Genomic DNA, 72,089 nt, shown 5'->3' with positions numbered 1-72,089 from the left:
AAGAGCTTTGATGTCATCATAGGCATGGACTGGTTGAGTCTCCATCATACCGACATCCTGTGTTTCGACAAAGCCATCCTTTTAAACTTGCCCAACAATGAAACATTGATGATCTACGGAGACAAACCCAGTACGAGCCTTCGCATCATCTCGAGCATTCAAGCTCAGAAATACTTGCGCAAGGAATATCGCGCATTCCTTGCACACGTTGTCGACACGAGCCGGAAAACGAAAGAACTCAAAGATTTCCCCGTCGTGTGTGACTTCCCTGACATCTTTCCAGAGGAACTTCCAGGTTTACCTCCCAAACGTCAAGTCGAGTTCAGAATCGATTTAATTCCAGGAGCTACCCCCGTAGCTAAATCGCCCTATCGTCTAGCGCCTGCTGAAATGCAAGAACTATCCGGTCAACTTAACGAACTGCTCAGCAAGGACTTTATAAGACCAAGCTTCTCACCCTGGGGAGCACCAGTCTTGTTCGTAAAGAAGAAAGACGGATCGTTCCGCATGTGCATCGACTACAGAGAACTCAACAAGCTAACAATCAAGAACCGTTATCCCCTTCCTCGTATAGACGATTTATTTGATCAACTGCAAGGGGCGAGTTACTTTTCCAAAATTGACCTAAGGTCCGGGTATCACCAGTTGCGAGTGCTCGAGGAGGATGTTCCGAAGACAGCCTTCCGGACTCGTTACGGGCACTACGAGTTCGTAGTGATGCCGTTCGGACTAACCAATGTGCCCGCAGTCTTCATGGACTTGATGAATAGAGTATGCCGTCCTTACTTGGATCAGTTCGTCATCGTCTTCATTGATGATATACTTATCTACTCTAGAAGTGAGGAAGAGCATAGCGATCATCTGCGACAGGTCCTGGAAACTCTACGATCGGAGAAGCTTTAAGCAAAGTTCTCAAAATGCGAATTTTGGATCCGAAGAGTCGAATTCTTAGGACACGTGGTTAGCAAAGAAGGAATCCACGTGGACCCATCCAAGATTAAAGCTATTGAGAACTGGTCAGCACCGAAGACGCCTACAGAAATTCGCCAATTTCTAGGCCTCGCTGGCTACTACCGAAGATTCATTCAGAATTTCTCTCGGATTGCGAAGCCTCTTACGGCATTGACCCAGAAAGGCGTGGCCTTTGACTGGGAAGAAAAACAAGAGAAGGCATTTCGAACCCTGAAGCGAGCCTTGTGCACCGCGCCGATACTGTCCCTCCCCGAAGGGACAGATGACTTCGTAGTGTATTGCGATGCATCCAATCAGGGGCTCGGCTGTGTTCTGATGCAACGAGGTAAGGTCATCGCCTACGCCTCAAGACAGCTGAAGACACACGAAGTCAACTACACCACGCACGACCTCGAGCTAGGAGCGGTCGTGTTCGCCCTAAAGATATGGAGACACTATCTGTATGGAACAAAGAGCACCATCTATACCGACCACAAAAGCCTCCAGCACATCTTCAACCAGAAGGAGCTCAACATGAGACAACGACGGTGGGTCGAGCTACTCAATGACTACGAATGTGAAATTCGTTACCACCCGGGTAAAGCCAATGTAGTAGTAGACGCCCTAAGTCGGAAGGAATATTCTGGGCGAAGAGTCAAGTCCCTAACCATGACTATCCATCCGCATCTACCCGCACAAATTAAGGGAGCACAGCTTGAAGCTTTGAAACCGGAAAATGTGGCGGGAGAATCCCTGCGAGGAATGGATAAAAATCTGGTAGTCAAGGATGACGGAGCTTACTACCTCAATGACCGGATCTGGACACCGCGACACGGTGGCTTCAGAGACTTGGTCATGAATGAAGCGCACAACACTCGATATTCCATTCACCCAGGTTCAGATAAGATGTACCTGGATCTCAAGAAATCGTACTGGTGGCCTAACATGAAAGCGGAAATCGCTACCTTCGTGAATAAGTGCCTTACTTGCGCTAAGGTCACGGTCGAATACCAGAAACCCTCGGGTCTCCTCCAACAGCCAGTGATACCTGAATGGAAGTGGGAGAGAATTACTATGGATTTCATTACCAAATTGCCCAAATCTCCAAGTGGGTACGACACCATTTGGGTAATTGTCGACCGGCTAACCAAATCCGCCCACTTCCTTCCTATCAAGGAAAATTTCAAAATGGAGAGACTTACGCGAATTTACATCCAAGAGGTAGTCCGACTGCACGGTGTACCTGTGTCCATTATTTCCGATCGCGATAGCAGGTTCACCTCGAGGTTTTGGCAGTCACTACAGAAGGCTCTTGGAACTAAGCTGGATATGAGCACAGCATACCATCCTCAAACCGATGGACAAAGTGAGAGAACTATTCAAACCTTGGAAGATATGTTGCGAGCCTGTGTAATCGACTTTGGTAAGGCGTGGGATACCCACTTACCCCTAGTCGAGTTTTCCTACAACAACAGTTATCACACAAGCATCAAAGCTGCCCCATTCGAAGCCCTATACGGCCGGAAGTGCAGATCCCCTTTGTGCTGGGCCGAGGTAGGCGACACTCAATTAGCTAAGGGACGAGTTCCTGACAGCTCTCTCACCGGTCCAGAAATCATCCGCGAAACCACCGAAAAGATCGTACAAATCCGAGCACGACTTAAAGCCTCAAGAGACCGACAGAAAAGCTACGCAGACAAACGGAGGAAACCCTTGGAATTCCAGGTGGGAGACCGAGTCCTTTTGAAGGTCTCACCCTGGAAAGGCTTGATACGCTTCGGAAAGCGCGGAAAGCTGAATCCAAGATACATAGGGCCTTTTGAGATTCTCGCTAGAATCGGCCCCGTAGCTTACAAACTCAATCTACCCCGCGAACTTAGTAATGTGCATCCTACCTTCCACGTCTCGAACTTGAAAAAGTGTCTATCCGATGAGACTCTCATAATTCCACTCGATGAAATCGAGATCAATGAGAGCCTCAACTTCGTGGAAGAACCTGTGGAGATCATGGACTGAGAGGTCAAACGAACGAAGCAAAGCCGCATCCCGATTGTGAAGGTTCGTTGGAACGCCAAACGAGGGCCAGAGTTCACTTGGGAGCGCGAGGATCAAATGAAACTTAACTATCCTCACCTCTTTGCTTAGTTGTGTTGCATTAACGTAACTACTTGAATTCTGAATTTCGGGACGAAATTCCCTCTAACGGGGGGATGATGTGACAACCCGAAATTTACTCCGTCACTGTAACCCATTTCCGTTAATAAAAGTTAGTTCTATTAAAATTTTCCGTTAACTTTTATTTATTAAAATAATTCATTTTGAGTTATTAAAATAAATAATATATAATGACGGGATAAAAACAACTAAGTCGGGTTACGGTTAGTTTACCCGGTAAAAACATGTAGCTCCGTTTAAACGACAGTGTATGGTGGGTCCCCACTAGGCAGCCATATATAAAGGAGGAGTGTCCACCTTTAGAGCCTTTTCCACCTTGGAGCTTTCTCTCTCTACTTTCTCTCTCTAAAAATCGGGTTTGGCTCAAGAACACCACTTTCAAGCCTAAAAAATCGAAGGTAATCTTCCTAACTTGATTTTCTAGCTTAGTATTCATGCTATTTCGAGTTGGATCGTCCAAATGCCTTAACATGCATGTGTTTACGGTTTGGGGAGCCTCCCAAAACCATGAACTCCCAAAAAGGGGTTTAGAAACCCCAAAAACACTTCCAAACCTCTTCTAATGCTTAGACCCTTACATACATGGAGTTAGAACCACAAGATCATGAGTTTTTGGCCGTGAACATGAGTTTACGGTTCTTGAATGTTCAAAAACCGTAAACACCCTTTCAAGGGGTTTTGATGCTCCTTAACCCTTCCAATGCATGTCTAATGGCCTTGAAACTTGCTTGAGTGATCTTAGAACCTTAAAACATGTCCAAAGAAGTGTAAACATGAGTTTACGGTTTGGGAACGTCTCCCAAAACCGTAAACACCTTCCAAGGGTGTTTTAATGCTCCAAACACTTTGCATGGCTTGTATTTGTGTCTAGAACTTGCATGAATGGCCTACAAACCACCGAAACACTTGGAAAATGGACAAACATGGACAAAGGTGGGTTTACGGCCGTAAACCCATGAGTTTACGACCGTAAACTCCCCAAGGGAGGTCCAAGGACCGTAAACCCTAGAGTTTACGACCGTAAACTCCCCAAGGGAGGTCCAAGGACCGTAAACCCTAGAGTTTACGACCGTAAACTCCCCAAGGGTGGTCCAAGGACCGTAAACCCTAGAGTTTACGACCGTAAACTCCCAAGGAGTGGTCCAAGGACCGTAAACTCCAAGGGAGTACCCGTTTGAACCCTAATCACTTCCCAAGCCTTCGAATTGATCCAAGAAGCCTTCCTTGTGATGCATGAGACCTTTAGACACACAAACTCACCATTTCCATGAGTTTACGGCCGTAAACTCATGGGGGAAATGGTCTCCCAACCGTAAACACACTTAAGTGTGGCCAAGTGAAGTGTAAACTCCATAGTGAGGCCATACACTTCTTAGATGCAATCTTTAGCACTCCTAACACTTGAAACAAAGTGTTTTCATACATTAAAGTGTCTTTACTCATTTAATTAGTGATTACACAACTAATTAGATACTTTATACATCACTACATGATTACATAGGATCCGTGGGTGTGTTCAAGTCCTCACTTGACACCTAGCATCCTACCCGGCGTTTCCATCCACTTCACTCACTACAGGTGAGTTCATACCCCTAAATGAACCTTTTTAAATGTTTTTAACTGTTTTATGGGGGGGGGGGGAATACAAGTTGAACCAAATAAGTTATAGTAACAATCGTATGTGAATTATAACTTACAACCAAAAGGATTTTCTACACTATTAACTGTTTTTACCACCATAAAGGGATTTTCTATGTTTTCAACTATATTGCCAATTAAACTGTTTTCAAATGCTTACCAAATTCATTTTCATGTTAAATCACTATAAAACTATTTTCGAAAATTCTTTTAAAACTATTTTTATTCTCAAACCATATCTACACCAATATATTTATATAAGTAAGACTTGAAGGACTTAGGACTAATAGCTCACCTTAGTTCCTGTTCTTGTTTGATTGTGGGCTTAGGGTATTTTGCTATTAGTCCGACTCTCGTTGAATTCTTAGTTATATATCTTATATATTTGTGTCAGATATAAAAGTTTTCATATCAGTTCAATGCCTTTGGATATCAAAGACATGCAACCAACAATACTATTTAACTATAATAGGTATAGTTAAGGGATACTACTCAGTACTACTATTGCCATGACAACTACTAGAGTCAGTTCAGTTGTGAGTCAATACATGCTATGTACTATACAAGAGAACACTATATACTATACAAAGAGAACACTATATACTATACAAGAGAACACTACATACTATACAAAGAGAACACTACATACTATACAAGAGAACTTACTAAAATAGAATGTGACATACTATTTCTCGATACGACACATCTTTGTGCTATCACCGCGTAACCAGAGTCTCCTGGAGGGAGAGCGGGCATTATGTGTATAGATCTATACGGGACAGACACTCCCACATCCCGACTGCTAGCTACAGTCCGAGCCGTCTAGGCCCAGGGGTGACAAAATGTCACATCTACATATGACTCGGAGGGTCAAAGGGATTCGATCGTGAATCAGCATGGTTACGTACGAGTTCACATTCAAACCTTTAATTAATACTTTAAAAATTAAAGGCAACGGACTTCCAGAGGAGTATTGTACATTTGATACTACCTGGAGTCTGCATTTCATTACATATGGCCGACAGTGATACTGTTGGGGTAAAACATTTTTCTCATTACTATACATGAATAACGTCTAAAACTATATTTTCAAACTAATAACTACTGGGAAAACTTGTACATTTTCAAAGGAATAAACAAACCATTGGGTCTTGGTGAAGACTACTTTTTCTGGAAAACATAGGGTTTTCTAGGGCTCATACTATTTTCGAACACCGAAACTTTCTTGTACAATGTATAATTATGAATATTTTTATACAGGAAATGACACTAAATACTTATGAACTCACCAGCTTTATGCTGATAAACGTTTTCAAAATAACTTGTATTCTCAGGTCATCAGTAGACAGGTACGGATGCAGCTTTTGAGAAGACGGAGCACATATAAGACTCCACTTTATTTTGATTGTATTTTTGTGTCTAACATTTGTACTAAACACGTTTGTATTACAATTATTATCTTAATACAATGGATGTTGTTGCTTGTCTTTACTATTATGCTTTGTTATGATACTGTACATGACGTCCTCCACCCCAGAACGTATTCCGCCGTTCTCGGTTTTGGGGTGTGACACCCTGTAATCTTGATGGTGGCCAGGGACACCCGAAAGAGTGTTCCTACAAAGATTTTATGAATGCGAAACCCAAATCCTTCGACGGCAATGGAGGAGTCATTGCCCTAACACGTTGGTTCGAGAAGATCGAATCAATTTTCGAGATCTGTGCATGCCCTGAAGCAAACAAGGTGAAGTTCGCCGCCTGAACCTTCACCGATAGATCACTGACTTGGTGGAATAGCCGAGTTAAATCCCTAACTCTGCCAGTACCGAATGCTATGAGTTGGGTAAGTCTAAAGGAACTGATGCTCGCTGAGTACCGCCCAAGGGGCGAGATGCAAAAGCTGGAGCACGAGCTCTGGAACCTGGAGATGAAAGGTTCCGACATTGCTGCATACACCGCTAGGTTCAGTGACCTGGTTCTTCTATGTCTCGGGATGGTCACCCCGGAAAGCATGAAAATTGAGAGATACATTTGGGGATTGACACCCCCAACTCAAGGGAATGTTTTGGGTGCTAAACCTACAGCGCCAAGTGTCTAGCACAGACTCTAATAGATCACGAAGTTGATCATGAAACTGTGGCAGCCGTTCCCGAACCACCAAAGGCGAGTGCTGAAAAGAAAAAGTTTTGGAACAAGCGTAAGAGCAAATCTTCGCAGGAGCCCTCCAAGAGACAACAGACAGTGGCAGTCCACGCTGCTACTACTCCTGCTGCTGTTCCAACAACCCAAGCACCTTCCAGTAGATATGTTGGTACTCTTCCAAGGTGCGACAAGTGAAATTTTCATTATCACGGACCCTGCCATGATTTACAATGCAACAGATGTGGTAAGAAGGGACACACAACTCGTTTTTGCAAGACACCAGTCCAACCAACCAATCAGGCTCCTGGAGCGGGTGTTAGTCAAGCCTGATATGGATGTGGGGAGACCGGGCACTTCAAGAGAAATTGCCCCAAGGAAACAACTGCGGGCAACACAGGGAGGGTTCTAGCTATGAGCCAGGAGGAAGCTGTCGCTGATCCCACCGTAGTTACGGGTACGTTCCTCCTCGACAACTCTTATGCATGCATTCTTTTCGATAGTGGTGCGGAGAGGAGTTTTGTTAGTCATGCATTTAAACATCTTCTCAAACGTAAATCCCAACCTTTAACCGAAAAATTTACCGTCGAGATGGCTAACGGAAAGAAAGAGAGCACTAACGACGTATTCATAGGTTGTACCCTTACCCTAAACGACCATTCTTTTCCAATCGACCTTATGCCAGTTTTCATAAAAAGCTTCGATGTCATCATCGGCATGGATTGGTTGAGCCCCAATCGTACTGAGATCCTTTGTTATGAAAATGTCATTCGCCTCAATCTGCCCGCTGGCGAAGCCCTCAGTATCTATGGTGATAAACTCAGTTCAAACCTTCGTATCATTTCATGCATCAAAGCCCAGAAATTTCTGCGAAATGAGTGCCATGCATTCCTAGCCCATGTCGTTAACGAGAAACAAGAAGTTAAAGAGCTCGAGAGCATCCCCGAAGTCTGCAACTGTAACGCCCGGGTTTCGGGGCTAAGCATTTTTAGACGATGTAATAGTCTAGGTCAACTATTTTAACTCTTTTGATGTAATAAAAATGAAATATTTGAGTATTTTGTGAATTATGTGAATTTATGTGCTTATTATTTAATTATAAATGTATAATTAATAAAGAATAAAAATAAGCGTCAAAATGAAATGTTAGATAAACCCGATATCTATGAAGGATGTGGTAGTGGTCGTGACGAGGTTTTCGAATATATAAAGAATGCCAAAATCCGAGTTATAACGAAGAAGTTATGACCCGACGAAGTTTCACGACGGAACCGACACGATACCGGGAAGCGTAAATAGTGAATTTACGATAAAGCGAGTTTTAGCCTTAGCGATCTAAACGAAAGTCGTACAGTTCGTTAAACCGAAAGCGTGCATAAAAAGAATGCCCAAATCTGACTTCATATGAGGAAGTTATGATTTTTCTAAGTTTCAGCTTAGCGGTATACGGCCCAAATACTCGATTTGAGATCGAGCGGTTTTTAGCCGACACAACCTAAACGAGAATTGAAGATCTCGTTAATAGTAATGCAACGGTAAAAGACAGACGAAAACGGACGTCGGATGAAGAAGTTATGAATTTTTAACGGACTAATCCTGTCCTGGCCTGTTAAAAATATAACTGTTAAAATAAATTCAAAATTAGCCGACGGAGTCTAAACGAAAGTTGTAGATTACGTTCCCGCCTACGCGTGGATATAAAGAACGTCGAAAACGGAGTTCATATGAAGAAGATATGAATTTCCAAAGTTTTTAAAATAATTAATATTTATTTTTAATTATCTATTTATTTATTATTCGTTCTTTACAACCGACCGGAGGAATCTACTTTACACCGGAGAAAAGGAAAAGGAGCCGGCAACTATTCGAGTACTGCACGCTTACGCCCAGCGTAATTCGCGAGTACGCCCCGCGTACAGACTACGCCCAGCGTAGTCATGGAGTACTCCCCGCGTAAACCGAGGTTCCAGCGACTATAAATAGAAACCGAAGTTCAGCCATTTTCCTTACCAATATTCATTCCTTCTCTCTAAATTTTGCCTTGGTTTGCGTGCCAATAATATCCCGAAGCCCCGATATTATTCCCGAGCCCCGAAGCAAGTTTTGAAGCCCCGAGGATCCCGAGAAGTGCAACTCTCGAGCCGAAACTCTGCTCGCGAGAAGCTCGTTTTTTTGTGAAGATCTTCCAGGACTACCGAGGAATACTACTTCTACAAGTCGTAGTGTTGTCCGGTTATCTTCTAAACAAGTGAGTGTGTAGTTACTTTCTTCTAACGCATATTATGAAGTATTTATTATAAAATATGTGTGATGTGTATATTTGGTTGTTATATGTGTGAATGTATATTCACTTTCTTCTATCTCATATATATGATATATTATCTATGAAATATGTGTTATATGTGTGTGCCTTATCTGTTATGTGGAATATATATTAAATGAACATGCTTTACAGGTTTTAAAACTATGCATAAAAATATATATTTTTATCTACTAATATGTTGGGTAGAACATGGGTCAATAGTTGATGTGTGATAAACAGATGAGAGGCCTCGATGTTGTTGTTGATCTAGTCATCTAGCGGAGTATGGATGACGACCACGGACTCTTCTAGGCAGTCCAGTGGAACACTAGCAGGCTCATAACCTGTAGGTGTTGTGAACGACGTGTTCACAGGTGTACTCTACTCCCCCACATGGTTGCCTTTAGGACATCTATTGTTGAGGAAACCCCTTAGCAGTAATGTCCGTCCCGATAACTTTCCTAGATTAGGTCCCTTTAGATAGATGTTATTTTAGGGACGTAAAGTGAGGATAACGGGAATGGGTAATCGGGTTATTGTTGGTCGGTAAAAATTAAATATAATTATTTATTGCGGGTTGAAAACCCTATATGCTCACCAGGCTCCCAAGCCTGACCCACTCAGTTTATTTGTATTACAGGAAGTGGCGCAAGGGCATAAGATGGATGAATCATAAAGTTGTTTTGTTTATGAGCCTTTATATGAATTCAACTGTTGTATTACTTGTAATATTTGTTTATGCTTTTGGTCTGTTTATCGGAACATGACATCCCGAATATTGTTATAAAATGATTATGCATCTTTGATAAAATGCTTTGATAAACTTTATTTTATCATATTTTGTTTTGGGACAAATTCCGCAACTCTTTTGAATAAAAGAAAAAGATTTACTCTGAAAATATTTTTAAAAGCATAAATAAAACCGGTCTTTTCTGGCCGAGATTTTGGGGATGTCATAGTTGGTATCAGAGCATTAGTTTAAGCGAACTAGGAATTTGTAGGATTTCTAGACTTAAACTTAGAATGCTAAGCGATGATTGTGAGGTGTGAGCACTAGCTTATTTTAGGAATTGTGCCTAGAATGCTTTTATGTGCTAAATGATTTATGCCTTATATGCTGTTATTTGTTCGGATCTATGGTCTGTTGCCGACCGGATCTGGAAACCTTATGTGTTTAGGATTCTAAACGTACGACTACGATATTAGAACTAACATGTAAACGTTTCGGAGAGATAAGGATGATTTAAACGTCTATCCTGAATAAAGATCTAAATTCACCTTATTCGGGGTATAAATCAAAATGGCAAGAACCCGCAGTGGAGCTGGAAACGCAAACGAAAACAGGAATCGACCACCTGTAATTGAGCAAATACCTGTTGTAGCTGCAACACCTGAGCCAGTAACGATGGCTGGTGTACAATTGATGATTCAGGCGATGTTGGATAATCAAATGGAAGAAACTAGACGTCTGCTTCGACAAAATCGTGAAGAACTTTCAATCCAAGTTGAAGAGCCCGAAGTAAATGGAGGGCCATCGGAAGGTGGAAACTTCAGTGGTACCGTTGGTCAAGACAACCCACAAATTGTTAGACAAGGCAATCGTAATGGAGGAAATGATGGAAGAGGATGTAAATACAAGGATTTTATGGCGTCTAAGCCACCGTGTCTATCCGGAAGCCCGACGCCGGTGCAAATTATGGATTGGATCTCCGAAATGGAGACAATGTTTGAAAGTTGCGAATGCAGCAACAGGCAGAAGACCGCTCTTGCTATCCCGTTGTTGAAATATAGCGTGTTGAGTTGGTGGAAGCTGTTAGCTGACTCTATGCCCAAGGGAGAAGCGAGTAAATTGTCTTGGGAAGATTTTGTGGAACAACTGAAACTGCAATACTGCTCCGAGCAGGACCTTCTGGAAATCAATAATGAGTTTCAGAATTTGAAGAAGGGAAAGATGAGTGTTGCTGAATACGCTGCAAGTTTCACGGAGAAAATGAAGCTTATCCCATACCTAGTTCCAACAGAACTCTCAAAGGTCAATAAGTTTGCCTTTGGACTACCAGCGGACTATGGTCCAATGGTTAAGCAAGCAACCACGTTGAAAGCCGCCATCTGGGCTGCCAGAAATGTTGAGACCCAGATCAGGGAGAAAGGTCTGGAAAGGTCAGAGGTTGGTGAGAAGAGGAAGTTTGACGGACCCTCAGGGTCCAGCAAAAAGGGTAAATTCTCAAAGTCTAGTTCGAAAGGAGGTGGAGGAGGCGAAGTGAAGTGGTGTGACAAGTGCAAGAAGAAGCACTCTGGGAAGTGCGACGGAGGGGTCACTTGTTTCAAATGTGGGAAGCCTGGGCACTATGCCAATGAATGCACATTCACTAAGAAGGTCTGTTATGAGTGCAACGAGGAGGGGCACATTTTGAGGGACTGCCCAAAGAAGAAGGAAGCAGGAAGACCCAACATTCCACCAAAGCCGAAGGCTAGAGCCTTCCAGATGACACTAGAAGCTGCTAAGGAAGAAGCTGATGTCGCTTCAGGTACCTTTCTCGTAAACAAATTGCCTGCCCAAATTTTATTTGATTCTGGAGCCAACTACTCCTTTATTTCGCATGAATTTGGTAGAAAGCTAGCTTTGCCTGTCGATAGACTAGATAATGCCTTATTAGTCGAAGTTGCTAGTGGCAAGTTTGTACCTGTTAACCATCATATGAAAAACATCTTAATTGATTTGAACGGGAATAAGTTTCACGAGGAATTATTGCCTATCGAACTTAACGGTTTCGACATCGTGTTGGGAATGGATTGGCTTAGCACCAATGATGCGGAAATACTGTGCAAAAAGAAGATTGTAAAAGTAAACCCGCCTGGGAAAGAGTCGTTTATGGTGTATGGGGACAAACGCAGGGTAAATTCTGGAATCATTTCTCTAATAAAAGCCAGAAAATGTTTGACCAAGGGATGTACATCATATTTCGCATTCGTGATCGATGCTAAGAAGGAAAAGAAGGTGATACAGAGCATTCCTGTCGTGTGTGATTATCCGGAAGTATTTCCCGAAAATCTTCCCGGATTACCGCCTGATCGACAAGTAGAATTCCGTATTGACTTGTTACCAGGAACGACACCAATAGCAAAAGCACCTTACCGATTAGCACCGACGGAGATGAAGGAACTGATGATGCAACTTCAAGAGTTATTGGACAAAGGTTTCATTAGACCTAGTTCATCACCCTGGGGAGCTCCGGTGTTATTCGTGAAAAAGAAAGATGGAAGTATGAGAATGTGTATTGATTACAGAGAGCTGAACAAGGCAACAATAAAGAATAGATATCCGTTGCCAAGGATTGATGACCTGTTCGATCAACTGCAAGGTTCAAGTTATTTCTCAAAGATCGATCTTAGGTCAGGATATCATCAACTGAAGGTGAGAGATCAGGATATTGAGAAGACTGTGTTCAGAACGAGATATGGACACTACGAGTTCTTGGTTATGTCGTTTGGACTAACTAATGCTCCAGCAGCATTCATGGATCTGATGAACAGGGTTTGTAAACCATTCCTCGATAAATCCGTGATAGTGTTCATAGATGACATTCTCATCTACTCGAAAAGCCAAGAAGAGCATGGTAGACACTTGCGGGAAGTGTTAGAAGTCTTGAAGAAGGAGAAGCTGTATGCTAAATTCTCCAAATGTGATTTTTGGATTCGAAAAGTCCAATTCTTGGGTCACGTGGTCAACCAAGAAGGGATAATGGTCGATCCAGCAAAGATTGAAGCGGTAATGAAGTGGGAACAACCAAAAAGTCCCACGGAGATCCGAAGCTTTTTGGGATTAGCCGGATATTACCGAAGGTTTATCCAAGGATTTTCTTCAATCGCTAGTCCATTAACAGCGTTAACCCACAAAGGAGCTACCTATGCTTGGCGTGATAAGCATAAAGAAGCATTTGAGAAGCTAAAGAAGAAACTATGCGAGGCACCGATACTTTCTCTACCCAATGGAGTTGAAGACTTCGCTGTTTATAGTGATGCGTCTGGTGTTGGGTTGGGTTGTGTTTTGACCCAAAGAGAAAAGGTGATCGCATATGCGTCTCGACAGTTGAAGGAACATGAAAAGAACTACCCGACTCATGACTTGGAGTTGGCGGCGGTAGTTTTCGCTCTAAAAATATGGAGGCATTACCTCTATGGCACGAAGTGCAAACTTTTCACCGATCATAAGAGTCTCCAATATCTCTTTAATCAGAAAGAATTGAACATGAGGCAACGACGTTGGCTAGAATTACTCAAGGACTATGATTGTGAGATACTTTACCACCCCGGTAAAGCAAACGTTGTCGCTGATGCTCTCAGTCGAAAAGTCAACCTTGAAAGAAAAAGGCCAAGAGCGTTGAGAATAGAAGTTGTCTCGACCATTGTGGAAAGTATCAGGGAAGCTCAAGAAGAAGCTTCAGAGAAGAGTGACCGAAAAGAAGAACGTTTGGGAAAAATATTAGTGTTTGGTACAAACAGTCAAGGACTAAAGGTATTCCAAGATCGGATTTGGGTACCTAAGACTGGAGGAATAAGAGATCTTCTGATGGAAGAAGCTCACAAGACCATGTACTCGATTCATCCCGGTAGCACTAAAATGTATAGGGACCTAAAACCCTACTACTGGTGGCCGACGATGAAGCTCGACGTTGCGAAATATGTGGCTGAGTGTGTAACTTGTGCAAGAGTTAAGGCACAACATCAGAAACCATATGGGAGTTTAGAACCCTTACCTGTACCCATGGGTAAATGGGAAGACATCACCATGGATTTTGTGACTAAACTACCCAGGACGAAGAACGGTCACGACATGATTTGGGTGGTCGTGGATCGTTTCACAAAGAGTGCACACTTCATAGCTGCCAATGAAAGGTGGTCTATGGATAAGCTTGCAAATGCTTACGTGAAGGAAATTGTGAGACTTCGCGGTGTTCCTCTAACAATTGTATCGGATCGTGATAGTCGTTTCACGTCAAGGTTTTGGAGAAGTCTACAAGAGGAATTGGGTACGAAGTTATGTCTGAGTACAGCTTACCATCCGCAGACTGATGGTCAGAGTGAAAGAACGATTCAAACGCTTGAAGATATGTTGAGAGCATGTACCCTCGAGTTCCAAGGTAACTGGGATGAGCACTTACCTTTGGTAGAATTTTCCTACAACAACAGTTTCCACTCGAGCATCAAGATGGCACCTTATCAAGCTTTGTATGGACAAAAGTGTCGTACGCCTTCTTGTTGGCTTGAGGCTGGCGAAAAGCAGTTTATGGGCCCCGAGATAGTCCATGAGACTGCTGAGAAGCTGAAGGTGATCAGGGAAAGGATGTTAGCAGCTCAGGATCGTCAGAAGAGCTATGCTGACAAGAAAAGACGACCGATGACCTTCGAAGTTGGGGATTCCGTTTTGCTTAAAGTCTCACCGTGGAAAGGACTTATATGATTCGGGAAACGAGGAAAGCTGAGTCCAAGGTTTATTGGACCGTTCAAAGTTCTTCAGAAGATTGGGAACCAAGCTTACAAGCTGGAATTGCCCGAAGAACTCGATGGTATTCATAACACCTTCCATGTATGTTATCTGAGGAAATTCACGGGAGAAGTTCCCGACATAATTCCGATCTCGGAGTTAAGAATGGATGAGAATAAGAGGCTAATCGAAGAGCCCGAGGCAATTGTTGACCGTAAGATTAAGAAGTTACGACGCAAGATGGTCGACTTAGTGCTAGTCCGATGGAAACATTCGAATGGGCCGAATCTCACTTGGGAGACAGAGGATGACATGATGAGTCGCTATCCGCATCTGTTTGCTGATGCATGATTCCGGGACGGAATCATCCTAAGGGGGAGAGAATTGTAACGCCCGGGTTTCGGGGCTAAGCATTTTTAGACGATGTAATAGTCTAGGTCAACTATTGTAACTCTTTTTATGTAATAAAAATGAAATATTTGAGTATTTTGTGAATTATGTGAATTTATGTGCTTATTATTTAATTATAAATGTATAATTAGTAAAGAATAAAAATAAGCGTCAAAATGAAATGTTAGATAAACCCGATATCTATGAAGGATGTGGTAGTGGTCGTGACGAGGTTTCCGAATATATAAAGAATGCCAAAATCCGAGTTATAACGAAGAAGTTATGACCCGACGAAGTTTCACGACGGAACCGACACGATACCGGGAAGCGTAAATAGTGAATTTACGATAAAGCGAGTTTTAGCCTTAGCGATCTAAACGAAAGTCGTAGAGTTCGTTAAACCGAAAGCGTGCATAAAAAGAATGCCCAAATCTGACTTCATATGAGGAAGTTATGATTTTTCTAAGTTTCAGCTTAGCGGTATACGGCCCAAATACTCGATTTGAGATCGAGCGGTTTTTAGCCGACACAACCTAAACGAGAATTGAAGATCTCGTTAATAGTAATGCAACGGTAAAAAGACAGACGAAAACGGACGTCGGATGAAGAAGTTATGAATTTTTAACGGACTAATCCTGTCCCGGTCTGTTAAAAATATAACTGTTAAAATAAATTCAAAATTAGCCGACGGAGTCTAAACGAAAGTTGTAGATTACGTTCCCGCCTACGCGTGGATATAAAGAACGTCGAAAACGGAGTTCATATGAAGAAGATATGAATTTCCAAAGTTTTTAAAATAATTAATATTTATTTTTAATTATCTATTTATTTATTATTCGTTCTTTACAACCGACCGGAGGAATCTACTTTACACCGGAGAAAAGGAAAAGGAGCCGGCAACTATTCGAGTACTGCACGCTTACGCCCAGCGTAATTCGCGAGTACGCCCCGCGTACAGACTACGCCCAGCGTAGTCATGGAGTACTCCCCGCGTAAACCGAGGTTCCAGCGACTATAAATAGAAACCGAAGTTCAGCCATTTTCCTTACCAATATTCATTCCTTCTCTCTAAATTTTGCCTTGGTTTGCGTGCCAATAATATCCCGAAGCCCCGATATTATTCCCGAGCCCCGAAGCAAGTTTTGAAGCCCCGAGGATCCCGAGAAGTGCAACTCTCGAGCCGAAACTCTGCTCGCGAGAAGCTCGTTTTTTTGTGAAGATCTTCCAGGACTACCGAGGAATACTACTTCTACAAGTCGTAGTGTTGTCCGGTTATCTTCTGAACAAGTGAGTGTGTAGTTACTTTCTTCTAACGCATATTATGAAGTATTTATTATAAAATATGTGTGATGTGTATATTTGGTTGTTATATGTGTGAATGTATATTCACTTTCTTCTATCTCATATATATGATATATTATCTATGAAATATGTGTTATATGTGTGTGCCTTATCTGTTATGTGGAATATATATTAAATGAGCATGCTTTACAGGTTTTAAAACTATGCATAAAAATATATATTTTTATCTACTAATATGTTGGGTAGAACATGGGTAGATAGTTGATGTGTGATAAACAGATGAGATGCCTCGATGTTGTTGTTGATCTAGTCATCTAGCGGAGTATGGATGACGACCACGGACTCTTCTAGGCAGTCCAGTGGAACACTAGCAGGCTCATAACCTGTAGGTGTTGTGAACGACGTGTTCACCGGTGTACTCTACTCCCCCACATGGTTGCCTTTAGGACATCTATTGTTGAGGAAACCCCTTAGCAGTAATGTCCGTCCCGATGAACTTTCCTAGATTAGGTCCCTTTAGATAGATGTTATTTTAGGGACGTAAAGTGAGGATAACGGGAATGGGTAATCGGGTTATTGTTGGTCGGTAAAAATTAAATATAATTATTTATTGCGGGTTGAAAACCCTATATGCTCACCAGGCTCCCAAGCCTGACCCACTCAGTTTATTTGTATTACAGGAAGTGGCGCAAGGGCATAAGATGGATGAATCATAAAGTTGTTTTGTTTATGAGCCTTTATATGAATTCAACTGTTGTATTACTTGTAATATTTGTTTATGCTTTTGGTCTGTTTATCGGAACATGACATCCCGAATATTGTTATAAAATGATTATGCATCTTTGATAAAATGCTTTGATAAACTTTATTTTATCATATTTTGTTTTGGGACAAATTCCGCAACTCTTTTGAATAAAAGAAAAAGATTTACTCTGAAAATATTTTTAAAAGCATAAATAAAACCGGTCTTTTCTGGCCGAGATTTTGGGGATGTCACAGCAACTTTCCTGATGTCTTCCTAGAAGAACTTCCCAAAATTCCTCCCGAGCGCCAAGTCGAGTTCCGAATCGACTTAATCCCCGAAGCTACCCCCGTAGCTAAATCCCCTTACCGTCTAGCACCCACAGAAATGAAAGAGTTATCCAGCCAGCTCAATGAACTACTTAGCAAGGGATTCATCAGACCAAGTTCCTCGCCTTAGGGAGCCCCAATCTTGTTTGTGAAAAAGAAAGATGGGTCCTTTCGGATGTGCATAGATTATCACGAACTGAACAAGCTTACTATCAAAAACCGTTATCCCCTACCCGGAATCGACGACCTCTTTGATTAACTACAAGGAGCCGACTATTTCTCAAAGATATACCTGAGATCAGAGTACCATCAGTTACGAGTCTATGAGAGTGATGTTCCCAAAACAGCATTTCGGACTCGCTATGGTCACTACGAGTTTGTAGTTATGCCCTTTGGTCTAACCAATGCACCCGCAGTATTCATGGATCTGATGAATCGGGTGTGTCCCCCCTTCCTAGACAAGTTTGTGATAGTATTCATTGATGATATACTTGTCTATTCTCGGAGTGAGGAAGATCATAGACAGCACTTGAGGCTAGTGCTAGAAACTCTAAGGGCGGAGAAACTGTATGAAAAATTCTCTAAGTGCGAATTCTGGATCAGAAAGGTAACTTTCCTCGGTCACGTGGTTAGTAAAGAAGTCATACACGTGGACCCTTCCAAAATCAAGGCGGTTGAGAATTGGTCAGCACCGAAGACGCCCACAAAATCCGTCAATTCTTGGGTCTTGCTGGCTACTATCGCAGGTTTATCCAGAATTTCTCCAGGATTGCTAAGCCTCTAACTACCCTGACTCAGAAAGTTGTAACCTTTAGTTGGGGAGAAAGTCAAGACACTGCGTTCGAAACATTGAAGCAGGCCTTGTGCAGCGCACCTATCTTGTCTCTTCCAGAAGGGACAGAGGACTTCGTTGTCTACTATGATGCATCCAATCAGGGTCTAGCCTGTGTGCTCATGCAGCAGGGAAAGGTCATTGCATATGCCTCGAGACAGCTGAAAGCACACGAAGTTAATTATACAACTCACGATCTGGAGTTGGGAGCAGTGGTCTTCACAGTAAAGATTTGGAGACATTATCTCTATGGAACCAAGTGCACTGCCTTCACCGATCATAAGAGCCTACAGCCCATTTTCGATCAGAAAGAGTTGAACATGAGGCAACGATGGTAGGTAGAGCTACTCAACGATTATGAGTGCGAAATACGCTGTCATCCCAACAAGGCCAATGTGGTAGTGGATGCCCTCAACCAGAAAGAGTATTCAGGTCGTAGAGTGAAGGCACTAACAATGACCATCCATTCCTATCTTTCCGCTCAAATCCGAGAGGCTCAGCTGGAAGCCTTAAAACCAGAGAACGTGGTGGAAGAAGTTTTGAGGGGAATCGAAAAGAACCTAGAGATCAAGGGAGACAGAGTTTATTATTTCATAAACCGGATCTAGACCCCAAAGTTCGGCGGTTACAGGGAGGTTGTCATGAACGAAGCTCATCGGACTAGATACTCCGTTCACCGAGGTTCGAATAAGATGTATCTGGATCTCAAAAAGCTTTATTGGTGGCCAAACATGAAAGCAGAAATTGCTACCTTCGTGGGCAAGTGCCTGACTTGCGCCAAGGTGAAGGTGGAATATCAAAAGCCCTCAGGTCTACTTCAGCAGCCAGAAATTCCTGAGTGGAAGTGGGAGCGAATCACAATGGATTTCATCACTAAGTTGCCCAAGTCTCCGAGTGGGTACGATACCATCTGGGTAATTGTCGACAGATTGACTAAATCCGCCCACTTCCTGCCAATCAAAGAAACGTTCAAGATGGAGAGACTAACGCGAATCTACATCCAAGAGATAGTTTGTCTGCATGGTGTGCCTGTGTCCATTATCTCCGATCGGGATAGCAGATTCACCTAAAGATTTTGGCAGTCACTGTAGAAGGCTCTTGGAACTAAGCTGGATATGAGCACAACTTACCATCCACATACAGACGGGAAAAGTGAGAGAACCATTCAAACCCTAGAAGATATGCTGAGAGCGTGCGTTATTAACTTTGGTAAGTCGTGGGATACCCATTTTCCCTTGGTCGAGTTCTCCTACAAAAATAGCTATCACAATAGCATCAAGGCTGCGCCGTTTGAAGCCCTCTATGGCCATAAGTGCAGACCCCCTTTGTGCTGGGCTGAGGTGGGTGACACGCAGCTGGCTAGAGGTCAAGTCCCTGATAGCTCTCTCACTAGCCCAGAAATCATCCGTGAAACCACAGAAAAGATCGTACAAATCCGAGAACAATTAAAAGCTTCAAGAGATAGACAAAAGTGCTACGCCGATAAGAGACGAAAACCTTTGGAATTCCAGGTTGGTGAGCGTGTTCTATTGAAGGTCTCACCCTGGAAAGGCATCATACGCTTCAGAAAGCGTGGAAAGCTAAATCCGAGATACATTGGACCATTTGAGATCCTCGCTAGGATCGGTCCCGTAGCATACAAACTTCGTTTACCCCAAAAACTTAGCAACATTCATCCTGTCTTCCACATGTCGAACATTAAAAAGTGTCTATCCGACAAAACCCTTGTGATCCCTCTTGATGAGATTGAGATCAATGAAAACCTTAATTTTGTGGAAGAACCAGTCAAAATCATGGATCAAGAAGTCAAACGAACGAAACAAAGTCGCATACCGATAGTGAAGGTCCGCTGGAATGCCAAGCGAGGACCTGAATTCACTTGGGAGCGCAAAGATCATATGAAACAGAAGTACCCACATCTTTTTCCGAGTCCATGATTGTATTCAACGTTTGAATTTTAGGATGAAATTCCCTCTATCGGGGGGATGATGTGATAACCCGAACTTTTTTCAGTTAACGTTAGCCGATTCCGTTAAATAAATTTTGAGTATTTGTTTAGTTCCGTCAAATTCCTATGGTTTGGAAAATCATTTAAGTTATATAATTGAATTTTCTTTTATGAGTCGGAACCAAAATCGCGCGAAAACCCGAGTTACTTCGAAAATCATCGAAAATCGGCCTGACTGGTGTTCACGACCGTGAACCGGATCACGACCGTAAACCCGTTCACGGCTGATGGACCCCACCACCGACCATGAAACCCCCTATAAATATGTGCTCCTACCCCTCATTTATACTTTTCTGGCTGTGAACACCATTTCTCTCTCTAAAAATTATCACCCGAAAACACAAGATTTCTCTTCAACTATCACTTTATCCGCCTTGGAACTCGTTTTGGAGAATCAAAACATCCGTTTTCATCAAATCAAGCATTGTTGTTCTTGAGTTCATGGTCGTAAACCCTTCAAATCTTCATATTTCCTCAAGAACAGGCTGTGAACCCTTCAAACCTTCAAATGCCGTAAACCCTTCAAAGACAGTAAACTGTTCACCGCCGAGAACAGTTCACGGCCGAGAATAGTTCACGGCTGGAAACCCTTCACGGCCGCAAACCTTCCAAAGTCGTGAACTTGGCTGAAAACCCGCTTTTTCCGATTCAATCGATTCCCGGTAACATTCCTTAACGAAAAACAAGTGTTTACCAACACTATACTTAATGGTTTCACTAATAATACGCATATATGTATTTAATTATTATTAGGATCCCATTAAGTGTCGCGTATATCAACTCGAGGGTCTTCGCTTCCAGTCTCGTTGTCCGGCACATTCACGCAACCAACTGTGAGTTCATACCCCTACGCTTTTAATTATTTTCTCGTTTTTAGGGGGAGAACAAGTCAAATACAAATGGTTGTTCGTGAACTTTATGCACAAAATTTCAAACAGGATTAAAAACTTATGCAATTGACACAATCAAAAGATTATCACCTTTTTACAAAATGTTTAGATATCTTATCGCTTTTGTACCATGCTGAGCATAAGGGAAGTTTTCAACTCACAACTACAATTGCATAGTTTTCAGAACAATACATGAACCGGGTACTTTACACACATGCAAACTATAATAGGTATAGTTTGGGATTTCAATACACAGTTTTACAATTTTAGAGTTTATACATTAACAAACATATAAACTATGACAGACGTAGTTTATGATATACATTACTATCTTTCGGATAATAAGAGTAGATTTAAAAATAATTATTATGTTTAATTATTTTTACTCTACAAGACATACATTCATATTCAAGTACGAGAGAACAATACTAAACAACACGTAAACTAGTAATACAAGATTGTGAGACTCTACTTCAAATTGTACCCCTTCAGGGTACTGAACTAAATCCTAACATAGTATAACCAGAGTCTCCTGGAGGGAGAGCTTGAAATTTGTGAATAGATCTATTCGGGACTGACAATCTCACACCTGAACTGCTAGCTACAGTTAGGCAGGCATGCCTGAGGTGACAAATGTCATAATATCCGACACTTGAAGAACGTCGTAAAGGTCACTAGGCATGGTTATACGACTCATAATAGTATAAACTAACCTTTGTTTACGGGATTTCATTCTTCATTAGTTTTATTTTAATTAATAGAACTAATATACATTATACTGGAGGATTCCAGGGGATAAAATACATGGTTTTATTTAAAGTAATGAAACTACTTTACATACTGGGGAAACTAGGGTTTTCCAACAAAACATTCTATTCATACTGGTGATAGCCAGGGTTTTCATACAAAAAGGGTTTTACTTTCAAAACAGTATTATACAATCCATCTAGTGGTAAACATGCATTCGAACGAATACTTTATGGAACACTGTAACAAACTTGTATGTTAGAAAATATTGGATTTTCTTGGAAACATGCAAACATTTTCACTGATTCATTAACATGTTTTCGTTACAAAAACATGCTTATGAACTCACCATCTTTAATGCTGATACTCTTTCCAAAACCGCTTGTATTCTCAGGAAATCAGTAGACAGGTACTCCCGCAGCTTTTGAGAAGACGAAGTGTATAGAGAGTCACGTCTTTTATATTTTGCTATACTTTTGATGTATACAAATATGTATCAAACGAATGTAAATATTTTTCTTATCTAATATAATGGTTGTGTTTACTTTAATTACTATGATGCAATTGTTGTGATACTATACATGACGTCCGCCACCCCCCGAACGTTTCCGCCGTTTCGGTTTGGGGGTGTGACGATATACACTTATTATATCATAATATTCTATGAAATTTAATCCAAAAATCCTATATCATCTAAGTAAAATGTAGATATTTATTCAAATTATAATATTTATAAAAAATTAAACTTCAATGTTGCAAAATCCTATATCAGCTAAGTAAAACAACAAAAATCAAGTAATATAGGATTTATGATATCATAATATCTAGAATGTGTAATATGAACCATAAACATTTCATATCACAATACTTTCATATCAGACAATGTACTTTTCTTTTTACACATCATAGAAACATACTTTCACATCAAAATACCTAGAATTTCAGTTATGATCGATAAGCAATTCATGTCAAACATACGCTATGAAAATTATTGTTAGAAACATTCTAATATTTCTATTATTCCATAATATTTGAATTATAAAGTATAAAATCATAGGCGTTTTATATTTCACAAAAAAAGTTTAGATTATTTTACCCGTTGACTCTTTTTCTGTATCTAATTCTGTCTCTGATTCTGTTGAAGAATCAGAAACATGATTTTTCTTTTTGTGCTTCACATCATTATGGATTAATTTGCTGTGACGCTTGAAATGTTTTTTGACTTTTCTTTTTTTCTTCTTCTTTACTTTATCTGCATTAATAATTATTCTATTAGAAGCATATAATATACTTTTAGTGAATGTCAACATATATATATATATATATATATATATATATATATATATATATATATATATATATATATATATATATATATATATATATATATATATATATATATATATATATATATATATAAATAATTATTCTATAAGATTTTCATTCTTATAATCTTACCAGATTCATCACTCTCTGTTGTGGATGTCTCTGACTCTGATGTCTCTGACTATGAAGATGAAGAATATGAAACATAGTGTTTTTTTTTTTGTAGCTTTAGCTGTATGAAGAAATTTAAAAATTGAAAAAAATTAGAATATTTATTAAAATCGATTAGAATGTTCATAATAATTAACTGAAAAAAATAAATCCAAAAAACTTTCTTTTGTGAGGTATTTTAAAGAACAATTGTTGATACCTTTTTTAATTCTTTTTTATGTCGTGAGGATGAATCAGAAGAAGAATCAGAGTCGCTTTCAGAAATAACAACGTTTTTTTTTAATTTTTCTTTGATTTTCCTTCATCTGCCTTCTTTTTCTTTTGATTTACAATTTGCAAATCTTTATCATGAAATTTAACAATTAAAATCAATTAGAATATATGATAAACAAAATTAAAATATTTACTTAAAAAAAATAAATCCAAACATTTGATTTTTTATGAATTATTTTAAGGAAAGGGTGTTCATACCTTTTTTTAACCCTATCTTGATCCCCTGAATCTGTATGAAGAAAATTATCAAATAATAACAATTAGAATATTTATTAAAAGTATTTAGAAGTTACTAAAAGAAATTATAACATTTAATCTAAAAGTAATTACAATTTATACATTTATCTTTAGAAATGAATGTTGAAATGTTCTTTGTTGGTGGAGTTGTTACTGTTTTTCTTACAGTTGCTTTTGTTTGTACTTTTTTAGTTGCATCAATAACAACAAATTCCATTAAAATTCATATTAGTTGAGGATATATAATCTAGTCACAATTCTATATATACATAACAACAAATTTCTAATATCAGTCAACATAAAATTCACTAGAATACAAAGATTTTTTTAACTAAACACTATACTACAATCATAACAACAGATTGATGTTACCAAAATCTATAGTATTAGACAATTTATGGATCTAAATCTAATTAAATGATGAACAATTAGTTAGAATATCATAACATTTTTGTTGATTTTGATTTAGAATATTTAGACCAAATGAAATGAGGAATAATTAGAACACTTTTGAGTAACATGTAGAGTTAACATTTAGATATAGATCTCTTAATGATTTCATAGACTCTATATAAATCACATACTGAGATGTAGGTTTAGATTGTATGTTTTATAATGCTATATTCCATTACATCCTGACTTCGACATATAAATCGCTAGTGAAATATCTCGATTATAAAATATTTGTTGAAGATACACAACGATTTAAAGTAAAAAAAACAAAAAAACTTTTTATAATAAGAACACTAATGTTTACTGAATAAGAACAAGAGGTTTAGAGTATTATACTTACTTGGAACAACTGTTGATATAAAATCAGAATCATAATTTGTAGAATGAGCCATTTGATTTGATATCAAAATCAAAATTAAAAGGTTTTTAGTGTTCTAGTTGATTATCGAGGGTTTTCGTGTATGAATCGGAAGATGAATTTCAGGTAGAATGAGAATAAGAAGCTCGAATCAGAAGATCAACTTAGATTTATGATTAATCTGAAACAAATTTGTGAATGAAGTAGAAGATGTCGATGATCGAAATTATGGGTTTTAGTGTTCATATCTAGGGTTTTTAGGAAGAATACCGGGTGCTTTTTGTGAGCTGAATGAAAACGAAATGTAAAATTTCATTTCTGCCCCTCCGTGTCTTATTCTAATCCCAAAGTTCCATTTATTTACAAAAATGTCACCGCCTACTTATATATATATATATATATATATATATATATATATATATATATATATATATATATATATATATATATATATATATATATTCTTATGTTGATATAATATCTTCCTTTTTAATGAAAATAAAACAAAATTAATCATTAAATTATAATTATTAAAGGCCGAAGGAGGATTAGGAGGATCGTACCTTCACATTAACTTTGAAACTCCTCGAATATGACAATGCACATGATATACGAGATGAGAGGCCAATAGGAGCAAAGCATCTTCTACCTCACATTTATTTTAAATTTGGGGTTTCATAGATTATCAACCTCAAAAGCAAAGGAAACAACATTTATGGCCATAGATGTATCATATTTGGGCACTTAGGAATGTAGAGATGTCGGAGAGAGGTGAGGTGTTGAATTCCCATTGGAATTAATTTCCGGTTTCTCAAATTCAATTATGCAAAGCCATCACGTCTCCATAACCTCGTTGTCATAATACGTATTCTTTCCCCACTCGTAACGTCCTCTTTCTCTTCTAAACTCACCAATTTATCATAGTATTCTTCATACAACTTCCTTAAATTCACAAGAACCTTACTTGGTGATCTGGATTCCCACCAGGATCTTATTTCATCACATGATATGATTCGTAATTCTTCAACTGCCCCAAGATACTGTATAACACCTCCCCACACCTGATCATTAAGTCCTGAAATATAACCTATATCAACCTTGGTGACCGATGAAGATACACGAACTAAACTTGTCAATACACCATGATAACATCTATTAATTTTTAAAACCCTCAATGAAGGTAGTGGCTCAAGTAAGACTTTAACCAAATTAGGACAATTATTTAGCGAAAGCTCTTGAAGGCATGGAAATGTTGTATTGACAACCCCATTATTATTAGTTGACCATACCTCCCACCTCCGCATATCTTCAAAGCATAGAGTTTCAAGTGATGGGAATGCAAGATCAGTAGTACCAAGAAACTCCAAACCTGCATCTTTCACATCATCCATGCCTTTAATAAATAACGTCTTCAATGATGGTAGTTCCCCAAGTAGTGGTAGAGATGCACACTTTTTACAACCATGTATCGACACATGAGCCAAACGATGAAAGGAGGGATCCCCAACCCAATTTGGAAACTTTCTACCCCCATATGATACAATTTCAAGCTTTTTCAAATGATCATTACTAGGCTTCAGCACATTGAGGACCTCTATCTCAAATGTTTCCTTTCGAGAACCATCAAATACATCACCCCATTCCACCTTTAACTCATGTAGCCTCTTTTGGGATATGTTAGCTTCTTCTGCTTGTATTCGACATTGCACTTTTTCTAGCCCCTTAATGGAAATTTTCCCTTGGAGATCCTTTAGATCCTTAAGATCGGCTATTGAAAAGGCATTTTCTCCTTCAATAATGATTTTAGAGAGAGTTCGTAGGCTTTTCAACTCTCGAATACCCAAGGGCATCTTCTTCAGAAGCGGAGTATCACTATTGCCAAAATGTCGTAATTTTTTAAGCTTTGAGAAATTGTTAGGCAACTTGTTTAAATAACGACAACCAAAAACAAGTAAAGTCTGTAAATTTGAGAGGTTGCCAACATTATCCGGTAAATATGTGATATCAGTTCGAGATAAATTAAGATACCGCAAATGCTTCAAAGTACCAATGGATTCAGGTACCTTGATTATCCAAAGCTGACTCAAACTTAGGACCCTTAATAATGGTAACTCATGAAGTAAGTCAACCAGCACCTTATTTGATATGTAGAATATTGGCCAACTTTTGACGTCCTTGATAGGGAATGCTAAGAATGTTCTCAGACTTTTAGCTCCTTCGAATGCCTTAAACGCTTTGTCATCCATAGAAGGTTCACAAACAAATGACATATGGGGGTACTTTTCCAAAGCTTCGTCCTTTTTATGATCCTTTTTCATCTCGATGTCTAACATTGAAAAAAACTCTCCAGCAACAAATGTTGCCAAGTCATGCATGAGATCATGCATCACAAACAACAATTTGTTATTAGGGGATTGTTGAAAAAATGACCTTGATGACAACTCTTCAAAATATTCAAGACCCAAGCGTTCCATTGACTTTCTTGTAGTTGATTGGTGCAAAAACCCTTCTGCGGTCCAGAGCAAAATCAACTCCTCCTTGTCAAACAAATAGTCTTTGGGGAACAAGGAGCAATATGCAAACAATAGCTTCAAAGGTGCGGAAAGTTCATGGTAGCTTAGTCTAAGAGCCGGAACAATCTCATCTCTCTTTCCTAACCTCCATATGTCACTATTTAACACTTCCTCCCATTCTTCCTCGTCTGATTTTGTCCTCAATAACCTCCCAAGTGCTACCAATGCCAACGGCAAGCCATCACATTTTTCAACGATACCTTCACCATGTGGTTTAAGTGTTGGATGTGAATCAAAGTTAGTTTCACCCAATACATGTTCACAGAATAAAGATAAAGCATTTTCATGTGACAAAACCGACAGGCGGTAAGGTTGATTGTAACCTAGTTGGGTTAGCAACGACAACTTCCTAGTCGTCATAATAATTTTACTTCGAGGTGCCCCAGCAAGAAATGGGTGTTCTAGAATTTCCCAATCGGTATAACTTTCACTCCACACATCATCAAGAACGATCAGAAATCGTTTTTGTGAGATCTTATTTTTTAAAGCTACTTGAAGCAGATTTAAATCACTAAATTCTTGGTTCCCCCCACCTACCGATTGGAAGATAGTTTTGCTTATATTGAAGATATCAAACTCATCAGAAACACACACCCACGCCATGAGTTCAAAGTGATCCTTCCTTTGCATTTCATCGTATAAAAGTCTAGCTAGAGTGGTCTTACCTAACCCACCCATACCAACTATGGGCACGATGCTATAACTTTTACCGGATGGTTCGTAATCGTCCCCCAATAGCTTGTGAAGCAATGCATCCTTATCACCTTCACGTCCAACAATTCTAGATGCATCTACCAAAGATGTCTGTAATTTTCTATTTTTATGTCTTGGGCTCTCGCCTTTCACACGTAAACCAAGATTATTTTTCTCCTCTACAATTTCCCGTAACTTGGTTGTAATATTATCTAACTTCCCATGCATCCTAGTACATAGTAAGAAATTTGTACAACTTGTTGGGATTAGCTTTCGTACCTTGCTGGTGTTGAACTCACGATGCATAGCTTTTGTTTCCAAATCGTCGAGTAGATCGTCTATGTCGTAAGCCAAATGTTGGAGACCATTCAGCCAATCTTTAACAGCTTCATCGGTAACTTCCTTCTCAGAAGCATCATTAAGAAGAGCTTTGATCTGGATTAGTGACCTCTTCAATTTCTTGAGCTGGGAATCGATTCCCTTGGTGTGAGCAAGCTTCTGCAGGGTTTCTGAAGCCAGCTTTTCAAAGAACACCGTGAAGAAGGCAGAAAGAACGAGTTCAGCCATATTGCTTAGAGTACCTAAGAGTAGATCGGAATATAGTAGAGAGATGGGATGAAGTGGATGAACAGAAAGAATGATCTTAATCTTAATTGCTGTTTATAGTGGAGATTGGATATGTGTCACGGAAAGAATGATTTCAGATGATCTCTTTTTATAGAAAATTCAACTAAATGAAGGGCACGTAAGGGATGGCTTAGTTCTTAAACTTTCGAAAGTTGGGTTTGTTTTTTTTATTAAGAAAAATTACTGACGTTTCCATTTAAAAAAGCAATATATTTGGCATTATTTTATTAAGAAGACCGAATGAAAATCCACAAAACAGAAACCAAGGGTAGTCGAAATAGCCGGTGTGGACGTTGGTGTGACGGCAAGTCGGCAACTAACCTGGTTAATTCATTTTTACCTGTAGATGTAGAAACAAGGGGTAAAAAACATTCATTTTCAAAATTATGTATTAGTAAGTAAAATATATAATGCAATTGTATTTTTATAATATTACTTTAAAAATGTAAAATCACCAGAAATAAATCTATATAAATATTATAATTGGCACATTCATTCAAACAAGAAGCATTTTAAATTGTGGCATCATGTGAAGAATTGTAAACTGTGATTTTGAACAAAAAAAACATAATGTTAAATTGTCTTAGTTTGGTGATAACAAGAAAATCAGCAAATGATAGCAATGGAGAGGATAATTAATGACGAGAGGTAAAATACTAAAGTTTTCACATGACATGATATCATTTTCAAAGGTCGAGTAGAAAAATAAAATAATGAGAATTTAAGAAAAAGAAGATGTTAAATTATTAAATCATATTCCTAATGAACAATGAGTACATGGCTTCTCGGAAACATATATGATCGGAGTGAGGCTTGGGTCTTGCTGGTAGTACGTGCAATAACCGGTTAGTCGTATCTCAGGTTGAGACCCGAAATTACACTATGATGAGAAAGTTAGTATATCGTGTAAGAGGACGAATGAAAACCAAAGTATATAATATTAGGGTTTGTATGTACTGACCTTTGTGGCATAGCCATAGGCTATTTTAAGGCATAGATTGATAAGTACATTGTATATAGGGGTGCAAATGAGTCAAACTACTCATGAGCTATTCGGGATCGGCTCGTTAAAACTCCACTCAAAACTGATTTTAAACGAGTCCGAGTTAAGCTCGAGCTTAATAACTAAGCTCGGTTAGGTTTGCGAGCCTATATAACTAAGCTCGATTAGGCACGCGAGCCTAAATGAGCCTCTATATGTAACACCCCAAAAATAATAGTAAAAATTTTCATTTTTAAACCATCAAATTGTACAACCAATTATTCCATAACCAAACACAGTAAAATGTATTCGTCAAACATCAGAGTAAGTCTAAAATAGTTAATGCGTAAAATACTATCAGGGGATGTTGTGCAATCAAGTCGGGCCCTTCTCTTTGGAACTGAAAGTACCTGAAAATGTTTAAACTACGAAACCGTAAGGACAAAGCTTTGCGAGTTTCCCAAAATACCACATACCTTACATTGGATAGGGAATGCTATCAACCATAGTCTTGAAGGGTTTTCTAGGTTATAAAAAATACATGTAAGAGGAAAAACACTTAAACCCTTACGTTCACATGCAACCTAGAAAAGATTTATGTTTTTTCTAATTGATAGCAATAAACTATAAACATCAAGAACCCTAAGGGAAACCTATTATAATCGAAATATACATAGGATTAGGATTACATGCCTTTGATTTGTTATAGTAAACAAATCACTTCAATCCCTTGTGTTTGTTGGCCTTAGAAAGCAAACACCAAAATGATGATGTCTCTAATAGCTCACACCCGAAACCAGAAACCCTAGAATGAGAAAGAGAGAGGAGATATGAGGGAAATTTCATTCCTATACCTTTAGGTAATATGGTGAATGAAAATTGTAAGCCAATGGGTCCTATGTATAGTTCAGGTAACTTGCAGGCAAAACAAGATTTGAATTGATTAAATAATAAATTTAATCCTAATTCAAATCCTTTCCTTTTATGCAACCATGAGGCTTCCAGAAACCCTAGGAAACCCACCAAAACCGTCCATCCCATGGATGGTTTAGGAATTGCTTCTTTTGTTCAATTATTGAACAATTACAATTCACCCCTTGCACATTCAGTTAATTTCAATTAATCCTGAATTAATTCCAGATTAATTCTGATTAATAATTAATCAATTCTGATAGATTTCACATTAATTTATTAATCATTTAGATTAATGTAGCGCCCACAGATTCGGGGCTAGTCAAGTTAGAGATAATAGGTGTTAAAAATGACTTTTGATAGAAGATTATTTATGACTAATAATCTTAACAAAAGGTGTAAAGTATGTGACAAGGATTTCATACATATAAAGAACGCTAAAATTCAACTTTGTATGAAGAAGTTATGCTTATTTGAAGTTTTGCGATTAAACCGGCACGACTCTTCGTATCATAAAAAGTGAATTTTTGATAATGTGCTTTTTAGCCAAAGAGGTCTAAACGAAATTCAAAGTAGTCGATAAACCGAGAGCGTACATATAGAGAACGTCCAAATCTGACTTCGTAAGAGGAAGTTATGATTTTTCGAAGTTTCAGCACAATAGTATACGACTCAGAACCTGAAATAGAGATCGGTTTATTTTTAGGAAAATAATCTAAATGAGAGTTGAAGATCTTGTCCATATGGTTTCGTCGATATAACGGAGTCGAGAACGGATATTATATGAGAAAGTTATGAATTTTTAACGGAATTTAACAATCTAAGAGGTCGTTTGATAATTGCTGGCTGAGTTAGAGCTGACTGGGTTAGAAGCTGACTGAGTTAGAAATTCTGACTAAGTCCATGTTTGACTGAGTTTATGTTGTTTGATTATTTCTCTGACTAGCTATGTTGAATGAGGAAAATGACCATTTTACCCCTTTTTTATGTCAGCTAAAATATATTTGTTTGCATACGAATTTATTTTCGACGAACATTATTAAATTAATAGTTTAATACAAAACTAAGTTTTATTTTTTTAAAAATTAAAAGTTTTGAATAATGAATACAAAACTAAGTTTTATTTATTTTAAAAACAATAATAACCAAATATAAATGGACATGTCATTATGTCAAGAACCATGAGTCGGTGGACACCCATCAACCTCAAATAATAAATTATTACACCCTTTATCCTCCCATCTATTTCCATTTCATTCAAAATTGCAGAGAGAAAATGGGATCTGACCCAATCTCCATATAAAAGTTACAGCTCTTTTTCAAGGCAGTTCCACGCCTCCTGAATCATCGACCATGATAACACCATCGCTCCAAATCTCAGCTTTTGTTTCCTTCCGGTGGGAAGAACAACCAGGTAACCACCGTGAACAAATGTGTGGAGCTTCCTCCAAGAATGACAATGGTGGAATCCAACATTATTACCAAAATACCCCACCCTCTTCTTATCCTTGTTCTGTTCGACCGATCATAGTTTTCAATCCTCTTAGACTCAATCAGTAGGTAAAAGGGTGCTTCCCTCTCCTTCTCTCTCACGAAGATGCATTATGACTGGTTTGTGGTGCCGAAATGTATATGACTGGTTTTGTGGTGCCGGAATGTTGAGGATCTGTAATGCAAAGGGCAAAAATGTTAAGAAAACAAATAGGACCGAGTCAACTACTTTTTTATCTCACGTATCGGGTCATAGGGTGCTGACCGAGTCTCATGTTTTTATTGCACATATCAAACACACTGACCCACATTGATCTGACCGAGTCATCTATTTTTATCTGACCAAACCCGGTCAGATCCAAATCAAACAGAACCTAAGCCTATTAAAAATATAGCTTTTAAAAATAAAGTCAAAAACAGCCAACAGAGTCTAATAGAAGTTGTAGATCTCATTGAGAGATTTCTGGGGATATAAAGAACGTCGAAAACGGAGCTCGTATGAAGAAGTTACATCATTTTGAAAAATCTATAAAATTGTGCGCGCGAAGTGCGTGATGCGCACTGATGACATGGCACTCTTTGGAGGCGACACATGGCAAGTCGGCTGCTCCCCTCCTCCAAGAAATGCGGTGACATGGCACCACACGGTTGCAACACGTGGCACCACAAAAAAGACAACATGTCGCGAAGTCATAGAAGAAAGGACGCGTACGAACGAGAGTCGGACACGTGGCAGGGCGACAGAGGAGCCAGCACACCAGAAGTACGCGGCAGGCCTCTGTCTAGTGTGCGGTGCGCCCCCTGAGGCATATATATATATATGGTCGTTTTCCTTCTCATTTCCTACACACCAATCCTCTAATTCTCTCTCAAACGTTCTCCCTTCCTAAGATCCGACTTTTTCGGGTTTCTAAGTATTTTAGAGAGTCTCTGCAAGGTTTAGGAGTCTGGATAATAGATGCTTTTAGTTTCGAGATTCTGTCTATGTGTTTTTCCCAGTTTCTGCTAAAACCTTTGTAAGTTAAGCTACACTCTTTTGCTTTCAGTGTAACTTATATTAATGGTAATAAGTCGTTATTATGAACCTATAAATAAGATTTATCAGTAATTTCAATTCGTTATACTGATTGATCTACTTACGGGAGAGGTGTCTAGAATGGTCATGTTGGCTTGGTTGTTGGATTTCAGAAAAGCTATTATGCCGAAATAATCCTGCCTCCCAACTGTAATGCCTAGCTGATCCTTACTTGATAGATCTTGATGTATACAGTGAGATTAGTGAGGATCTAGACTATTATTTGTCTCCAGGATCATTAGACTAAAACTTTGTATTAATATTACTTAGGTCACGTCAAGAAATATTTGAGGTGTTAGGCGAAGCTCTGCCCAGATCACTAGTCACCCATCTTAGTCAAGTGAGCGCATAGTATGTTTCATGAACATGATTTAATACAAGTATTAATTAAAATATTAATATATGTTGGAAGTCGTATGTGAATTATGTGCTTATTTCCTGGATTATATGTTAGGATATATATATATATATATATATATATATATATATATATATATATATATATATATATATATATATATATATATGTGTGTGTGTGTGTGTGTGTGTGTGTGTGTATGTATACACACACACATAGCGTGCTATGTGCGAACCAGATATGGTTCTATTTTATGTTAGGATAAACAGATGATATTATAATACACTACAAGAAAAATACCCTTTAATGACGCGTGAACAATGACACTCGCTGATTTACGATATGCATTTTTGTGTGTCCCTAAAAATAATGTCAGCCTTCCAAAATTTGAAGGATATAGGACACGCATTTTTGCGTGTCTTAAAATTAATGTCCAACAAAAAAAATACAAACATGTAGGGTACTTGTTTTAAATGTGTGTCCTCTAGAAATGCCGCTTTATATTTTTTTTATCAAACACGCGTTTTTAAAGGGCAAAAATTTTGAAGTGCCCGCTTCTTTGATCTCTCCTCTGTATCTCCCTTCATTCACACCTAGGGCTTTTTCAAGAAAATTCAAAACGCTCTTCGATTCTCGATCGGTTCTCCCAAGCCTCTGCAACAATCGAAACTAGTTTGATTTCTACCCTAAAACCTGGTACGACTTCTCCTAATCCTTTCTCCCAGGCCTCTTCGTAAATGTTTTTAATTTTCTTTGAATTATTGACATTATTGGTTTTTGTGTAATCTGAATGCTGAAGTTTCATGTTCGAGTGTTGAATTTCGTATTTTAGGTATACGATACTGACAATGCCAAACAGAAGGAGAAGTTTGAGGCCGACTTGAAGAAGGAGATTAAGAAACTTCAGAGGTACAAAAAAAACCCTTTCTCTCTCTAAAATTCTCTCTGATCGGCGGTGCGTTTTTTGCTTGATTCGTCGTTGTTGCTTCTCCGATGAGATTTTTCGTCTCATTGCTGAAGTATCTTCTCATCATTTCCGTTGTTGCGATGGGAGCTTCTTCTAAGCAGGATCGATTGAAGGATGTAAAGGTTAAGCCTCCTGATAAAGGAGCGGTGGGTCGATTTGTGCGAACTGAGGTCGATTTAAGCGATGTTATTCCTCCTGGGGTTGTCGATCAGTCTTCGTCTACTATCTACCGTGCCCGACGAAAGCCAAGTGCTACTGGAGCTATTGTGTCGAGAATTGGGAAAGCAGAGTGGAAATTGGAGGGTTTGCATAAAGCTAGGAAACCTAATCGGGGCGATTCTCTTCTCAGAACTCCTATGGATGCTGAGGATTACTATGTGGATGATGTTACAGAAGAAGAGAGGGAGGATGTATCAGAATCTGATGGTGTGTGGGAATCCGATTCCAGTGCTTCTAGGGTTGCTGGTCAAGCTTCGATCAAGGATTCTAGTTCCAATGTTATGGATGAAGTTACCAAGGATTTGCCTCCGATCATTCATGAGGATTCTATTCCTTCAGGTAACACTGCAAACTTATTAAAGAATTGGGAAATTCCTAAGGATACAGTTGTGATTTCTAGCCCTAATTTTGATTTGAATCAAGTGAAGAGTCATATGAATAATGTTAGTTTATGGGAATGATGATTCTATCTGTTTGGCTGTTATAAATGGGAAAAATGTTGCTGTCAAGAGTGATATTCAAGATGTGATTGATAAAGATGGTGAGGGGTACACTATGGTCACGAAAAAAGCTAGAAATGCAGGGACCGCTACTGTGAAGGGGTATAGTAGAGGTGATATTCAGCCCCAATGTTTCTGGAAGCAAAGGTAGTAATTGGAATGGAGGGAATAACAAAAGAGGAAGCTATAATAGTGGTAATAAGGGTAATAAAGGTTGGAATAACAGAAGTCATAGTGGGAATTGGAATAAGGGGACTGTTAGCCAATGGAATCATCAAAAGAACCAGGAGTTTGTTGCTGCAAATAATAAATCTTTCATTGTAAATAAGCAGGGGCATAATGGGAAAGAGAGTGTGGATTCTGGGAAAAAAGAGGAAAAAGTGAAGAAGGGAAAGGGTTTGAAGGGTAGCCAAAGGGAGAACAGTTTTGGTAATACAGTGAATTGGTTTGCTGAAAGATTCTACAGGTCCATGGTTTTGTGAGTTATGTGAAGATTCATCGTCTTCTAGAAACAGGGGGTCCCATCTTTCAGTTACTCAGAGAAGGCGTCTCGTGTAGCGAAATGTTGCTTATGTGGTGGCAATACCGGTGCTTTTAGGAAGTCAACTAATGGTCAATGGGTCCATGCCTTCTGTGCTGAGGTAATATTCTTTGATTGTGATTCTTACTTATGAGGTAATATATTATTATTATTATTATTATTTACCATAACATTAATCACTGTCAACCTTCTTGTTTTTCTGTTTCTAGTTTTTATCAAATATGATACTAGTTTCTAGGGCTGAGCATGGGTCGGTTTGGGTCGGTTTTGACTCAAAACCGAACCCAAAACCGATGGTATCGGTTTTCAAATATTTAAAACCGAACCCTAAACCCAAACCGATGGGTCGGTTTCATGGTTTTTCGGTTTTTTCAAACACGCTTTCGGTTTTAAACCCAAAACCCGTTCGAAATTTCACTTGTGGGATTTGGTTGTTTGTATTGCTTTATATAAGAGGAGAATAGGAAGAATGTTTCATCCTGTGTCGATGTGGGATAAAGATTCGCTATAACAAATAGAAGAAATAAAGGGGTAAACAAAATAAAAGCTCCACACGTCAAGAGAAAGGATCAAACCCGAGTCTTTTACATTATATGTCTACCTCCTTCGCCAACACACCAGCCATCTGTTTGTGTTTACAAGTCAAGGAAAACATATATATACATATATAAATCGCAAAATTCATATTTTAATAAAGATCGGTTCGGTTCGGTTTCTCTCGGTTTCGCACATTCCTAAAACCCAAACCGAACCGAATTTTTCGGTTTCTAAATAATACAAACCCAAACCGTCGGTTTATGCTTCGGTTTCGGTTTTTCGGTTTCAGTTTCGTCGGTTTTTCAGTTTCCGGGTTCGGTTTTGCTCACCCCTACTAGTTTCTTACAATACTTTATTTGTTGTTTATTCTAGGCCGAGACTCAAAAACATGGAGTTGAAGAATGGAATTCTCTGAAGAAAGTCAGGGTAAGTTATATTGTTGTTTATAAAAACATTATTTGAATCCAAAATCATAATTTTTTTTTCTTAAAATCGTCATGCAGGTTGAATTGGAGAGATTACGCCTCATCTGTGAAAGAATTATCAAACGTGAGAAATTGAAGGTAAGCCACATATTTGATTATACATACATACATAGACTAACCGTTGGGATTTTGTTGATGATTATAGCGTGAATTGGTGATTTGTTCACATGATATGCTTTTTATGTGTTTACTTTTCAGGTAATGATTAAAATTTGGGTGAATGGTGTTGAAGGCCAAAAAATAGAGGGTCAAAGTGCAACATTTAGTGCAAAAATTGCAGAAACAGTGGATGGAGGTGCTAAATAGTCTGTTGTAGTACCAAATCCCTCAAATTGCTGTTCCAATCTGTCCTCACAGGTCTAATCCTCTATCTCTATTGGCTGCAGTTTGTATGTATATCTTTTTGGGCTCCTTGTAGTTTTAACATATGCTTTTTAAGAGGTCCAGTGTGATAGGAACGTGAATCCAATAACAGATAAATGAAACTAATATATGAGGTATATAGATCTAGGTAGCTATTTGATTACTAAATGGAAATAAGAACAAATCAGAAAGGAAATCCAAATGATTGTCCTCCTGCCCTAATCAGAGAAGTTCTTCAAGAGAAACCTCCTGCCCAAGCTAAAGCCGATACTCAAAGCTACAAAATATTGAATACCTCACTACTCTATTTATGCTATTCTTGAGATAATTCTAGATAGGGTGCAAAATAGATAATAATAGATGTTACAATTAAGTCCCCCATGTTTACCCATATATTTATATAAGACCCATAGCACATTCTCTATCAATACCATCGTCTTGAAGAAGAGGCTTGTCCTCAAGCCGGGAGTTAGGAAATTGACTTTTTGTTTGAAAGGTACTTTTGCTACTTTGATTGGACATTGTTGCCATGGAATCAGCCATTGCTTCCTTTGTTTTACCTTGTTGTCAACACAACTAGTTTCCTCTCTTTCATTGGATTCAATCAACACAACTTCTTTCATTAATGGTTGTCCAAAAGATGATAGCTTTCTGCACTTTATAGCAACCTTTAAGGTATAATAGATGAAAAGCTTGAGCATAGCTCGATATTCTTCCACTTCTTTCTTATTTTTGCCAAAAGTTATAATCTTCTCTTTGGTGGTGTTCATGTCCCAGGATTCTTTATCCTTAAGAAAAGAGACAAGCTCGATTTCATATGTACCAGTGGCATTAGGCGGCAATACTGCTCATTCTTGCTTGAAACCGATAAAACCAAAAGCATATTCTGGTGCAATACTCAGAAGAGCCACTTCACCTTTCTTCATCATCATCACAACTTTTTCAAGCCTATCAACTTCCTGCTCTTTATCTACCAACTTAAATTAAAAAACAACCCTTCATTTGGGAGCTGAAATCCCGCCCCTTCTTCCAAGCTTTTCTGGAGGACTTTCTTGTCATCTGTAATATCTGTAGGGACCCTCCATGATATTATTTGTAGTCTAGCATTTGTAGGGATGGAACCTTCATTACCAGATGCGGTTTTTCCCTTCTCTCCAATTCCATATTTTAGTATGACTGTAGGGATGACCTTGTCCCCCTTCAATCTGGTGTTTAATTTCCGTTTAGCAATATCTATCTTATCTTTATAGAAGAATTTCATAGCTTCTCGCAACAATAAGATCTTCTGATGGGTCCAACGGTTGGCTTCAAGGTATCCATAAGCTTTGGTTGTATCATCCTTCATGAAAACAAGATTTGAATAACCAGTAACACATGCCCATTTGTTCAAACAATCCAAATATAATAGTGTCTCAACCATTTTGAGGGATTGATTGCATCGATTTTCAGAGAGAATTCCATGAATTCTGTTGTTCAAACCAGAGTTTTCAATACTACTGGTAGCCAATTCTTGGTATATATCTGATGCTTTTATCTTACACGTGGATTTATAAAATTGGGTTAAGCGATCAATAGACCGCAGGGAGATTGCAGGTACAAGTAATTCGTCTTTTAAATTCACGGTGAGACAAGAGTCCTCATCGTGAAGATCATAGTGCTGTGTTTTGGTTTCCGACGCAGAATTAGAAGTCATAGATTTCAACAAAGTTGAATAATCAGTGGCAGTGAGTAATCATTTCTAACATAAGTTGATTTGACCATTACTTGAGAAACTTAAGGTTTTTCTGAAAAGACTAGTCTTTTTTTTTAAACAAGATATTTGATTATAATGATTTATACCATTGGTGGAGCAGTTAAATGGGTATACCGTGTTGGCCCCGCGTGGTGATTGTGACTACCTGGTCAAAGCAAAAGTGGCACAAGCGGGAGGTGTCGCAGGCCTTGTGGTCATAAGTGATACTCAAGGTTGTACATATATATATCATATAAATTAATAATATGATGGAGGTCCATTGAATATGTAAATTTGTGTTGCAGATATTGTGGAGATGAGTTGCTCTCAAAAAAAGTGGGTTGGACATAAATATTCATGTTGGTATGATCTCGAAGCTAGGAGGAGATGCTTTGAATAAATCTCTATCTGGTGGAGACAAAGGTATTGTTATTGTTATGATATCAGTATTAGTATATGTAGAAATTAACAACTAGTTGTGTTTCTGTGTAAATAATATAATATAATATAATATAATGGCAGTGGGGTTTGCACTGGTTTTGTGTCACCAGATGTTAGTTCAGAATCCGTTACAACTTCCTTAAGAGGACGATACACAAATAGCTACAAATCATGCAGTGAAACCATCATCCAAAGATCCGATGACATCACAATCGACAGCACCACCACAGACGCCGATTGATGAATTGGAAGACGCTTTATCTTTACCATGCATTTCCCAAAATCAAAATTCACCCTCTACTGAGTCAAGTTGTGACTCAGAAAAAACTAAGCTCATAAACATGTCTCCAATTGATGAATTGGAAGGAGAACTGGTTTACTATCAGCATCACCTACTTTGCAATGCAGTTTCAAGAAAACACCTAAGTGGTCTCTTTCTTTATCCTCTTTTGCATTTAGGGATTTTACATCTTCATCTTGTAGTGCCAAATTCGTTAACTTTGTGATGTTTTTTTTATTGTGTAGATGATTTGATTTCAAAGGTGATCAAGGTTCTTCCAGAAGAGATTGAGACACTAAGAAAATGAAATTGGGATGCTGTGTTGGTGAGCCAATATCTTTCTGAGCTTAGAGAAGTCAAGAAACAGGGGAGAAAAGAGAGAAGGCACAAGGAAGCCCAGGCTGTGCTTGCAGCTGCAACTGTTGCTGCTGCAGCTTCTTCCAGGCTTTCATCTTTCAGGTAAGATACACTTGAAGAATGCGCTCACCATGAGGTAGTTGACTCTCATTTTGTTAAATAATAGTAGAGTTAAATGCAAGAAGTATTGATGTACTTTCATTGATTTGTTGTCTTCATGAAATGATTCTTATATTGTGTTTAGAATAAGTTGAAGATAAAAGCTTTTGGAGGAAGATCTGCATTTCATGCACAACCAAAAGAAACGCACCCAAAATTGTCTGTAACGTTGACCCCACCTGAAATGAACATTGATTCTTCACCATCAAGTTTAGATTACAAAGGGCATTCTAGGGTTTGTGACGTTTGTAGACGGGAGGAAACAGTTTTGAATCCAGTTATTATATGTTCTAGTTGCAAGGGTAGCTTAACCTTAAATACCGGAAATGAATAATTTTAATCTTTTTTCTATATTTCCCTTTTTATCCTCCTAACTGTATTTAAATATTTTATCTGGTAACAGGTTGCAGTTCACATAGATTGTTATCGTAGTGTGAAAGATTCTATGGGTCCATGGTTTTGTGAGTTATGTGAAGATTCATCGTCTTCTAGAAGCAGGGGGGACCCATCTTTCAGTTACTCAGAGAAGCTGTCTCGTGTGGCGGAATGTTGCTTATGTAGTGGCACTACTGGTGCTTTTAGGAAGTCAACTGATGGTCAATGGATCCATGCCTTCTGTGCTGAGGTAATATTCTTTGATTATGATTCTTACTTGTGTTCCTCTTCTATTATGGTGGTTAATATATAGATTTTTTTTTCTAATTTTGTGGTGTAGTGGGTTCTGGAATCAACATTCAGAAGGGGGCAGCTGAAACCCATTCAGGGCATGGTATGTCTAGTGTATAATAAATGTTTATTTAGAGGAAACTAGTGCACTTTTGAAGTAAATAAAGGTTCTGCTGGATATGACTAGTTTAATGCAAGAAATAGCAACATAAAAATTGGGTTAACATTCCAAAGAAAAATGTCTTAATAGGAAAAAGTTTGAAAGTAAAATGCTGCAATAGGAAGAAACAAAAGCAGATTGCTAAGATGCACAAATAAATGAAAGTATTTTGCATTTAGTCCCTAGATATTATAATTTGTGTTGTCGTATGTTCATGTCATGTGACAATGCCAGGAGACAATCTCCAGAGGGAACGATGTTTGCCTTGTTTGCAGCCGCAAAGTTGGCGCCTGTATAAAGGTTGGTGAGATTAATACGAGTTTTTTCTATCTCATTTTTTCTTTTTTCTTTTTTATTCAACTTTATTTTTAATTATTAATTGTATCCTATAGTGCAATTATGGTCACTGTCAAAGCACATTTCATCCTACTTGTGGCAAAAGTGTTGGCTTCTTCATGAACGTGAGAACTAGTGGGGGAAAAATACAACACAAGGCTTACTGTGAGAAGCACAGCCAGGTGGAGAGAACAAAGGTAATACTATATTATTATTATTAATATTTACCATAATATCAATCAATGTCGACCTTCTTGTTATTCTGTTTCTTTTTTTTATACTAGTTTCTAAGTATAACTTATTTGTTGTTTATTCTAGGCCGAGACTCAAAAACATGGAATTGAAGAATGGAATTCCCTCAAGAAAGTCAGGGTAAGTTACACTGCTGTTTATAAAATACATTATTTGAATCCAAAATCATGATTTAAAAAAAATCGTCTCGCAGGTTGAATTGGAGAGATTACGTCTCATCTGTGAAAGAATCATCAGACGTGAGAAATTGAAGGTAAAGCCACATTGTTTACTCAGCTGTCACCATTACGTTTGGCCCAAAGTGAGTAAGCTTCAACAAATATTAATTCTTTTTTTTTTTGTTTTATATTTGGGACAATGTTATTAAATATTATTTGTATCTTTGTATTCCCATGTTCTTAGGTCCAAATCATGGTTAAGGGGGTACTACTGCATGGAAGATGTGTGGACTTGACAAATCGACTTCCTTATGCTTAATATTTGATATTGTGAAGAAGGAAAGCTTAGATGTTATTGGTCAAGGGGGTACTACTGCATGGAAAATAGGTATCATGTGGAAATAGAAGCATAACAATAAGAAGTAGAAACAAGAAGGTGTTCCTTAATAGCAATGTAGTATTAGGTTATATAGTTAGGGAAAACCTCTTAATAACAATGTACAATCGGATCCCCATAATACCAATGTATTACAATTTTTTGACATGATGTTATGGATGAAATTGATTGTTTTGGTATATATTTGTTTACATATTTTTGTATTATGCGTAAATGAGTATCGTAAAGACGCGTCGTAAATGTATATTGTAAATGGTTGTTGAAGTTTATGACACGCAAATGCGTGTCATCTTTATTTATGACAGGGGCTTTAATGATACGCAATGTGTGTCCTAAACGTGCGTCGCAAGGTTACGACACGCAAATGCGTGTCGTCTTCCTTTATGACAGGGGCTTCCTTAATACGCATTGCACGTCGTCAATGCGCGTCGTAAATGCGTGTCATAAATGCGCGTCGTAAATGCGCGTCGTCTATAGACGACGCGCAAAAGCGTGTCGTCTCTCGTTATGACAGGGCCTTCCTTGACACGCATTTGCGCGTCGTCTGAGCGTTTTACGACACGCATTGCGCGTCGTAAAAGGCTGTTTTTCTAGTAGTGATAATATTCAAAGTAGAATTGTTGAGTAGATAAATTATTAATAATACCTAATACTCTTAGGGAATATAAATACACTAGAGATAGGATACTGTCACCCAAGAATAGAGTTGGTATTAAAAGTTGGATTCAGGCACTGTAATCTAGTCTAGAGATAAACATATACTTATGGAAGATACCTAGTTCAATTAAGTTTGATATTAGGTAGTCTCATTCGGAAAATGTGTGTAACCTAGGAACGGAGAGTAAATTTGTCACATCCCCGACCGAGGCGGTGGAACATGCCTGGCTGTGCGACTAAGTTCATGGATCATAGGTAAATTGAATATATATACACAAGTAAAACAATAAACAAAATAGCATTTGTATTCCATCTTTGAGTTTGAATACAGGGTTCTTACAGAAAATAATAATACATGAATTGTCTTAACACGTAGGCAAACATAACAAAAACTAGTAAGCTAGATTGCCTGAAATCCATGATTATTCGTCGTCTGAATACTTGAGTTACTGATTTTTCCTGAGAATACATGTAATTTGAGGGTCAACATAAAGTTGGTGAGGGTTACAGGTTTTCTGGCAAAAACAGTAATGATACTTTTAAAAGTGTTAAAAATTATTTTCTTTATGAGTAAATCATATTTAAATAAACTTTGAAAAAACAAAAGGTGTCTTGGTATAAGTAAATCCATGCTTAAAACGGTTTTGAAAGAATGAAGTTTATGAGTTGTAGTAAGAGAGAGAGAGAGAGAGAGAGATAGAGAGAGAGAGAAAGAGATTCAGGTTAATGTTTATAGTGAGTTCTATAACCGAGCTATGTGACTGAATGTACCCTGCTGTAACACTTCATTGGACGTTGTAGTAACGATAGTAGACACTTATCACCCACTTCGATTAATCGGTTGAGGTTGTAGCTAGCAACCACAGGTAGGATGTCAACCCTGTATAGATCTATACATATGTATCTCGCTCTGAAGATTAACGGTTATGGTAGTGTGGGTATGCTAAGTGTTTAGACTTAGATAATGAATATAGTCTCACTAAAAAGCTCCTAGCTAAGATATATGAATAGCTCTCAGCCCTAACTTATAAGTGGATAAGTTCTAAGCATAATGAATTGTATAGAGTTTATAAAAGTCGAGCATAATTGGTATGCATGTATAGTATAAGGCACTAGCTTTTATAAATTAATTATGTTTCTTGTATAAACTTTGTACATATACATGTATAGTTCAAATCCTTAGTAACACTACAAAGTTTTATGACATATTATTTATGACACAAAAAGTCACATAAAATCATAGGTTTTGTAGAAACATGGCATATGTTTTTTCTATTAGTTGTATCGTTGTAACAACATAACATATATATATATATATATATATATATATATATATATATATATATATATATATATATATATATATATATTGAGGTTTAAAACTAGTTCATTTGTTCGTAACATATAAAAGTTAAATCAATATTTTATAAACTAGTTATAGTTTTTACATAAAATAATAATATTTTACGTATATTTTTGTATTAACTAGAACAAGTAGTACATGTATTCTCCCCCGAAAATATATAAAAGAGGGTCCGTAACACTCACCTTATAGTGTGGTTGTCGAGTTGTTTCGAGTATTTGACACACGGAACCGAGATGTGACGCTTCGAAACGAACCGACGAGATTAATTTAGTTTCCTAGGAATTTTTTAATATAAATTAATATGTGGAGGGTTGTTTAATAATTTAACCAAAGCATAGGTCCCATTTACTAATTTAAATAAATTAAATGAGACTAAATTAGTTAATAATTTCCAAAAAATGGGACAGAAATGGTTTATTTAAATTCTAAGTTTGAGTTTAGGATTTATTTTGCAAATAAATCACAAGGAAGGGGTGTAATTTAAAAAAATGAAAAGGATGTTTGCTGACTTGGTCTTAATTTGTAAGGGATTTTCGTATGGGGTGGGTTTTGAATATTTTAATATGGAGTTTGAAAGGTTTGGACCTGGTTTTCAAAGATTTTCGAAGGGGAGGGGGGATTGTGTATATTTTAATTTGAAGTTTGGAACAGGAGGTTAACACCTCCCTTTGATCGACGAGTCCATGCATCACAAACCAAAAATCGAATGTCCAGTTTTTTGCTTCTATAATCGAAAAATCAACGAAAGGAGGGTAGAGGGGGACTTACGGTGATTAGTAGGCAGAAGGTGGTGATGAAGATCGAAGGTGGTGATGAAGATCGAAGGTGGTAGTGCACGGTGGCAGAGGGTGATAGTGGGGGTGTTTGGTGGTGGCAGGAGGGCTCCGACAGCCTGCTGTTGTCGTTTTCTGCTTCTTTTTATGAAGACGAAGGGAGGGGAGGGTGGAGAGACCTCACAAAGCAGCAACACAACAGCAATAGCGGGCGGTGGTGGGGTTGTTCGATGGTGGAGGTGGACTTCTGGCAGTCCCTTTGCTGCCCATTTTCTTGGCTCCTTGCAATAGATTGACGATGGGAAGAGAGGGGAGGGATGGGAGAAGGTTGAGGGGATGTTGGGTAGTGATTTCTGGTCAAGAAGAGTTGGTGGTGGAAGAAGGTGGGTTATGGTGGTGATGTTGGTGATGTTTAGTGGTGGGGTAATAACTGAGAGAGAGAGAGAGAGAGACTTAGAGAGTGATAGGGAGATGAATGCTGAGATTTGTGAGTGAAGAAATGAGGCTCTATGCCTCGATTTATAGTGGGAAGCAAGCCTAATGCACCATGTCTTTAATGTAAGTAAAACACTCTAAGTCACCACCATACTTGTATTTTGGACCAAGTGTGTACACAAGAGAGGTACGGGTAGAGGAAGGAAGGAAAAACGTGGGTATAGGGTGCTCCAAATCAGATTTTTGGCTCTTGCACAATCATGTGGGCCCCACAATGAGGTCATGATCTCCAAAAACCATCGTAATTTGGTGTATCGAGGTCCTAATGTCGAAATTTTTTTCCGAAAGTGTCAATAGATGGAGCCTAGTTCAAGGATTCCAAAAACCCAAACAGATTAATTTTTCGAGTTACCGGGAAATCGTATTTAAAGTTCCGCATCTAAATGGCCCGTAACGCTCGATTTTTCAACTTTTTCCAATATTTTCACTATAAATATTTTGATTATGAAATTAAATATTGGACCATAGCCTGAGTCCAAAAACACTCTCAGAATTTCCATTGGAGGTGTGCAAGTGATTCAACGGATCGATTCGGTTTTAGCAGTTTAAAGAAAGTCAGTGTTTTACTGGTTGTTTTTTTTATAATTGTCTTATCTTTTACATACGAACTCCGTTTTGGACGCTCTTTATATTTTTGGAAACAAGGGAACATTTACTATGAGATTTTAATGTTTGCTTCACTCATAACTGCTTAATTCAAATTTTTAGTTTTTCAGACGCATTAACTAGGGTTGCAGTTTGAGCTGTTTAATTCAGTTGTCAATTTACACATTTGGAAGTAAGATATCATCTGGTATTTTATAATAGTTGAAATGAAATCATTTATTTTTCATTATATGCACTAAAACTCAATGTGCTAAACTACAAAGAGATTTACTGTGAATTAACCATTCATATTTTTTTTGTAACACCCTGTTTCGAATCGTTTCATAATTCGGGGCCGTGACCCGAACACCAGTTATCATAAAGCTTCAGGCCTTGGGGAAAGAGAGATTTATACCCCTTTGGATGTGGGTAATGTATATTAGGTGATCCGAGAGTTCGGTTGGTGCTTTGGAGCCCAAGGGTATAACCGTAAATTGATAGTTCGAGCCTTTTATAAATTTTGGATTTAAGTTCGGTAAGTTTTAAGGAAAAGGAGAGTCAATAGGGTTGTAGAGATTCTAAACACCTTTTATTGGATATAAATATCGTTGAAATCGGAGTTGAAACGAAGAAGTTATAACCGTTTGAAGTTAGGGCGGTTTTGGGTTGAGCCGAGTACACTGGGTATACTCAACGTGTATGCTAGGCGTACTAGGGCATCCCTAGTATGTTGGGCGTAAATTGAATATGTCCAGCATAAGCAATCAGTGCCCAAACCCTATTTTCGTGGTTTGAGCCCTATTTAAGCTCCTTAACCCTCCAAACCCATTCCATTCTTAGCCTCCACCTCTCCAACACCCTCTCTTGAAACCCTAACCCTAGTTTGAGCCTTGTGAGAAAAAAGAAGGTGTTTTAAGTGATTTGGAGTGTTCTTGGAGCACCTTGGATAAGAAGGAACTAATTATAGAAGTGTTCGTTGCATTGGAGCTTGTACATCCAGACTTTGTTCACCTTGATCTTTCTTCTAGAGGTATAAAGCTTGAATCTTGATGATGCATTTGTTAGATCCAGCTAGTTTTGGAGTGTTATGAGCTTTAGGTCGCATTAGTGCATAAATTTTAGATCTTGAAAGCTTGTGACCTTGTTATGGATAAATTTGGAAACTTTATCCATCTCAACATCATATTGATTCAGATCTAAAAGCTTGAGACTTGGACTTAATGGACTAAGTTAGAAAAGATGCATTTTTGGTCCCTTTTAGACTTAAAGACTAGATCTTGGTTGGTTGGACCATTCTAACGGATAAAGTTGGAAACTGTATCCATTATGGAGTTATTAGGAACCATAAAAATATCATCTTGATGTGTTTTGATGAAGCATTCTTAAGTTGATGTTCATATTATTAGTTTAGATAGATAAAAATTGGTTTTGGTTCCCATTAAGGCATGCAAAGGAGTAAAGTTGGCAAATTTATGGTTTAAGACCTTATCTAGAGGTTAGATCTGAGTTTGGACGTTTGGTCTTAAGCATTAGGTGCTTAATGTGAGTTTTTGGCCCTATGATGAGTACGTTGGGCATACATAGGAGTACGCTCAGTGTAATGTATTTATCTTAATTATTAATTAGGGATAATTTGATTATATTCAGTGTGAGGATTCTGGTAGCCGCAGCTCGCGTGTTCAGTTATCATGGATTGAGGTGAGTTTCCTCACTGTGTTGGCGGTCGAAGGCACAAATGTTGGCCCATAGATTATTATGATTAGGATGCTAGTTGTATGCGTGAATATTGCATGTGTGATATATTATATGTATATCGGGCGGGGCCTGGTGATTATATTGTATGTTATTTATCTTTATGATTCTTGCATGTGTTTATGTGTTTGTATGTATACCGGTCGGGGCCTGATGACTGACAGATCTGTTCCGAGCGGGGCCCGATACCGGGCTGGGCCCATTATTCATTGATATGTATGGTATGTGGTATTTTGAGGAACTCACTAAGCTTTGTGCTTACGGTTTCTATGGTTATGGTTTTAGGTACTTACGGTTCGAAAGAGAAGGGTCCGGCTTGATCGCATCGCATCCAACCATGTTTCTGTAACTTGATGATTTGGGATTCTACTCTGATAACTGTTTTATTATGATATACTTTTGATTGTTTGGAAAAAGATAATTGGTGTTTTTGGTTGCATTAAAAATGAATTTTTTACCTTATAATTTTTGGAACGTTTCAAGTTGGTATCAGAGCCTTGGTGTGAGGGATTCGGGCACACCCTCGAGAGTGACTGAACTCAAACTAAAGAGTTGGTAACCTTTTAAAAGAAATCTTATATTCTTGAAACGGAGACATATAGTTGCAGTTTACAAGTCGGTTGCACATTGATGATGTGTAAATGCACAAGTAACTTGGTGTTATAAAACATATCATTGTGTGTGATTTGATGAGTGGATAGAGCAAGCATATGAGTCGAAGTTTATCCGTTCCTTTTACCCTTAGAGGGATAAAAACGATATATGTGGGCCCCTCGATGATTTAGTGATGACAACCCTAAGCACTTGGCCAAGCCTGGACTGATTTGATTTGTTCAATTAGTTGGTCATCATAAATCGGAAATCGCGAAACAACAAATGGACAGTGAGAATGATTAAAATCCATGTCTCAGTCCATACGATATCTAGAATGGAGGAATATATGATCCCTTATCTAATGGACACGTCAGAGTTTGACAGCGGTTTTTAAGAGCTACGATTGCTAGTCGGTTTAAGTCGTACTTGCGGTTATAGTTATTAGACTTATCCAAGTGGGAGACTGTTGGATTAGGTATCTAAGCCCATAGCTATAATTGGTAAGTACCAGACTCGAGAGTAGCATGGTCCATTTCGGGTTGCATTCACCAGAACAATCTGATAGGATGGATATTTGAGAAAGAGGTTATTTGTGATTTATTAATATATTATCAGTATAATATATTAATTGAGAAATCATACTATTTAATTAGTGTTGATCAAGAATCAATTTGGAATTAATTTAGTGATCAAAAGAGACTAATTAAATTAACGGGGACTGATTATGTAAATCAGTGATACATATGGTTTGGGCTATTGATCCATGATGGACTAAGTTTATGTAAGTTTCCATGAAGAGTTAGTCCATATGAGTTATGGATCATAATCCTAAGTGTAAGAATTAGGGTTTGCATATGACTCTTGGAATTCTACACTATATATGTATTCCCCTAAGCCTAAAATCGGACCTATGAGTTCAAAGGAAGAGCCTAGCCGATTTTTGGTGTCAAAACCTCTCTCTCAAGTCCTCCATTTGTTCATGGTGTGTTGTGAACCGTTTGAGCCATCACACTTGAGGTGCTAAGCTCTTGAAAGGCCAAATTCAACAAGCTACAACAAGAGGTAATATTCTAACTATTTTTTATGATTCAAATATCAATTGTATGCTAGTTATAGGTTTCATGCTTTGGATAAATTTTTGTTGCATGTATAATTAGAGAAAACGTAGATCCAAGGCATTAGGATTGTATGTGCACCATAGGAGTGTCTTAGTACATAAAACCCATCAATTATAACCTATAATTCTAATAGTTATACAGAGTGGGTTATAACGAAGCGGGTTGGTAATGATCTGTACCCAACCTTTTAATAAACGGGTTAATTGGATAGGGGCATTATGGTTAAACAAATGAGAAATTAAGATCTAAACCTTTATAATTCTCATGGGTTTGGATTTGATCATGGTTTGGATTAGATCATGATCAAAACCCGCTCCGATCTACTCAAACGGTCTCTCTAAGTGTCCAACCCAATCACATGGTTTGCCCCTTTAGCCAAAACACAAACGATATGTGCTAGAGCAAGGCTCATTGAACATACAACCTCAAAGTTCGACATGCCAACATACTTAATCTCCATGGGCACGAGAATGGTGTGGCGAGCAAATTCAAATGAAGATTCCATTTTAGGTAAGATGAGAATTATTTTCCAGTGATCAATCCAACCGGAATGGCATGGAAATGTTGAATTTATCACACACCTTACCACTAGGGGAGACACTAGCATGCCCAATCGAAAGTCCACTAAGGCTAAAGGGATTGGTAACACTCCTAGCACGTTGTCATGTCATTTGTTTGAGTGTCGCGTCATTTTTTGTCTTACCATCTAATTCTTATCATTTCACAGGGAGTGGTAACACTCTTAGCACTTCATTTTTTTTATTTTTTTCTCAAATTTAATTAAATTATATTTCTTTAATAGACACATATTTAATATTACATAAATTCTATTTTTTTTAATACACAAAATATTACATAAATTCTATTTTTTAATACACATACATTTAATATTACATAAATTCTATTTTTTTAATACACAAAATATTACATAAATTCTATTTACATAATTTCTATTTTTTTTAATACGCAAACATTTAATATTACATAAATTCTATTTTTTTTAAGACAAACACTTAATATGTAAATAAAAAATGTTACATTAATTTAAAACATAAAATACTATTAAAAAAATTAAAACAAGACTTACTTCCTAAAAACTTATGTAAAACCTAAAAACTTGATTTAATAGTAGAAGCACGACTTAATACTAGACTAAAATACGACTTAATACTAGACAAAAAACATAAATTAAAACTACATCTAAGACATAAAAATACTACGGCTTATCCCAATTGTATTGTTTAGCAATATCCTTCCTTGTATCGTTGAAAATCCGGCAATCCTCCTCGGACAAGTCATTTCCCGGTTTTAAGAAAAGCTTTAGCTCACGATTCCTTTTTTTCCTTTCCTAATTCTAAATATCCCTCAAGCTTAGCGTCCAACCCTTTGATGTCACTCCTTATCTCCTCCACTTCACTCGATGAACTTTGTGCTCCTTTCAACTTTCTTTTTTCTCTGTCTCATCCCATAGGACGAGTTGGAAATTCATATGGATCGTCGTTGTTGAGGTCAATCCCCCTGATACGCGCATCAGAAGATTTATTGTAGGTTGACTCGAAAGTTTTGCTTATTTTGGACATGCCCCTTTAGATTAAGCCATTCACTACTAGAAAAACAGTCTTTTACGACGCGCAATGCGTGTCGTAAAACGCTCAGACGACGCGCAAACGCATGTCAAGGAAGGCCCTGTCATAACGAGAGACGACACGTATAGACGACGCGCATTTACGACGCGCAGTTACGACACTCATTTACGACGCTCATTTACGACACGCAATGCATATCAAGGAAGACCCTGTCATAACGGAAGACGACACGTATTTGCGTGTCGTAACCTTACAACTCGCATTGTGTATCATTAAAGCCCCTGTCAAGAAAGGCCATGTCATAAATGAAGATGACACACCTTTTTGCGTATTGTAATTTTAAATGTTTAAAAAAATATTATTTATAGATTTACTAATTTTGAAATTAAATTTGCATTTAATGTCTCATAATAGAAAATAAAATATCATATACAAAAAAAACAATCCATTACATAAAATTTAATGTCATACAAATAATCGTTCCATGGAAAGATAAAACAAATCAATAGAAGTTGTAACAGAAATTTATAAACTAATAGTTCTAATAACCTAATGTGTGCCTCACTGTAAACAAGATTTGTGCTGATTTTTTTAAATGTGTGCCTTACTTGTCTCCACTCTTCCTTAATAACACCACCCAAGGACTCTAAATCTATGAACTTGCTCACAGTATCTATATTTCCTGCAAAAAAAAAACATAACTACAAAATAAGTGTGATGATGAATTATTACAGTGTAAGAGAAGTAAAGAACCTTGAGCTTCCTCCAATGGGACACATGGGTAGTCAGACTTGATACACTTTGCAACACGTATATCTCCCGATGCAAGATCAACTTTATTTCTCCAAGTGTTTTGATGTTGGAATTTTCTCTGTACTTGGGGCAGTGTTTGTTGGTTTTCATGTGAACAAACTGATGAATCAAACCATAAAATCATCACATCACAACATATGTAGACCATACTTGACCTTTGTATTTTATGTTAAAAAGGAAAAAGGCATAACATTTGTAGAGCATACCTGACCACAAGCTCCACATGCAAGAAGTGTCCATTCTCCAAAATACCCCCTCACTCTTCCCCATTGAAAGCTCAGAAATCATGCAAGAGCAGGACATAATGAAGTGCATCCACTTCCATATAATTAACATTTTTTTTCCTCTACCTGTGAACTGCAGTTCACAAGTTAAATGTTATACAAGAAAAAGAAAAAAAAAGGTTGACTGGAAGTGAAGAGTAAAAGGAGACCCCTTCATCAATGATGACCAGCCAGGCACCTGGCCAGAAACAGTGCAAGGTATTTTGTTGATGTGTCCCTTCACATAGCCAAGCAAAAGTGTTAACTGTTCAAAAATAACAAATATTGAGATTTCTACATGACAAACATGTTCAAAAGAGATACTCCAGATTGAAGCTTGAAAAATATCACAACTTTTCCATCTAGTCCTGTAATATTAATAAAAAAACAATATCATCAAACTGATAACTGAACTATGCTATCTCCTTATTTATGCAACAAAGTTACACATTTTTATAAAAAATATGTAATGTTGTAGCTTTCTAAATGTACAAAATAAGAAATTGGTAATTTCGGCTTTATTTTTTTTCCTTATCTCAGCAGTGTAGTTAGATTTCTATTTTGATGACATTTCCATAATTGGTAAGATATTTAATGCTCTAAATGGTTATTGGTTTAAAAGAAGGGAATTATGTTTACCTGAAGTGCTAAAGCTTGTCATTTTGTTACTCCCTGATGATGTCTTGAAAGGCACAATGCAACTAGAAATGTCAGATACGAAAATTGATTAAACAAGAGTGAAAAATGTCATTATGTCTTCACAACATTAAAATTAAGAAGAATAAATTAAATTAGAAAAAAAAAGTAAGAATGGTGATATATACTTGATGCAGTTGTCATGAACACCACCACGAGATTTATCATTGCTGGTTCCCTGTTTTGAGCTTCCATAGAACTTCCCAAATGTTTCTGTCAGCTGCAAATCAGAAACAATGTAATAAAGGGCTTTTGGTTGGTTTATATGAATGCAATCTATCAAAGGAATTGTAAAATACAGGGGACTTACAGCAGCGTGTACAGAGCTCGAGACCTGGAAATTGGAAAGATTGTTGCTTTAAAGAAGGTAAGGATCCAGAAAGTGTTAGGTTTATGGCAAGAGAGATTATTGTTCTTCGTAGGTTAGACCATCCAAATGTGATGAAGCTTTAAGGTTTACTAACATCTAGGATTTCTAGAAATTTGTATCTTGTATTTGATTACATGGACCATGATCTTGCTGGACTTGCGTCATCTCCTATGATTAAGTTTACCGAATCACAGGTTTATCTCTTTCTTTTAGGCAATCATCTTGTTTATTGAGTAGAACAATTTGTTTCTAATAACACAAACCTAAAAAAATGTAATACAAAACCTTAACCAATTTCACAGATCTGTACCTTTTCAACTCGAAAATGTAAACGTACAGCTAAACAAAAACTAAGATGGTCCCTGTGGTATTCACCTTTTTAGTCCCTGAAACCAGCACCCTGATTATATGCATGTAAACTGACTATTTTGCCCTCTATTTCATATTTTTCTTATTAATGATTCACAGGTGAAACAATTACACAAAATTTTTAAACTTTGTTGTTCGCCATCTGAAGAGTACTGGAGAAAATCAAAGTTGCCTCATGCCACTATTTTTAAACCACAATAGCCTTACAAACGGTGTGTGGGTGAGACATTCAACGATTCCCTCCATCGGCTTTAATGCTTTTGGATTGTCTCCTTGCAGTTGAACCTCATAACCGAGGATCTTCTTCTTCTGCACTGCATAGTGAGGTACACTAAATGACCATCTTACCCTTACTTTCCAAAAGACAAATTTCACAATACTCATCAATTTTGACTTGAAAGGATAAAAAAGAAGGGCAAAATAGGTAAAGGGTCAGTGTCTTGACACGTTAATCCATGTATTTTTGAGGACAACAAAGCCTTTACCTTGCCACCCTTCAAGTTTGCCCAAGTACCCACAAAGTAAGGAGTTTGATGCCAAAATATTGCAAGTTTTTGTGAAAATATTGAAAGTTTAAAGCTCATCCAAGGTCATATAAGTAGGCATATAAACAAAGTTGACTTTTTTTTCATCAAGAAAGGCGTAAATGATTTGAGTGTAAGAAGAACCTGTGAGCCCTATCTTGCAGTAGAAGATGCTGACTTTTTTCATCAAGGAACCTCACAAAGCTCCTAAGAACATAGATCAAAGAAAACAAATGAAATTTTATTTCTTTTTCTTGCAATTAACCCTGAAAACTGAAACTCAGAATTGTACCATGATCCTATTCCATCTGCTGCAAAAACCATGGGATTGCAGTCATAGCCTACACCAATTACAAGTTTCTCAGAGACAAAAAATAACCTGAAATAAAATGTTGTTTATCAACATTTGAATAAGAAGAAGAACAAAAACAATGCAGAATGGTAGAGAGGATGCTGACCCACATCACGAAGAGGCAAATCACGCAATACTACACTTTGAGCAGAAGGGGAAGGTCCAATTTGGTCAACAAAGTATATCATTGAAATATTACCTGTTTGTTATGCCAACAAAAACATGGAAGATAATATTTTGTTAGTGATTGTAGATTTAAATTGCCTATGAACACACCCTTATTTCTCCATCACAGAACAATCACCAAACATCATATCCTCGATTTGAATTTTTGCTGCTGATTCTTGTGCTCTGGACAAGTAAGATATACCTTAAAGGGGAGAGTAAAAGAAAAGCGGGCTTAGATAGAAGCATGTTGATCAGAAATCGGACCGTTTTGAGGAAGAAGAAGAGATGGGGGTTACCATCATATATGTAGAGATTGAAGTCAAAATCATCTTGATCCATTGAAGCTAAATACGATGGTTGACATGAAAAACTGTAACAGGGCATCCCTGTTTTCAGTTCATCCCTCGGGAACAAATGGAAGTTGAACCTACAGATGAATTGAGAAAACAGTGTTGATCATCAATATGTTTATTATTGTTCTGATAAGTGTTATTAAGGCATGTAAATAGCGAGATATATGCATGTAAATAGCGAGATATGATTATTGCAGACTTACGGGTGAGATGTAAGCTTATTGGAAGCCCTAATAGAAAAAGGGCAAAACGCAAGCTGATGAATCAGAAACCTTTCGGCGGCATACTTGGCCTTCAGGTATGCGGTTTCAGCCGTGTCAAAGGGCAGAATTCGATGCTATGGGGACGAGTAAGAACCGGTGTTCTTCAACGAAACCGCCACAAAATCTGATTCCGATATGTGATTCTTAATTTCATCGAGTGAATCTACGAAGTTGGACCTGGTGACCTGTTTTACAGGCCATTGAGGATGGATAATGGCGGCGGGTTTTTGGTTGAAGAAAGAGAAGTCAGATGTGTGGGTGCAAAGGAAGCGCCTCCACACCATTGGAAATGACGGCATAAATGGTCAGCTATTGTCTTCGTGTTCAAAGGAACATCTGAAGCATCTGAGAATGATACTCTAAAATCTGATACAACCACATAACCTTAGACCTCAGTTAGATGCTGAATCACTGAGCACAACACCGAGCACAACCCTAAATCTTCGAGGAGTCACATTCGCCGACGAGGTGAGGTGAGACGACGTCGCCAAACTATTGTAGAGAGCACTCCTTTACGTTTTGAATGGTTCTTGAAAAAAGCCCTAGAATCGTCCCTTCAATTTTTTGTGTGTGTTTGAGAGAGAGAGAGAGAGAGAGAGAGAGAGAGAGAGAAAAGTCTGTGCATATGTTGAATAGGCTTCTTAAAAAAAAGTAGAATCGTCCCTTGCCTCTATTTCACGTATTTGGATTCTTTATGCTGATCGTTATCATCGTCGTCGCGAGGCATTTGATCATGAAAGCAAGAGCAATTCTTCTATGAAGACGGAGGCCTAGGGATTTTTCTTGCTAATTGGAAGAGGCGGGGGGTTTAATTTTTGGGATCGTGAAATCCCGCCTTAAAACGCGTGTTTCATTAAAAAATTATAAAGCGACACACTTAGATGACACACATTTTATGAAAGGCGCCCTCCGCATTTTCTTTTTTTTCTTGTCTGACACTAATTTTAGGGCACGCACAAATGTGTGTCCTCTATCCTTCAAATTTTTAAAAACTGGCATTATTTTTTAGGGCACACACAAATGCGTGTCCTCTATCAGCGCGTGTCATTGTTTGCGCGTCATTAAAGGGTTGTTTTCTAGTAGTGATTTTGGTTTGCCCTTCACAACTCCCCAAAACACCTCATTGCCAAAAGGTTTTCCGACTTTCTCCTTGTAAATTTGACGAACTTTTGCTAAGACATCCATCTCATTTGCACCGTTTTGGGGGTTGCAGATGTAATATCTTGTTTTAAGGTACTTTCATTTTTTACCCTTATATTGAGATTTAATTCATTTTGGTCCTTATAATTTCAGGCTTGTAGTTGGGAGTGGCTGATATTGCCACTTTTGGATTATGGGGGCGGAACCACGTACGATGGGCGTATGTTTTGGTGTACGCTGGGTGTACGAGGTGAAGTCCCAAACCCTAATATTTAGGGTTTGGACCCTATTTATTCATCATTAACTCTCAACCTTGGCTCTTTTCATCAGCCTCCATCCTCTCAAAACGTCCTTGCAACCCTAATCCACCTTGTGAAGCATTTCTAAGAATGAGTGTGTGTGTTTGGTCCCTTTGAATAAGAAGGAAGGAAGTAGATACCATCTTCAAGGAGTGAAGCACTTTAGATCCAGAATCACACCATCACTTGGCATCACTTGGAGGTATAAAGTTCTGAACTTGGTGAAGTTTCACTTAGATCTTGTTTTGGGCTTGATATTAGGTTCTTTTTGTTCCAAATGTGGTGATTCTTGAGCATAGCATGTTCGTGGTGATGGGTTTTATACAAAAGAACATCCTATGTGCTCATGCAAACCCTAAAGCTTGGATCTAGGTTTCTCTATTGTATATGCAATTCATCCAAGACTTATAAACCCTAGATCTAGCATACATATTTCTAATTTATCATATAAAATCAGATCTAGATGATTACCTCTTCAACAATGGCTTGAATCTTCTTGTCTTGGAGCTTAGAGTCACAAGTGTCACTCCTCTAATGGCTTACAAACACCACAAGCAAGAAGATGATATTGGAGAGAGGGGAGAGGCACAATTTCGGCTATGCAACTCTCTAGGGTTTCTGGTAGCCGAATTCTGATGCCCTAGGGGTCTATTTATACTTGTGCTGCTAAGGTTTCAGTCAAAACCCTAATTGGATTGCTTAGGCCTTAAGCAGTCCAAGGAACCTTCTGGAATAAGGCCTTAGACGAAAATATGATGGGCTCCCATCTAATTTTCGTCCACACCTTTCTTCCTAGGGTTTCACAGCCCATTAATCAATTATCCAATAATTGCAATCCAGTCTCCTTTATTTAATTAATCTCTTTTAGCCACAAAATTAATTCTTAATTAATTCTTGTCTAATATTAATTAAACTATATGATTTCTCCTTTAATATATTACTCATATAATATACTAATAAACCATAATAACCTCTCTCTTCATAAATCATCCTATCTAGTTGTTTTGGTGAAGGCAACCCAAAAGGACCATGCACAACCGGGTCAAGTACTTACCAAATATAGTTATGGGCTTAGACACTAATCCAACAGTCTCCCACTTGGATAAGTCTAGTAACTATAGTGTAAGTACAATCCGATTAGCAATCATAGCTCTCAAAGACACTGTCGAACTCTGATCTTATCAGTAACCTTTCCTATAGATAAGGGATCGTATAGTCCTCCGTTCTAGATATCGTGCGGACAATTACATGGAACATAGTCCTACTTATTGTCCAACAGTTTGTTTCTCGATCTCTGATTCATCTGACATAGAACTTAATTAAACACATCAATTCAGTCCAGACCGGGCCTGGCACATAAGTCAAACCAAATCATCGAGGGGCCCTGATATCGCTTTTACCCTCTCAGGATAAAAGGAACAGATAAACTTCGACTTATATGCATTTACCATTCACTCATCAAATCATGCACAACAATGCGTTTTATAACATCAAGTTACTGATGCGTTTACGCATTATCAATGCACAACCAACTTGCAAATAATAAACCATATATCTAGGTTTTAAGACCATATGATATTATCGTCTTGCGATCACTCGAGATAGATTCCATGAAGTGATACCAGCAAGCACGGGTCTAATCCAATGCTCAAATCCAGTTCATAAGCACTCATGAACGTTGCAGCAAACCTTTGTTATGTCTAATACATTTTAGATAATCTACAAACCAATTCATGACAATCTTCTTTCATACCTACTCCCAAAGTATGAGTGACTGTGGAACGTTCGAATAATCTTATTATTCAGGAAGTCAAAACATGCAAAAATGAAACACTAGGTAAATAATTAACATAAGATAGTAACTTTACTCATAAATAATACTCCTTTATTTAATCATCAAATGTCAATTACATTTATCTATTACACGTTTCGAATCTATCTAATCTAAACTAATATCGTCCTTCAGCCCGATGCTCCTAGCGTGCTGCAAGTGCTTAACCCTACTCAGTCCCTTCGTAAGGGGATCTGTTGGGTTATCTTCCGACGATACCCTCTTCACTACGAGGAGTCCTTATGCTACCCGATGTCTAATGAAATGGTATTTCCTGTCGATATGCCTGGATCTACCATGATCCCTCGGTTCCTTGGTCAAGGCAACCGCTCCTTCATCATCACAGAAAATTTCCATTGGCTCCTTTATGGCTGACACAACTCCAAGGTCTCCAATGAAGTTCTTCAACCATATCGCCTCCTTTGACGCTTCGCTCGCCGTAATGTACTCTGATTCGGACATTGAATCAGCTACGGTCTCCTGCTTGGAACTTTTCGAAGTCACTGCTCCTCCATTTAAGGTAAAGACCCAGCCTGACTGTGAACGGTAGTTGTCCCTGTCGGTCTGAAAACTGGCGTCACTATACCCTCGCACCCTTAAGTCATCATTCCCACTGAGGACTAGAATCCATTCCTTGGTCCTTCGAAGGTACTTAAGAATATTATTGACTGCGTTCCAATGTGCTTTGCCAGGGTTCCCTTGATATCTGCTGACCATGCTCAAAGCGAAGGCTTCATCAGGGCGAGTACAAGTCATAGCATACATGATTGAGCCAACTGCGGAAGCGTAAGGTACTCGGCTCATCTCTGCTATCTCGACTTTGGTACTCGGACTTTGAGTCTTACTCAATTTGGCATTACTTTGGATTGGTAACTCCCCTTTCTTCGAATTCTCCATACTAAAACGTTTTAGTACTTTATCCAAGTAAGTATTCTGACTAAGTCCTATTAGTCTCTTACTTCTGTTTCTCACTATCCTTATTCCTAGAATATAGGCAGCCTCTCCAAGGTCCTTCATAGCGAAGCACTTCCCAAGCCAGGACTTGACTTCCTGTAGGGCTGGGATGTCATTTCCTATGAGTAGTATGTCATCGACATACAATACGAGGAAGCTATATAACTATACTCCCACTGGCTTTGACATATACATATGATTCATCCTCGCTTCGCAGAAAACCAAACTCTTTGACTTTCTCGTCGAAACAAAGATTCCATCTGCGAGATGCTTGCTTCAATCCATAAATGGATTTTTCAAGCTTGCACACTCTATTGGGGTGCTTCACATCGACAAAACCGTTTGGTTGATTCATGTAAACATCCTCAGCCAACTTCCTATTAAGTAAAGCAGTTTTGACGTCCATCTGCCATATTCCATAGTCATGAAATGCAGAAATGGCTAGCATCACCCTAATAGAATTTATCTTCGCAACTAGTGAGAAGGTCTCATCATAGTCAACTCCGGGAGTTTGAGTAAAGCCCTTCGCAACCAATCACGCTTTATAAGTGTGCACATTCCCATCCATGTCGGTCTTCTTCTTGAAGATCCACTTGCACCCGACTGTCTTACGACCAGGCACATTGTCAACCAAATTCAAAACTTGGTTGTCATACATGGACTGGATCTCGCTTTCCATAGCCTCTTTCCATTTCGCAGACTCCGGGCCCGCCATGGCTTCCTTGTAGCTGTTAGGTTCATCCAAATTTATTAGTGTACTATCACTAATAAACGTATCACCTTCACTTGTTATATGAAAACCATATAACACAGGCGGAACACTAACTCTACTGGAACGTTTAAGAGGTAATGATTCGTCAATCGGTTCAACCGGAGTTTCCTCCTTGGGTTGAGCGCCAGTGTTAGAGTCACTCACTGGACTCGCCAAGTTGGGCCGACTCGCCGAGTTCAGCAAGTGACTCACTGATTCAGGCCGGGCAGAGGGCAGAAAAACGATTTTCAGCAAGATGAACATACAAGGCATCAATACAATAGAAACCAATCAAGGCTTTAATACCACTGATGGGTTTTATACAAAAGAACATCCTATGTGCTCATGCAAACCCTAAAGCTTGGATCTAGGTTTCTCTATTGTACATGCAATTCATCCAAGACTTATAAACCCTAGATCTAGCATACATATTTCTAATTTATTATATAAAATCAGATCTAGATGATTACCTCTTCAACAATGGCTTGAATCTTCTTGTCTTGGAGCTTAGAGTCACAAATGTCACTCCTCTAATGGCTTACAAACACCACAAGCAAGAAGATGATATTGGAGAGAGGGGAGAGGCACAATTTCGGCTATGGAACTGTCTAGGGTTTCTGGTAGCCGATTCTGATGCCCTAGGGGTCTATTTATACTTGTGCTACTAGGGTTTCAGTCAAAACCCTAATTGGATTGCTTAGGCCTTAAGCAGTCCAAGGAACCTTCTGGAATAAGGCCTTGGACGAAAATATGATGGGCTCCCATCCAATTTTCATCCACTCCTTTCTTCCTAGGGTTTCACAGCTCATTAATCAATTATCCAATAATTACAATCCAGTCCCCTTTATTTAATTAATCTCTTTTAGCCACAAAATTAATTCTTAATTAATTCTTGTCTAATATTAATTAAACTATATGGTTTCTCCTTTAATATATTACTCATATAATATATTAATAAACCATAATAACCTCTCTCTTCATAAATCATCCTATCTAGTTGCTTTGGTGAAGGCAACCCAAAAGGACCATGCACAACCGAGTCAAGTACTTACCAAATATAGTTATGGGCTTAGACACTAATCCAACACTTGGCCCATTAAGTCGTCCTTTCAGACCTTAGGAAGGGTCTTAAGTCATAAAAATGTGGTCTTGTTGGTTACTTTTGCTCCATGCACTCATTAGAGGTCTAAATGCATTAAAATGTTGTACTCTAGGTTATTAGGCACTTAATGGACATGAAAAGTCATAAAGTTGGAAATTTTATGACTCTTGGGGGTAATTTAGCCTTGGATTTGAAAGTTGGACGTGAGAGCTTAAGGCATTAAGCTCTTATTGAAGTTTTGGGAAGTCTGGGCGTACGCCCTGCGTAACTTGGAGTATGCAGCGTATACACGGTCAACCACCCCAACTGCAGTCAAGACTTGAGTACGCCCCACGTACCTTCGAAGTACGCCCCGCGTATGAATCTGAGTTGACTCGGCTAAGTTGCCTCGGTTGTGTTGACTCGGTTAACTTGTTGACTTTGACCTAGGGGTATTTTGGGTATTTTGATCTATATTTGAGACTGGTCATTATTTGATGAATAGATTATCATTGAGTTGCTATTCGGAGCTTTGTTCAGCGATCTTGCTCAGACTGAGATGTGAGTTTTCCTCACTATACTTATAGGTTGAAGGCAGCAAGGTCGGCCCATTGGATTGGATATCCTACTGTGTGATAGTATGTAGCTATGTTGTAGTAATATGTAGATCTGTCTGATAGTTTGTTGGTCGGTTAAATGTTTATCTGCTATGTTTGTACATATTTTGGTTTGTGTTTGAGGCTTTACTGTTATGTGTGTGAGCGAATAGACTGGGGCATTCCAACCTGAGGGTTGATTGGGACCAAGGGTATTCCATCCTGAGGATGATTGCACCCATTGTATATTGGCATTCCAACCTGGGGTATTCCATCCCGAGGATGACTGGACCCGGAGTTTGATTGGGCTTGGGGTATTCCAACTCGATGGTTGATTGGAACTGACATGTTTGTTTGTATATGTTATTTGTTTGTATGGTGGTACTTTGGGGAAACTCACTAAGCTTTCGCTTATGGTTTTAGTTTATTGTTTCAGGTACTTCTGATGATCGCGGGAAGGCAAAGGTGTGACCGTACACATCCTCTATTTTATGGATTTATGATTTTGGGATACTCTGATATTGATAAACAATTTAGAAACAATGATTTTGTAAATAATTTATGACTATGTGTTGTTTTTAAAATTTTAAATTTATTGTGATTTTTGAGTCGTTACAAATTGGTATCAGAGCCTTGGTTTGAGTGAATTGGAGGAACACCCATGTGAATCCAGTCTCAAACTAAGGAATGTTGGGTTATTAATGTATTGTGTAAAAGTGTTTTGTTCTAGAATAGTCTTATTTATTAACGGGTTGGGCTTGTCCATCCGTGTATTTATGATGCTAGGGTTAGACTATTTAAAGTGCATGCATGTATCATTTTAGGGTTAACAAGTTGTATTGACCTACATAGCTTTTACAGAAAAGTTCACGTTGAACTCTGCTAAGGCTACTGAATCTAAGCATTTGGCACTATTTGATTTTCATTGTTCTTGTTATTTGATTCATATTGTTATAGAATCTATCAATCAAACTCTTTATTGTTTCTACAATTGGTATCAGAGCAGGAGATAGTGTAAATCATACGCTACTCTTTTGTCGAGTTCTGTTAGGGTTTTGCAGTTTTATAGGATCTGTTCTTATCGTCTTCATCGTTTCCATCGTTTGTAGACGTCAGATCCGAGTCTTATTTTTTACCCTAAACTCGATTATTATTTTACACATCTGATTCTATACAAGTTTTTTTGTGAATCTCGAAATCATGCAGCATGAAGATCCTCATACACTCTCATTCAATCTCTCCAGTAGCATCTGATCTTCTACTAGGATCCCAATCCTCTTCCCACGGGATTATGAAGTTTGGGCCTTGCACTTCGAAGACTATGTTCTTGGTCTTGAAGGAACCCTAATATGGGAAGCAATGACGCAGCAGACATTCGCTCACACAGCTACCAGGCAGGTCATTAAGACTCAAGCTGAATACAATACTCTTCTTCTCAACACTAAGGAAGTTGCTCAAGATGAAAAAGATAAGCTGTTGAGTAACATCAAGGCAATGAGGATAATAAGGTTTGCTCTTCCTCCAGACACTTTTTGTTTGGTGAGTGCATGTGAGACGACAAAGGAGATTTGGGATAGGTTAAAAGAGCTCTATTCAAGCGACGCTGATCTGGAACATTCTGTGCAAACGTTGCTTCTATCGGAGTTTGGTGCTTTTGTTCAAAAGTCGGAAGAAAATCTAGATCAAACATTCAATCATTTTAATCATCTTTTGAGTAGGATGTCAAAACACAAAATTAGACGTCAAATAATATAGCAAAAGGTAATGTTCATGAATGGTTTGAGGTCTGAATGGAAGGAGGTTGTGTCTACAGTGAAAGCTCATGAACAGTTCAAGAGTTACACTTTGGCAAAGCTAGTGGGAATTCTGAGATCCCGCGAAGATGAAGTGACGAAGGATGTGAAGCTTGTGTCTAGCATGGGATCGTTGGCCCTAGTTGCGAAGGGCAAAAAGGTAGAGGACGAAGGTTCTGAATCCGACCTTTTGGATTGTGATCTTACGAAAGAAGAATATGCTCTAATGGTGTCTAATCCCAAAAGGTTTGCTAAAAAGAATTTTGGGCGCTTCAAGAATAGGAATATGCAAGGAAACTACAGTTCTGACAAGCCTAGAGATGAAAGCTTCAAAAGCTCCCAAAAGGATGAGGAGAAGCAAGAGAAAAAGTTATTGGGAGATTCTGGCTATGAATGCAATTATTGTCATGGAAAGAATCATTTTGCCAAAGAGTGTATGTTGCGAAGGTTGAATGAGAAGAACGAAGTTGAAAAAGATGAAGCCTACTATCTTCTGAAGATAGAGGATTCGATGAAAAAGAGTGTTGGGAATGACCGTATGGAAGTATGGTCCACAGATTCGGAAGATGAGGAAGTTTGGAAGCCTACACATGGTAAATGCCTTGTTGCAAAGTCTGAAGCTCGGGAGTACGAAGGAAGATGTCTGATGGTTCAGAGCGGGGTTCCGGAGCAAAGGGGATACGCGAGTGATGGTGGACAACCCTCTAAAAATTGTTTTGTTATGAGACCTGTTTCTGAACAGGTGAGTGAATGCAAGAAGGTCATCAACAAGGTACACTTTATACTCCTATCTCTTAATATTCCTGTTACACGTTACGAATCTGAATTAGATGATTTAAATTACACTTTCACTAATTTTAGCGATAGTTTAAAGAGAACTCGTCTAAGTAATTCTAACCTAAGTGAGCAAATCAGCATGGTAACAAATAAAAGTGAAGAGAGAAGGATGTGGATAGAGAAGTTGGAATTAGAGCTTACTAGGTCAAGAGATGATGTCATCTATCTTAAGAGAGACAATTTAGCCCTTTTAAAACAAAGAAATAATTTCTGTTTGATTGCAAAGCATTTATATTTCAATATTACTCAATTGCATCTTGATTGTGAAATAGGTAAAAATATGCATAAAATGATTTTACCCTTCCTCAAATTGAAAGAGGATGATAAAGATGCAGATTGTTATAAGTGCGAATCTATAGTGTCTTCAGATGACGTCTCTGACTCTTAAAGAATTGGACTTGAGAAAATTGAAGAATACATTAAGTCCAAAGACCACAAAAAGATGTTGAAAGATTTATTAACGGAAAAAGACAAAGAACAAATCAAATCTAATACTTTACAAAAATTTGACTCGTTATGTGACAAGTTAAGTTCACAAAATACTTTTGAAACTGAAAACGTTTCTGAATTTGATGAGAGCGACATGAGTGAAATTTCAGTAGAAGATGAGATAGATTGTTCTGCTTTTGTTCAGAATACTGCTGAGCCAAAGAAAAAGTTGATTTCTGAAAATTCAGTTGAATTTGTTCGCATTGTTGAAAATAAAGGCTCTAATGTTTTAAATGAAAAAGGCATAGTTTTTCCTAAAGTACAAACAGTTCCGAACCAGGTGTTCGTAACAAAAGGACTGGACAAAACTGATACGACATAATTAACGTCCCTAGTCGATAGTGATAATGCAAATGATTGTGAAGAATTTTTTTGGTCCAAACCTAATGACAATGCATACGAAACCAAAGGTCTTTCGGAATTGACCTCTTGCAAAACGAAAGTTAGATACGTATCGCAAGCTCTGAATAGTGCCAACCCTTGTAACGACCAGGATGGACCCAGTGGTACAAAGGATATTCTGAATGAATCATCTTCTGAACAGACTGACATGCCAGTCAGAAAAGAGAAACCTAAAACTAACATTCATAAGTCAGTTGAGGAACTTATTGCTAAGAAACGACAACTAAATGCTAGATATAGGAAGAACTTGCAAGAAAGAAAACGTTTCTGGAAGAATAAGAATTCGAACCAAAATTTTGTTACTCCAGAAAGATCTTCAAATACAAATTCTTCTCCTACTCCAAAACCAACTTCAAAATCTTTTTCAAATCCACGGCCTTCATCTCCACAACTTTCAAAGCCAAAGAGTTTTTTAAAACCTCAAATTTCAAAATCTTTTGAAAAACCAAAAACTAATTGTCCTTCAAACCCAAATTTTTCAAAAATGGTCAACACATCAAAGGATGTTAAGGGCAAGGGAAAAATTGTATCTGGACCTGAGATAAGTCTCGAGGAATACGAAGCAAATTTAAAAAGAGAGGCAAAGAATTTTACGAAAAAGGTGGCTAGGCAACATATAGATTCTAAACAAAGAAATGCTCCTTTTGTTGAAAAACATCACCATGAGAATAAAATGAAGGTTTTTAAAATATTTAAAGGGGAGAATAGTATTTTCCTAAAAATATCTTTTTGGGTTGATAAGAATGATATTTTTCATGTTCCTAAGAAAATCTCACAAGGACCCAAGATGGTTTGGGTTCCTAAATCTCTTTGAATCTTGTAGGTAATGTGTGACAAACAGTACGACTCTGAATGGTACATCGACAGCGGCTGTTCGCGTCACATGACTGGAAGGAGAGAAGAACTGAGGGAATTTCGATCGTTGAAGGATGGCGGCAGAGTAAAATATGGAAACAAAGCCACGGGAGAAATCAAAGGCTACGACATGATTAAAAATGGTGAATTCTCCATTTGGAAGGTAGCTTATGTAGAAGGCTTGCAACATAACCTAATTAGTGTTTCGCAATTGGTTATAGGTACTCGAATGAAGGTGTCATTTGATTATGAGGGTTCTGAAATAATTGAGAAGAAAACAAAAGCAATGCTTCTGAAATCAAAAAGAAAGGGAGAGATGTATCCTCTAAATTTAAAGCTAATTAAAGGAAAGCCTGCCATTTGCCTTCTTATGAAAGCATCTTTGGATGATAGTTGGTTATGGCACCGAAGGCTCTCGCATTTGAATTTCAAGGACATTAACAAACTTGTACTTGGCGATCTTGTCCGAGGACTCCCTATTCTAAAGTTTGAGAAGGAACATCTATGTGCGGCTTGTGAGTTAGGAAAGCAAAGTATAAAGATTCATTCTACCATAATCAACACAAAAATCATTGAGCCACTAGAACTATTACATATAGATCTATGTGGACCATCTGCCATCGAAAGTATTGGTGGTAAAAAGTACATTTTGGTTGTTGTTGATGACTTTTCAAGATTTACATGGGATTTCTTTCTTAGACAGAAATCAGATGCCACTTCAAAGCTAAAGGATTTCATCAAGCAAATAGAGCTTCAATTGCGAAAGCCCGATCGGAGAGTTCGCAGCGATAACGGTTCTGAGTTCAAAAACCAAGCGTTTGAAGAATTCTTAACTGAAAAAGGAGTTTCTCACAACTTCTCTGCTCCTTACACTCCACAATAGAATGGTGTCGTTGAAATACGAAACTGATCTCTTTGCAAAGCTGCAAGGTTGCTATCTTTTGCGAACCTTCCACTTTACTTTTGGGATGATGCTATCGGAACTGCTTGTTTCACTCAAAATCATTCTCTGATCAACAAAAGATTTTTAATTACACCTTATGAGATTTTGAATCATAGAAAGCCTAACGTAAAATTCTTTCATGTATTTGGTTCCAGGTGTTTCATCTTCAATTCTAAAGAACAACGGAACAAGTTCGACATGAAGGCTGATGAGGGAATATTTTTGGGTTATTCTCTTACTTCGAAAGCATATAGGGTTCTGAATAAAAAGACACGGAATTTTGAAGAAACCTATTATGTGACCCGTATTGATGATAGTTATCTGAAGAAGTATCAGAAGTCCGATTGTCCATGCTGAGGAAATTTTTCCTTCAACGAATCTGATGACGATTCCTCTTTTTAACCTATATGAGGAATTTATGAATTTGTTCAATGAGTCTAACAGAGCTATTTCCTCAGAATCCAAAGAAAAGGACAATCAAGGCGACAAATTGAAGAAAATAGTGGATGAGGCTGCTAAAAATGTTGAAACATCTCAGGAACATCCGATTTCGAACGCTTCTGAATTCCCAACACATGAAGGACCTTTTGATTCTCCATTCCATGGGAGAGCTCATCTTCAAGCACCGATTCTGATCCTCCATTCCAGGGGTAGAATCTGATACCAAACGAAGGACCTAGTGCAAACTTCCAGGGGGAGAATGAAAATGAAAATAATGCTTCTGATGTGCAATCGGAATTGAGGAAGTTAATGTCGAAGTTGATCCAGCATATGATCCACGATATCCTCCTTTGAAAAAATGGACAAAAGATCACCGAACCTCTCAGATGATTGGAAATTTATCTTCAGGAGTTCTGACAAGGGGCCAACAAAAAGCAAAGCAAACTGCATTATTTTATAAAATGGAATTTTGCATGTTTAACTCGTTCATCTCCAAGGTCGAACCTAAAACAGTGAAGACCACTCTTGATCATGCTGATTGGGTTCAAGCCATGCAGGATGAACTCCACGAGTTTGAGAGTAATAAAGTTTAGAGACTAATTCCCACTTCGAAGGATGCTTCCGTCATAGGATTGAAATGGGTGTTTCGCAACAAATTGGATAAGGAAGGAAATGTGATTCGGAACAAAGCACGTCTGGTTGTGAAGGGATATTGCCAAGAGGAAGGTATTGATTACGAAGAGACGTTCGCACCAGTTTCAAGACTTGAATCTGTACAAATCTTTCTTGCATACGCCCCTCACAAGAACTTTGAAGTCTATCAAATGGATGTGAAATGTGTGTTTCTAAATGGTGAATTAGAGGAAACGGTCTATGTGGAACAACCTCCAGGTTTCGTCAATGAAAAATATCCAAACCACTGCTACATATTGGATAAGGCTGTGTATGGATTAAAACAAGCACCTCGAGCATGGTATGAAACTCTGACTCGTTTCTTAAAGCAATCTAAATTTAAACAAGGTTCGGTTGACCCAACCTTCTTTCACAAGTAAGATGGTGACCACCTGATGATTGTTCCAGTTTATGTTGATGATATCATTTTCGGTTCCACTAATCCTAAATTAAATGTTGAATTCCGAAAATTGATGGAGACTAAATTTGAAATGAGCGCAATGGGTCCTATTAACTTTTTCCTTGGATTGAATATTAGACAGATTTCAGAAGGCATATTCATAAATCAGGAAACCTACACAAAGACTCTCCTTGCAAAATTTGGAATGGTGGGTGATTCTAAGGTCAAAGTTCCAATGGAATTCGGAACGAAGCTTACTCCATCCTTGGACAAGCCAGCAGCAGATCTCACTCTTTATCCGCAGATGATTGGGTCTTTAATGTACCTAACATCTAGTCGACCAGATACAATGTTTGTTGTTTGTTGTTTGTTATTGTGTCAGGTTTCAGGCGAATCCCCGAGAACCACACATGATCGCTGTAAAGAACACCTTCTGGTATCTTAAAAGAACTACCTCTCTCGGAATTTGGTATCCTTCCAACTCAGGATTCTTCGTACAAGCGTATTCTGATGCTGATCTTGGTGGTTGTGGACTCGATCGCAAAAGAACTTCTGGGGGATGTCAGTTTCTAGATGGAAAACTTGTTAGTTGGCAATCCAAGAAGCAGATGTGTGTATCCCTATCTACTGCAGAAGTTGAGTACATCGCGGCTGCATCGTGCACTTCCCAAGTCATTTGGATTTAGAATCAGATCCGGGACTATGGAATAAACATGAAGAGAATTCCTTTGTATTGTGATTTTAAAAGCGTTATTCGTATTTGCCATAACCCAGTGCAACACTCCAAGACGAAACATATAGCACTGAGGTACCATTTTATAAAGGATCACGTAGAGGATTAAAATGTTGAAGTACACTTTGTCAGATCCTCTGATCAACTTGCTGATATCTTCACTAAGGCCCTACCAGAATCAACGTTTAATCAAATTTTACAAGGGCTTGGAATGATAGAAGTAGACTGAGTTCCGAAACCAGCATCACAATCGGAAAAGCATTGATTAAATTCCGAATGGATCCAAGCCTTCAGAACGTCTCAGAATTCACTGTTCATATTTTGAATGGCTCCGAGCCCTCGGAACGCTTCAGAATCTTCTGTTCATCTGGTGATTCGGAATTTCTTGTATCCTTTGTATATGAAGTTATTGTTCATTTTTGTTTCTGAATTTATTATTATTTTTTGTTTTTTTTGTTTTTATTTCTTTTTCAAAAAATACAAAAATATTTTTCTTTGTTTATGTTTTTATTTGTTTTCAGAAAATCCAAAAATGAAAAAAAATATTTACCTTTCTATTTTTCTTTTATTTTCAGAATTTCAAAATCTTCTAAAATTATTTTTATTTCTGTTTTCTCTTTTTCAGAAAATCAAAAAACTCAAAAATATTTTGCTTTATTTTTTGTTTTTTTTTTAGAAAATTGAAAATACAAAAAATATTACACAGTTGAGAAGCTTTCAGGCACATATTAATCGTAATCTCAATTCATAATGATGAGGTAAGTATATAATTCCAAATATATGCACTAGTTAAGTGTCCCTAAAGCATGTTGTTGCATGTTGTTGTAAGCCTCTGAGACTCTATGTTTGAAGCCTTAATGAATCGATAATACCAATCGTTTCTTCCCAATCAGGCTACATATTCACATAAGTCATTGAGCTACCTTACTATTCTCAAATTGAGTTAAGAATTGATTGTTTGGTCATTCTTTATAGGAGAGGTACACCTTTTCTTCGGAACCACCTCAACACTTTCTCCATCAATTTCACTCTCATAAAAGTAACCCTCGACACTCTCAGCAATTACCACTGAGGTTTATGGTTACACAACATCTGTGTTTGTGATCTTAAAATTGTTATCACCACGACTTGAGTGAAACCCGAAATCCATAACCAATTTCTGAATTGACGGTGAAAAATTAATATGTTCTAGATTCTTCCCCATGGAATTGACGATAAACAACTCTTGTGGTTTGTACCTTGGAATCTCATTATTTTTATTATTGCGTGATCTAAATGAAATGTTCTTGACCCAATGCATTTCTTCCCAATAGATCCAGTTTTTATTTTTCTTGAGATTTCCATTATATCTAGTCACTTTAAATGAAATCCAAACCATACTTGTTTTTATGGCTACACTAATCAAACAAGTACTTCTGTCGGACTTTCGGACTTATGTCAAGTTTCGGAATCTGATTGAAGCTTAAGCCACCCTACAAGCCTATTTAAAAGAAGTCTTTCACTCTTTCTCAACAAACAGATGATCGTAATACAACGGGATACCACACAGACACTTCGGAGTCTCTTTTGACTCGGAAGGAAGAGATTGTTGCCTGAGATCCATCTGCTTTTCATGTCAATTTTGACATCACATATTCCCACATATATTATTTTCTTTATTTCTTTATCTTTGGCACACTCTTGCACAAAAATCCTCGTGATTTTTCAAAGGTCCGGTTCACAAATTCTGAATGGTTACTTTCAATTCCGAGAACAGGATATGGATGGTTATTACGAACAGGTTTTGGTGATTGGTAATTAATTCCAAAAGAGCAGAAATGAAACGGCGGTTTACTTGGAGATAAGGATTCAAATTAGGCGCGTGAATTTTTCAAAAAGCCTGACATCACGCATGTCAGTTACACCGCCTGACATCATCCAGCTGTCACGATATTCCAGACACCCTATCTGGGATATGGACATGTCCACAAAGATTTTCTCTCTCCACCCATTCCGTATAAAAGGGTAATCGATGCTTGATTTCTCTCACCACTATCAAAGTATTCAAAATTTCCAAGCGAAAAACCCTTTTCTCTTCACTGTTCATTATCTTCTCCAACTGTTTCCATGGCATCTTCATCTGAAACCACTTCTCATGTCGGTCAAACCGCTTCCACTGTCATGCTGAACATCAAGCCAAATCAAAATCTGACTTTGGATCTGGATTCATCTCGATACACAGACGCACTCAAGCCGATGATTGAATGTCTGCAATACTCTCCTCTGGCTCAAGCTCTGACAATGGTTGAATCTATGCCATTGATTCATCTATACAAGGCTTACTCCTCTGCAAACTACAGCCAGAACGACGGGGTGATTACTTTTGAAATCGATTCCAACAAAACCTCCATCTCAAAGACCCATTTCTGCAGGATGCTAGGGTTTTCTTCAACATAGGGTCTTGTCGATCCTGAATCGATTACTTCCTCTTCCATTATAGAGATGTTTTACCAAATAGGGTATCTTTGTGAAATCACTCTACTGTCCAAGTTCAGGAAGCCCAACCTTCCACCCGTGTGGAATGGGCTTTTCACCTTATTATTCAAAAGCTTTTCTGAAAGGGTTGTTGGGTCAGACAGTGCTAGCAAGCTATTTTTCACAATCATCTATGGTCTCTACTCTGGGATTAACCTCAACTATGGTTCAATCATCTGGGCTCAACTGGATCAAAGAAAACTCTCGACTACCAGGCACTCATAAATATCATGTGTTCGTTTTTGGTCGATA

At 38.1% G+C, this 72,089-nt stretch overlaps 1 protein-coding gene and 2 long non-coding RNA genes across 3 annotated transcripts; 1 reads left to right on the top strand and 2 right to left on the bottom strand.

Moving 5' to 3' along the window:
- Positions 1-23,023: 23,023 nt before the first annotated feature.
- Positions 23,024-28,581, bottom strand: LOC145156677 (putative disease resistance RPP13-like protein 1). Its single transcript, XM_079075956.1, has 5 exons — positions 25,312-28,581; positions 23,899-23,929; positions 23,627-23,768; positions 23,389-23,488; positions 23,024-23,182 (listed from the first exon to the last, which is right to left on the bottom strand). Exon 1 carries the CDS (start codon positions 28,579-28,581, stop codon positions 25,570-25,572), a length of 3,012 nt encoding a protein of 1,003 aa, XP_078932082.1. The 3' UTR covers positions 23,024-23,182; positions 23,389-23,488; positions 23,627-23,768; positions 23,899-23,929; positions 25,312-25,569.
- Positions 28,582-40,753: 12,172 nt separating this feature from the next.
- Positions 40,754-41,389, top strand: LOC145156676 (uncharacterized). The gene is made up of 3 exons (XR_013736856.1): positions 40,754-40,809; positions 41,101-41,166; positions 41,259-41,389. It is a non-coding gene; the product is annotated as an uncharacterized LOC145156676 (long non-coding RNA).
- A 10,966-nt stretch (positions 41,390-52,355) lies between these two features.
- On the bottom strand, positions 52,356-52,945 carry LOC145156675 (uncharacterized). Its single transcript, XR_013736855.1, has 3 exons — positions 52,836-52,945; positions 52,651-52,712; positions 52,356-52,379 (listed from the first exon to the last, which is right to left on the bottom strand). It is a non-coding gene; the product is annotated as an uncharacterized LOC145156675 (long non-coding RNA).
- Between the last annotated feature and the right edge of the window lie 19,144 nt (positions 52,946-72,089).

This window comes from Lactuca virosa, chromosome 2 (assembly GCF_052849685.1).
Source record: "Lactuca virosa cultivar CGN04683 chromosome 2, Lactuca_virosa_CGN04683_v6, whole genome shotgun sequence".
Taxonomy (NCBI): Eukaryota; Viridiplantae; Streptophyta; class Magnoliopsida; order Asterales; family Asteraceae; genus Lactuca; species Lactuca virosa.
The sequence above is the reverse complement of the archived record's forward strand: the minus strand, read 5'-3'. Positions and strand labels throughout refer to the sequence as shown.

Excerpts from the sequence above, each read along its gene's own strand:
- LOC145156677 (XM_079075956.1), bottom strand. The coding sequence starts at position 28,581 with ATGGCTGAACTCGTTCTTTCTGCCTTCTTCACGGTGTTCTTTGAAAAG.